This window comes from Arachis ipaensis, chromosome B7 (genome assembly GCF_059453495.1).
Source record: "Arachis ipaensis isolate K30076 ecotype BB chromosome B7, ASM5945349v1, whole genome shotgun sequence".
Taxonomy (NCBI): Eukaryota; Viridiplantae; Streptophyta; class Magnoliopsida; order Fabales; family Fabaceae; genus Arachis; species Arachis ipaensis.
The window spans coordinates 25,936,701-26,008,789 of record NC_142442.1 but is presented as its reverse complement, the minus strand read 5'-3'; the positions used below and the strand labels follow the sequence as shown (position 1 = coordinate 26,008,789).

Here is a 72,089-nt window from a genome sequence, read left to right as displayed (position 1 = left end):
TGTGAATCTGAATTCCTCTAGCTCATTTAGCTGGAGCAATCGTTTTTCTCCTGCTAATTTGGCATCAAAGTTTAGGAATCTGGTTGCCCAGTAGACCTTATGTTCCAGTTCCACGGGCAGGTGACATGCCTTACCATACACGAGTTGGTATGGAGAGGTCCCTATAGGGGTCTTGAATGCTATCCTATAAGCCCACAGAGCATCATCCAGGCTCCGTGCCCAATCCTTTCTACGGGTATTTACTGTCCGTTCCAGGATTCTCTTTAATTCTCTGTTAGAGACTTCAGCTTGCCCATTGGTTTGTGGGTGATATGGAGTGGCCACCTTGTGGCGAATTCCATACCGAACCATGGCAGAGTAAAGCTGTTTATTGCAGAAGTGAGTGCCCCCATCACTGATTAGTACACTAGGGACACCAAACCTGCTAAAGATATGTTTCTGGAGGAACTTCAGCACTGTTTTAGTATCATTGGTGGGTGTGGCAATAGCCTCAACCCATTTTGATACATAGTCAACTGCCACCAGAATATAAGTGTTTGAGTATGATGGTGGGAAAAGTCCCATGAAGTCAATTCCCCATACATCAAACAACTCAATTTCCAAGATTCCTTGTTGAGGCATGGCGTAACCATGAGGCAGGTTACCAGCTCTTTGGCAACTGTCACAATTACGTACAAACTCTCGGGAATCTTTATAGAGTGTGGGCCAATAGAAGCCACATTGGAGGACCTTGGTGGCTGTTCGCTCACCTCCGAAATGGCCTCCATATTGAGATCTGTGGCAATGCCACAGGATCCTCTGTGCTTCTTCTCTAGGCACACACCTACGGATAATTCCGTCTGCACATCTCTTAAAGAGATAAGGTTCATCCCACAAGTAGTACTTTGCATCAGTAATTAATTTCTTCTTTTGTATCCTGTTGTACTCCTTGGGTATGAACCTTGCAGCTTTATAGTTTGCAATATCGGCAAACCATGGTGCTTCCTGAATGGCGAATAAATGCTCATCAGGAAACGTCTCAGAGATCTCAAGAGAAGGGAGGGACGTCCCTTCCACTGGCTCTATCCGGGACAGATGATCAGCCACTTGGTTCTCTGTCCCTTTTCTGTCTCTTATTTCTATATCAAACTCTTGCAGAAGCAATACCCATCTGATGAGCCTGGGTTTTGAATCCTGCTTTGTGAGTAGATATTTAAGAGCAGCATGATCAGTATACACAATCACTTTTGATCCTACTAAGTATGATCTGAACTTGTCAATGGCGTAAACCACTGCAAGTAGTTCTTTTTCTGTGGTTGTGTAATTTTTTTGGGCATCATTTAGAACGCGACTGGCATAATAAATGACATGCAGAAGCTTGTCATGCCTCTGTCCCAATACTGCACCAATGGCATGATCACTGGCATCACACATTAGCTCAAATGGTAATGTCCAGTCTGGTGCAGAAATGACTGGTGCTGTGACCAGCTTAGCTTTCAGCGTTTCAAACGCCTGCAGGCACTTTGTGTCAAACACAAATGGCGTGTCAGCAGCTAGCAGATTGCTTAGAGGTTTTGCGATTTTTGAAAAATCCTTTATAAACCTCCTATAGAATCCTGCATGCCCCAGAAAGCTTCTGATTGCCTTAACATTGGCAGGTGGTGGTAATTTTTCAATTACCTCTATTTTTGCTTGATCCACCTCTATTCTCTTGTTTGAGATTTTATGCCCAAGAACAATTCCTTCAGTCACCATGAAGTGACACTTTTCCCAGTTTAAAACTAGGTTGGTTTCTTGGCATCTTTTCAGAACAAGTTTCAGGTGATCAAGACAGGAGCTGAATGAGTCTCCATATACTGAGAAGTCATCCATGAAGACTTCCAGAAATTTTTCCACCATGTCAGAGAAAATAGAGAGCATGCATCTCTGGAAGGTTGCAGGCGCATTACATAGCCCAAATGGCATCCTTCTATAAGCAAACACCCCGGATGGACATGTGAATGCTGTTTTCTCTTGATCCTAGGGATCTACTGCAATCTGGTTATAACCTGAGTAGCCATCCAAAAAGCAGTAATAATCATGACCTGCTAGTCTTTCTAGCATCTGGTCTATGAATGGTAAAGGAAAATGATCCTTTCTGGTGGCTGTATTGAGCCTTCTGTAGTCAATACACATGCGCCACCCTGTAACTGTTCTTGTAGGAACCAGTTCATTTTGTTCATTATGAATCACTGTCATGCCTCCCTTTTTTGGGACGACTTGAACAGGGCTCACCCAGGGGCTATCAGAAATAGGATAAATAATCCCAGCCTCTAGTAACTTGGTGACCTCTTTCTGCACCACTTCCTTCATGGCTGGATTTAGCCGCCTCTGTGGTTGAACCACTGGTTTGGCATTATCCTCCAATAGGATTTTGTGCATGCATCTAGCTGGGCTTATGCCCTTAAGGTCACCTATGGACCACCCAAGAGCTGTCTTGTGTGTCCTAAGCACTTGAATAAGTGCTTCCTCTTCCTGTGAATTTAAAGCAGAGCTTATGATCACTGGAAAAGTGTCACCTTCTCCCAGAAATGCATATTTCAAGGATGGTGGTAGTGGCTTGAGCTCGGGTTTAGGAGGTTTTTCCTCTTTCAGAAGAAAGTTCAGAGGCTCTTTCATGTCCCCTGAATCCTCCAAATCAGGCTGAACATCTTTAAAGATGTCTTCCAACTCTGATTCGAGACTCTCAGCCATGTTGATCTCTTCTACCAAAGAGTCAATAAGATCAACTTTCATGCAGTCTGTTGATGTGTCTGGATGCTGCATGGCTTTGACAGCGTTCAACTTGAACTCATCATTGTTGACTCTCAGGGTTATTTCCCCCTGTTGGACGTCAATGAGGGATCGTCCAGTTGCTAGGAAGGGTCTTCCTAGAATGAGAGTAGCACTCTTGTGCTCTTCCATTTCCAGCACAACAAAGTCAGTGGGAAAGGCGAATGGCCCAACTCTGACAATCATGTCCTCAATCACGCCTGATGGGTATTTAGTGGAACCATAAGCAAGTTGGAGACATATCCGGGTTGGTTTAACTTCTTCAGTTAAGCCAAGCTTCCTGATAGTGGATGCAGGTATTAGGTTGATGCTTGCCCCAAGATCGCATAAAGCTGTCTTGGTGCAATTATCTTCTAATATGCATGGTATCAGAAAGCTCCCAGGGTCTTTAAGCTTTTCAGGAAAGCTCTTCAGAATGACTGCACTGCATTCTTCAGTGAGGAGAACTCTTTCTGTTTCTCTCCAATCCTTCTTATGACTCAAGATCTCTTTCATGAACTTGGCATAAGAAGGTATTTGCTCAAGTGCTTCTGCAAATGGAATCTTTATTTCAAGAGTCCTGAGGTAATCTGCAAAGCGAGCAAATTGCTTATCCTGCTCCTCTTTCCGGAGTTTTTGAGGATAAGGTATCTTGGCTTTATATTCTTCAACCTTAGTTGCTGCAGGTTTATTGCCTATAGAAGTGGTTGAAGAAGCCTTTTTAGAGGGGTTGTTATCAGCATTTGTGTGTGTCTGATCCCTCACTGGCACTTGAGTGCCAGAGTTAGAAGCTGGAGTGAAACTGGACGCCAGCTCCTTGTCTGCTCCTGGTGTCTGAACGCCAGAACTGTGCCCTTTTTGGGCGTTCAGCGCCAGATCCTGCCCATTTTGGGCGTTCAACGCCAGATCTTTGCCCATTTCTGGCATTGAACGCCAGTCCTGCTGTATCTCTGGCGTTGAACGCCAGTTTTGGCCATGGTCTGGGCGTTCAGCGCCAGCCTTCCACCAGTTTTCTGGCGTTTTAGCGCCAGAATTATTTTTCCCTGGGCTCTTACTGTCCTCAGGTGAATTTTGGGTGGTTTGCTCATTTCTTAGCTTTTTGCTGCCTTGAGGTGGGGTATTTAATGTTTTCCCACTTCTTAGTTGAACTGCTTGGCATTCCTCTGCTATTTGCTTTGACAGCTGCTGCTTTGTTTGCTTAAACTGTTCGTCCATATGTATATTAGCCATCCTTGTCTCTTGTAACCTGTCTTTAAATTCGGCTAGCTGCTTTGTTAGAAAGTCCAATTGCTGATTGAATTCAGCAGCTTGTTTTACAGGACTGAGTTCAGCAGTTACTGTTTTAACCTCTTCATTCATGGAAGGGTTGCTGCTTAGGTACAGATGCTGATTCCTGGCAACTGTATCAATGAGCTCTTGAGCCTCTTCAATTGTCTTTCTCATGTGGATAGATCCACCAGCTAAGTAATCTAGAGACATCTGAGCTCCTTCTGCAAGCCCATAGTAGAAGATGTCTAACTGAACCCACTCTGAAAACATTTCAGAGGGGCATTTTCGTAGCATCTCTCTGTATCTCTCCCAGGCATCATAAAGAGATTCATTATCTCCTTGTTTAAAGCCTTGGATGTCCAGCCTTAGCTGTGTCATCCTTTTTGGAGGAAAATATTGATTCAGGAATTTTTCTGTCAGCTGTTTCCATGTCCTTATGCTAGCCTTAGGTTGGTTATTTAACCACCTCTTAGCTTGATCTTTTACAGCAAATGGAAACAGTAATAGTCTGTAGACATCCTGATCTATTTCCTTATCATGTACTGTGTCAGCAATTTGTAAAAACTGTGCCAGAAACTCTGTAGGTTCTTCCTGTGGAAGACCGGAATACTGGCAACTTTGCTGCACCATGATGATGAGCTGAGGATTCAACTCAAAGCTACTGACTCCAATGGAGGGTATGCAGATACTACTCGCATATGAAGCAGTAGAGGGGTTAGAATATGACCCCAGAGTCCTCCTGGACTGTTCATTTCTACTTAGATCCATGATGGAGAAAGGGAGATGATGTAAAATAGGAAAAATATTTTTATTTATTTATTTATATATTTATTTCGAAAATGAAATAAATTAAAATAGAATAAATAAAAATTGAGTGAAGATTTTCGAAAAACTGAGGAGAGAGAAAGTGGTTAGGAAGTTTTGAAAAGGATATGATGATTTTGAAAAAAAAAAGTTTTAAATTTTGAAATAAAAAATCTGAATTTTGGAAATATATTTCGAAAATTTGTTTTTTTAAAAAAGAGAGAAAAGATATTTTTGATTTTTAAGAGGAAAGAGAAAAACAATAAGATAGCACAAGATTTTAAAATTTTTAGATCTAATGCTCCCTATTTTTGAAAATTTTGGAGGGAAAACACAAAGGAACACCAAACTTAAAAATTTTAAGATCAAGTCACAAGAAAAACTCAAGAACACGAAGAAAGAACACCAAACTTAAAATTTTTAGAAAACCAAACCAAAATTTTCAAAAATTTTAAGGAAAATCAACAAGAAAACACCAAACTTAAAGTTTGGCACAGGATCTAATAGAGAAATTATTTTTGAAAACTATATAAATTTTTTTTTTAAAAGAAAATAAGGATTCTAAAATTTTAACACGACAATAATAAGAGACTCTAAACAAAAAAAGAAATTTTTCCTAATCTAAGCAACAAAATAATCCGTCAGTTGTTCAAACACGAACAATCCCCGGCAACGGTGCCAAAAACTTGGTGCACGAATTGTGAATCACACTTTTCACAACGCGTACCACTAACCAGCAAGTGCACTGGGTCGTCCAAGTAATACCTTACGTGAGTAAGGGTCGAATCCCACGGAGATTGTTGGTTTGAAGCAATATATGGTTATCTTGTAAATCTTAGTCAGGAAGTCAATTATGTTTATCAGTTGAATTGCGAATAACCAAGAGAGCATAAATTAAAGGTTACTTGTTGTGCAGTAATGGAGAATATGTTGGAGTTTTGGAGATGCTTTGTCTTCTGAATCTCTGCTTTCCTCTGTCTTCTGATTCATGCACGCACGTCCTCCTATGGCAAGTTGTGTGTTGGTGGATCACCGTTGTCAATGGCTACCTTCCATCCTTCCAGTGAAAACTATGCTCACGCGCTCTGTCACAGCACGGCTAATCACCGGTTGGTTCTCGATCCGGTTGGAATAGGATTTACTACCCTTTTGCGTCTGTCACTAACGCCCAGCCTTCAGGAGTTTGAAGCTCATCACAGTCGTTCAATCCTTGAATCCTACTCGGAATACCACAGATAAGGTTTAGACTTTCCGGATTCTCATGAATGCCGCCATCAGTTCTAGCTTATACCACGGAGATTCTGATTAAGAGATCTCAGAGATACTCATTCAATCGGATATAGAACGGAGGTGGTTGTCAGGCACACGTTCATGGTTTGAGGAAGGTGATGAATGTCACAGATCATCACCTTCATCACAGTTAAGCGCGAATGAACATCTTAGATAGGAACAAGCGTGTTTGAATGGAAAACAGAAATACTTGCATTAATTCATCGAGACACAGCGGAGCTCCTCACCCCCAACAATGGGGTTTAGAGACTCATGCCGTCAGAGAATACAAGGGTTTGATCTAAAATGTCATGAGATACAAAATAAGTCTCTAAAAGTTGTTTAAATACTAAACTAGTAGCCTAGGTTTACAAAAAATAAGTGGACTATGATGGATGATGCAGAGATCCACTTATGGGGCCCACTTGGTGTGTGCTGGGGCTGAGATTTAAGTAAGTCACGTGCAGAGGCCATTTGTGGAGTTGAACGCCAGTTTTTGTGCCAGTTTGGGCGTTCAACTCCAGCTTTTGATCCTTTTCTGGCGCTGGACGCCAGAATTGGGCAGAGAACTGGCGTTGAACGCCAGTTTACGTCATCTATCCTTGTTCAAAGTATGGACTATTATATATTGCTGGAAAGCCTTGGATGTCTACTTTCCAACGCAGTTAGAAGCATACTATTTCGAGTTCTGTAGCTCCAGAAAATCTACTTTGAGTGCAGGGAGGTCAGAATCCAACAGCATCAGCAGTCCTTTTTCAGCCTGAATCAGATTTTTGCTCAGCTCCTTCAATTTCAGCCAGAAAAATACCTGAAATTACAGAAAAACACACAACTCATAGTAAAGTCCAGAAATATAAATTTTTCCTAAAAACTAATGAAAATAGACTAAAAACTAACTAGAACATACCCAAAACTATATGAAATTAACCCCAAAAAGCGTATAAAATATCCGCTCATCACACCCCTCCTGACTGGGATTGCACCAAGTGCCTCAAGGCCACTCCTCATTGTGGCTTATGTGTTTCACAAGTTAACAAGGTATATATATGAATGATAACTCATTTTGTTGTTGATACATATTGTTCTAGTAAAAGGAAAGCTTTGTTATCTGTTTTTGCAGCTTGTGCCCATGTTTGGTATCCAATGACACCACAAAGGACGCGTGCCAGAATGAAGGAAAGCTATGGTATACGGAGGGTTGTCCTAGCAAAACAGGGTGGGTTGCACTCATTGGATTGTCACTCTACATAATATTCTTCTCTCCTGGAATGGGAACTGTGCCATGGGTTGTCAACTCTGAGATATACCCTCTCAGGTACAGAAGAATCTATGGAGGGATGGCATCTACCTTAAACTGGATCTTCAATCTTATGTGGCGCAGTCATTCCTGTCTTTGACACAAGCCATTGGAACTGAATATACATTCATAATATTCATATTCATCACAATTGCAGCCATCATCTTTGTGCCTGAGACCAAGGGGCTTCCAATTGAGCAAGTGGAGAACATGCTCGACAATAGAACTCTCCATTTCAAATTTTGGCAGACCAAGAGAAGAACATCTTACTCTGGAGTAGAACTCCCTCACAAGAATCACCCAATTAATTAACATCATTGTGTTGTAATTATCTTGTTGCTGTAAGATTAGCTAAAAGGACAGTTTTATGGTATTAATAAAAAGGATAGTTTTATGGTATTATATTGATTTGTTTGTTTATAGTACTTTTCTTTTAGTTTGATAATACGATGAACTTCTTTAAATTTATATTTATTTTGTATGAAAACAGATTTATTTTGCAATAAAAATATCTTAAAAAATACTGTTTTACCTTACTAATGGATTTACAGATGGATTTTTCGTTTGTATTCAGAGTTGGAAATGCTTTCCCAGGCTGCAATTACCAACGAAAAATCTGGCGGAAAGTCTAACGCTAGTTATCGACGGAAAATCCTTTGAAAAATTGGACGGTTCAAGTGAAATTGAAATGATGATTACCGAGGGAAAATCCATCGATAACGGAAAAAAATCTGTCGGTAAATTACCGACAGCAAATTTGACGGTTTTTTAGCGAAAGGGGATCATTATTGAGGAAAATTCTGTCAGTAATGGAAAAAATTCTGTCGGTAAATTACTAACAGAATAAAATCCGTCGGTAAGTAATTTTCGACAAGACTTTTACAAAGTGACAAAATCCATCAGTAATTTTGTCGGTAACCAAAAATCCGTCTATAATAAAGACCAAATATGTTATAAATCTATCTGTAATAAGTAATTTTCTAATTATGAATAACAAAATGCTTTATATTTAATAAATGATTTTGAACATTTTATCCAATTTTTTTTTGGGGAATATGTGAATAGTTATTTAGAAAGGTCATAAAAACGAGCAAATTTTGTGGCTATTTATGGAAAAAAAATTGCAAAAATGAATTCATGTCGCTTAAACTCACTAATAAGTATGCTTGGCCTTTTTCTAATTATACTTATAACAAATCATATCAAATCAGATTTTTAAAATGCGGTTTAAAAAATACTTTTGTCATATTTTAAGGTTTTTTATAATATTTTTGACGTTTTAATTTTTTAATAGTTTTTCTTGTCAATGTTTAAATCCTTTTGGGATATTTTTATGATTAAAAATATTATTTGCATACTAAAATTAGTTACAAATAAATAAATATATTTTTTAATTTATTTTTATTATATATTTATATTTTAATATATATTTTATATTAATAACTAATTTTAGTATATATTTAATATGATTATTTTATGATTTACTCCATCCACAATACTGCAAACTGAAAATATCGGAAAACCAATACGACACTTTATTTATGGGAGTAAGCACTAAAAATTAAAAAGTAAATCACTAAAAATATTCTCAAAAGATTTAGATATCAAAAAAATATTTCTAAAAAATAAAAATTAAAATATGATAAAAATAACTAAAATAATATATATTATTCCCAAAAGGCTTTAGATATTAAAATTTTGGATAAAGTATATTATTATTTGTTATTCAAGTTTGTTAAAAATTTTTAAAATATACTTAAATTTTATTTTGTTTTAATTTTATCCTAAAATTTTTTTATTTAATTTGCATCAAATTTATTCTTAACAATTAATTTTTCAAAAAAAATTATGTCCAATTCAAGAATAACTCCATGAAAACAATCTTTAACATAAACAAATCAAACATATTTATCATGCATTATTATTAGATTAGTCCTAATTTTTTTAAAAATTTAGTTGTAAGGAATATATTTGATATAAATTAAAAATTTTTAGGATAAAATTGAAACCAAATAAAACTTAAAAATATTTTAAAAACTTTTAACAAATTTTAGGATAAAAAAATATATTTTACTCTAAAATTTTATACGTTTTTAAAGTTATGATTAGAAAAATGATATATATTACATTACAACGAAATATTATTATCTAGTTGATTCACCTCCTGGAAGCACCTTCGTTGACCAATGTCTTTATATCAACATGTTAAAGGTTACTCTCCACCTCTCTTCCGCTCTCAAAGCATGCTAAATAATCAATTGATAGTAGGGAGGAAAGTATGAGTATATTCAAATGTTCATTTTGGATGAGAAAATGCTCTAAAAGTAGTCTTATTCTATTATTGCTCTCTATTTGGTTGTTGACGGTTTCTTCTCAAATTGCTGTAGCAGTTAGTTCATGTTATATAAGTACTGTCGCTAAAATTTAGCGAGATAAACCATGAAATCCCTATTAACATTATTTGAATTCTATTTTGGATGAGTTAGTTCAAGAGAAAATTGATTTCTTTCCTAAACATACTTCAAAGTTTGTCAATGCTCGACATTGCAATTTGTTACTGATAGTAAAAAATTTGTGAGAAATAAACTAATTGATGATTATTGTCTAGAATAAAGTTCTACATCCAAGCAAAATACTTAACAAAGTCTAACCAAGTTGTTATAACAACTTTTCAAATTACGCGCTCTTTCTCTTTCTCCTTCTCCTCCTCTTCGTCTTTCTTCTTCTTCTTCTTCTTCTTCTGCTTCCAAATTCGCGCAGGTTCTTCTTCTTTCCTTCTTCGTCTCCTCCTTCTTCTTCTTTTTTGTTATCCTCATCACCAATGATACCAACATCTTACGAACATCTTTATTATTTATGATTTTTTCTGCTGCCATCTTTAAATAATTTCGGTTCATTTCTTAATTTATTTCGGTTCATTTGTATGTTAATCGAGATTCACTTGACGTTGCTGATAAGTATTGACCAAATTTTTTATTCCTAGTAATTTCGGTTTATTTCTTAGTTTAATTGAGATTCATTTGGATCCAGAAATGAATTCGATGTGTTTTTGTTAATGATTGAGTCTTTTTTTAGCAAAAAAGAATGAAATTATTTATTATCACTTTATTCAATTGTATTAGATTTCATTCCATTCCATTTAATTTGTCTTGAAAGCCATTCCAACTATTGGGACAAATTATTCATTGACAACACACCTGAACTGCAAATGAACCAAAAATATTATTAAAGCGAAACCATTGTATAATACCAAATGAACCAAATATTTGTCCATTATATAAATTTAAATTCAGAAACACCTGCGTCTAGAATGAACCGAAAATATTATCAAAGCGAAACTATTGTATAATACCAAATGGACCGAATACTTGTCCATTATATAAAATTCGAATTCAGAAACACTTGCGTCTAGAATAAACCGAAAATATTATCAAAGCGATAAACCACTGTATAATACTAAATGAACCGAACATTGTCCATTATATAAATTCAAATTTAATTCAAAATGTTAATTTTTGTTAGCAAAATATTGGTGTTGTTGGTGATTACGATAACGAAAGAAGAGGAAGAGAAGGAGGAGGAGGAGGAAGAGAAAACAGAGAAATAGAAGGAGAAGACGAAGACGAAGAAGTTGCGTTATTAAAACGCGCATGTGATAAATGCTGGTGTGATGAAAGTAATTTTTATTGAGCTTGGGCTAACTTGATTGGACTTGGTTGCCAAAAATACTTGGATGTGTAGCTAGACTGTATTGTTTTTGGGAATGTCTTTGGTGGGGAAGTATAATGTGATCTTTAAAGCACCATACAAAAAGATTCTTAATGTAGGGTCTAGATTGATGTAGGACATAATATTTTAGTATTGTTAGATTTGACCTAAATTAAATGTAATTGCGAACCGGTATATCAAATGGTCTGGTTGAATCCACGATTTCATGATCTTTTTTTTTTTGTTGGGAAAGGGTATTGATGGGTGATTATTTTTTTCTTTTTTTGGATTTGGCCACATGGCCCGCACCCACAGCGCACCCAAAAACTACTGTAATACAAACCCATACCCCCCTAAAAGCAGCTTGAATTACTACCGACAACCCATCGAAAAACTATTCCATATTTCAATGACCAAACACTACTCCATATTTTAATGACGTTACCCAAACTCTCCTGTACAACTTCATCTTCTACATTGACATATTATTTTTGGAAAAGCTTGAAGGAGATGAAAAATATTGTATAATAAATCCTAAGTGATTTCAAGAATTATATTAATTTGGGGCTTAGTGTATGTAAAATATTTGTTGGTCTTTTTTAAGTTATTGTAATTTGAAGTTACACCAAAGTTAAAAGACGTGGCTTTGCAAAAAATTAATAATGGAAAATACTATTGAAGTAAAGAAATATTAATTAGTGTAATCGAAGAAGAAGGTCGAAGATAGAATTAAGTTTGAGTAGGAAAGTTGAAATACAATTTAGGCTATAGTAGCAGCCATGAATATTATTAGTAAAAGCAGAGGTGATTTAATAGTAATAGTGTATCAAAAAACATAGTGTATTATTTTAGCAGGAATGAGTACCTTAGGTAATAGAATTCTTAAAAAGTTAAATACCAACATAATCCACACAATACATGTTTGATTAATAAGAGAAGGATAGCAAGATTCATGAGCTTCCCGCTTCGTCGCAGCATCAGACCTGCAGTATTGTGACTAGTTCAACTGAGATGACCTCAAATACCGTAACACCTCAGGGATTGAATTTGCACAGGCTAGAAAAGTCTGCCCAGCCTTTGAAAATTACCCCGAAGCTACCGTCTCGTGTGCCACTAAATCTAGTGTAGGTGGCTTCGACCTTAATGTGGCCGTGTGCAAGGATGAGTGTGTGCCTTTAACTAGTGAAATGGCTCAAATGAGAGAAATTTGGCTAATTATTGTATCATAGCAACAGATCATTAAAAGATGGATACTATTGATGAAGCCACGTACAAGAAAGTTAATTTGTGCAGGTAAATAATGTTGGGAGAATAGTATTAAAAGAATAAGTTGCAGTTAAATTGGCTTACCAATAAGTGGGAGGACAAGACGGGCTAGTGAGGTCCATCACAGAGAAGGGACATTTGGTGGAGAATTTTTCAACTATGGCTTTGGCCTTGTTGGAAGAAGGATTGTTCATACAGTGGGCACGCTGGTAAGTGCTTTGCTTTTCATACGGCAGTTCCTCAGACGGTCGGGGCTGGTAGTTATTTTCGCGGCCACTAAAATTGAAGATATGTACCTGGAAATCAGAGTTGCCCTTGTGTTTGAAAAAAAAAGCTTGGAGTCAAGATTTATTTGGTACCTCCGGTAGAACTGTGGCAAACCACGGGTCAATGCGATGCTGCCATTTTGTTGTTCTTTCCAAAAGCACCGGAAGCGAACATCTCTTCCATCAGGGACCACCAGGTTTAGGTAGGGGGTCCGGTTCGGGAGGTCATTTGGAGTGATCGGAAGGGACTGCGAAAGACCAAGCAAGTGTGGTCAACACATTGATCATTCAAGTAGTAATATTGGGTGGGGGAGATATGGGTTTGAGGAGGTGGCTTTCCAGTTTGAAGGAGGTAGGCCTTATTACTGGCTTCAGAAAATGTAGTCGGTGATGTTGCTGGTTTCTTTGAGCAGCTGTTGCAGGTCCCTTACCCTTGTTCCTGGAGGAAACATGTGCAACTAATACAGAATACAAAATAAGGGTGAAGGTGGTAATGTTGGTCAACTGAAATAGTAAGACAAACATAATAGTGAAACTTCGGTAAGTAATTTCAAACAGTGCAATTTTCAGAGTTAGTGTAAGAAAATCAACGAACCGAAAACAACGTTAGAGTTTAAGGTTTCATCTGAGAAGAGAAAAAATAGAAGCAAACAGTAAAACATGCATAAAAAGTTTGAAACGGATAATAGGGGACCCTAACTGAGTCAATTTACAGCTAGTGCAACTTTTGGGTTTAGAACAAGAAGAGCGAAGGAAAGCAAACAGTCAGACTCGTCATGTTTTTATGGAATGATAAAAACTGTAAACCAAGTAGTTATATAAAACATGCGAATAAGATATTAAACGTAAGATAGTGGAGGTCCAGTAAGTATTCCAGAAACAGTGCACTATTCAGCTTTAGGACAACATAAAAGAAGGAATACCAACAATCAGAGAAATTAAGATTTTTCCTATCCTTGGAAAAAAAATTCCGTGTAACAAGAACCAAAATGCAACGAAAGTTTTGTTTTTGTGATGTAAAAAATAAATAACATGTACTGAGTGAGTTGGTGGTTAAGTATATTAGTTTAAATATCTAATGAGACGGACACGATGACGGAATCAAGACAACGATTAAAAAGTATTCAAAGAATGGAAGCAATGAGAATTACCTTGTTAGTCTTCGTGGCTGTGGCTGGAGTGAGAAAATTGAGTTGGGGATTCTTCCAGGAGACGTGTTGGTGGTTGGATGCAAAATAACAAAGTGATCTTGGTATTATGGTGAGGAAATTGAAGGTCGCAAGTAATTTCAATCGATGTATATAAAGGATAATTCTTATTATCTTTTTTTCTCTTATGGGCCAACGAGGTATGAGGATGACCTGACCCATCCACAACTATGGGCTTCTTTTTTTTGGATATTTTTTGTTGTGGTGGTTACATAAGCAAGAGGCATAACTAAAGGGTTTGGGTATAATAATATTAATAATAATAAGTTAAAAATAATAATGATAGTAACATGGTATTAATAATATTAATAATGATAACATAACAATAATAATACTAACACGGTAATAATAATTTTAATAATAATAAGTTAAAATTAATTATAAATATAAATGTTGTTAAACATATATACACAAAAATATTAGATCTTTTTATTTATTACAATATTGTTATTCATTTTATGATTTAATGATATTTACTGAATATTATTTACTGATATTTTATGATTCATTTTATGATTCAATGATATTTTACTGAATATTATTTTTGATAGATATAAACTAATTATTTAGTTGTTGAAATAAAAAATATCTTATATGTATTTAATAAATATAAACTAATTATAAAATAGTTATTTTAACATGCAAATAAGATTATCAAATTTTTATTCGGAAAAATAGTAGAATTTTATATACTTATTTAATGATAACTAGATTATAACTTGGTGTTAAATATAATCTATTGAAAGTTGGTTGTTTTTAAAATATTAGTGGAGATATCTATTTTAAATTTTAATTTTAGTTATTTTGACTATTTTATAATTTTTATTTACATATACCGTAAACCCTATACCTTAATCCCTGAACCCCAAACTCTAAACCATGAATCGTAAACACTGAATCCTAAATCCTTACCCTAAACAGTAACCTATAAATTGTATTCCCTAATCACTAAACCCAACATCATAAAAAAAACAACGTTAACCCTAATGGCTAACCATGAACACTAAATGCTAAATCCTAGATCCTAAACCCTAAATCCTAAACCCTGAACCCTGAATCTTAAACCCTAAACACTAACCCTGAACCTGTGATATCTGAACCCTGAACCTTGAATCCCAACCCTGAACCTTGAACCCTGAATCCTAAACCTTGAACACTGAACCCTGCTTGACGAGAGGACAGAAGTCGGCTAATTAAGAAATCAAAACAGGGAATACGTTGTGAGTATAGTTCTTAACCAGTTAAGATCTTCCTCATCAATTTAGAAAAGTTGTCACAAAATTTAGAAATAAAAATACTGGGAGTATGAGTCCCAGGTCGTCTCCTAACGAATTGCATAAAAGGGTGCTAATTTATTAATCAGGAGTTTTCAAGAAAGTTCGAGTTGGATAATGAGCAATTAAACAATTGTAAATTAAAGCAATAAAAATTAAGAATTATTATTAATATAAAAAGCCTTGAATGGGGGAATGATTAATTGGAAGTTCTATCATTGTTGGAATCTTCTCAAGTGTAGTATAAAGAGGTTGTTGTTTTCACTTAGTTAACCTTTACTAAATAAAGGAAAGTCAAGTGATTGAGCTAACTCTTATTCGCAAATCCTAGTCCTCTCCCTTAGGAAGGTCTAGCGTTAGTAAATACAGAATTAGCCAACAACTTCCAAATTAACTAAGCACTTGAGTATTCCAACTCAAGTGTCTCCTCTTAATCAACCCCCATGTCAAGTTTGGGAATCTACTCCATTGACATGAATATAATACTCGGAAAAATATAAGAAGAATACATAATAAATTAAATTAAATAAAATAGAGATTAAAAATTAATTAAAAGTAAAAGTAATTCTCTTCATCAACAATCCATGAAAATAATCCAATTGTAACTCTAAATAAAGTAAATAAGGATATGGAAGAGTAAGTGACAAACTAGATAACATAAACCGTACTTAAAAGAGTAAAGAACCAGGAAACAAACTAGAATAATATCTTCAACGGAGGTGATGACTGTTCAATATCCAAAAGCATAAAACTAATAAATTATAAATGTAAAGAGAACCTAGAGAAAGAGTAGTTTCTCTCTAGATTCAGATCTAAAACTAAAAGTAATCCTAATATCAATGTATGTGAATGTATCTGAATGTGTGTTGAGTCTTTGCATGTTCCCTGGCTTTAATCTGTGTTTTTGGGCCGAGAACTGGGTCAAAACGCGGCCCAAAATCGCTCCCAGCGTATTCTGTTATTTCTGCAGATCGCGCATGTCACGCGTACGCGTCGTCCACACTTGCGCGTCATTCAGCGATTTTCTTTGTCACGCGTACGCGTCATCCACGCGTGGGCATCATTTGTGCAGACTCCAATCTACGCATACGCGTCAGGCACGTGCACGCGTCACTGCGATTTTCTCCATTTCGCGCGCACGCGTGAACCAGGCATGCGCGTCGATGCTCGCTAGTCATCTCCTTAGTTCCTTGTATTCCTTCCATTTTTGCAAGCTTTCTCTCCATTATCTAAGCCATTCCTGCCCTATAAAGCTTGAAACACTTAACACACGGATCACGACATCGAATGGTATAAAGGAGAATTAAAATACACAAATAAAAGATCTCTAGGAAGCAAGTTTTCAACCATAGAACCAAACTTGGGAAGGAATTGTAATATCATGATAATCATATGAATAAGTGGGTAAAGACTTGATAAAACCATTCAATTGAACACAATATAAACCATAAAATAGTGGTTTATCACTGATCCCTAAACCCTAAACTATAAATCCTAAAATACTAAACCATGAATCCTGGTTCCTGAACCCCAAACCCCAAACTTCAAACCGTAAATACTAAACCCTAAATCCTAAACCATAAAAGACACAACGTTAAACCTTAAACCCTAAGCCTTAAATCCTAAACCACAAACGACAAACCCCAAATCCCAAACCCTAAATTCTGAAGTTCAATCTCCAAACCATAAACCCTAAGCTATGAGACAGACACCATAAGCACAACGAATAACTTCTTCTCCCTCCTAGTCCATATGCCACTCTGTTGCTCTCCCTCTTCATCTGCCACTTTGTCGCAGATGGCCTGCCTCTGCCCCGCCGACCTTGTGTATGTAGTAGTAATAATAATAATAATAATAATAATAATAATAATAATAATAATAATAATAATAATAATAATAATAATAATAATAATAATAATAACTGCAATAGCAATGGATGGTGGTTAACATCAGGAGGAGAAAAGCTCAATCTTGCTTCGTTTCTCACATTGTTGGGGTAAGAGTTATGAGTGGGGTGACTTTGTGATGCAAAGGATTTGACACGTAACCCTAATTCCGCTATAACTCATGTTTTATTTATGGTTTAGGGTATATGTCCCCCATAATGCCCTTCGTTTTGAACACCTTGGGCTTTTTATGCCCCCATAGACTATGCTTTTTTAAATACTATGTACTAACATTGAACCTAAATATTTTGTGTTGCATGCAAGGACATACTATGTACTAACGTTGAACCTAATGTTAATACACATGCACAATTTAGCAGTGCTTTCTTTTTATTCTATGTGTGTGGCGACGGATTCTGATGTCGAACACGTAAACTGCAAATTCATCTCCTTCTATTATGAACAAGTAATTCACGCATGCAAGGTAACCTTATAGCCCTAGCCGCTATGTTCATACTAACATAGGAGAACATAATTATTTCGTTCTAGCAAGAATAATGGTAACATGAAGTTACTCCACCCCCTAACACAAAGAAATGAGTGACGCACTTCTAGGCTAAACTCCTATGATACACACACCAACTGCTGCATCATTGTTTCCCCTCGTCTAGGAAGACACTTGGTGTGTTTTATCTAAGCTATACCTTCCCTAAACCCCAAGAATGTCATACTCTTCAAACCAAACTACAAAGCACGAAACAGAACAAATACAAGGAACACGTAAACCCTAAATTTTAACTGAAGCTTCAACCACACATGAGAAAGACACAAACCAAAGACTTCCGCACAAACAATCCTAACTCTATTTATCAATGGCTTGTCCTAGCCTAGTATGCATGTCATTCGGGGTATATTTTGGACAATAAAGGTGTTACACAACATATCGCTAAATAATTTATATTGTCCGACAAAGTATTGGATTTATAAACATCGTTACGTCGTTACAGAACATCACTATTGTAATTTAACGGCATCGCACAGGCCACAACATCCAACATTGCATCACCATTTAACTCATTTTTTATCTACATCAAGTTTCTCAATATTCTACAACAATTGATACTATTCTACAGCAACTCGTCTTACACCCTAAACCCACACAGATCAGACACACACAACACAAGTTGACCCCCCAGCACAAGTTAACGTGGTACTTGCATTACCCACACAGTTACCATTATCATTCAACGAAATTAAAAGGATCTTCATAGATCATAACTTATGCATATCTCCAGCCGAATGTCATTACCATATGTGGATTACCTAAAAACCTAAACAATTATCCCTAACGATGAATTACCTCTGCGAAGATTAGTTCAAGCAACTCCCTCTACATCAAAGTAGTCGTCACCTTCCTCTCCTGCTACCATGGTTTTGTAAGTCGTGCTGCCTCACAACTATTGATATTATCCCCAAATTGTAATTCATAACACTTTCGAGCATTGTATCCAGCCTTTTCACACAGTTGACACCTCTAAACACATAGAAATTACCCTTAGCCATGACAACTCTTCATCTACATCCTTTGACCTTTCTTACAACGGGTCTCGAACAGAAATCCTGTTGACTTCTTCAGTAACGCCTAACATTTGGCGATGTTTCTCCCACGGGGATAGTCGCTCCTTGGCTAATCTTGTTTTCACATCAAAGTAGTTGTCAAAGAACTGGCAGGACAAGTTCATCAATTCCCTACAATCCTCCAACATTGCCGTGTGCATGCTCATGTATGTTGCGTCTGGAATTTTCCCAACACATATTTTATCGTTGGTCGCACTTAGCTGCTTTGCCCTCTTTTTCCACCGATTAAGGATGAAATTTCTGGGGATAGTAGTCATATTCAAATACACCAGCACCCTAACCATGTGTACACAAGGCAGCCCGAACAAGTCCATGCGCTGACAAGAATAGCTGAATTCTTTATTTTCCTCAACCCATGCCATGGCCCATAATCTATGGTTGCAGTACATCGCAACCTCGAACAAAACACAAGTGCTCATCCTCTTGGTAGATACAACTCTGACATTGCTGGCTAGCATTAGCACCTCCCGAAACGGTTCAAAAACCTCTTTTGTATAAACCGTCACTGTGAGTTGCTCAATGGCTTTGAGTTTTATTTTTACTACAGGATCGTCGTATACAAACTTATAATCTGCTACCAATTCTCTTCTACTCATGAACTCAAGATAGTGTTGGAAGTTCTCCACAAACTCTCTCAGATTGTATCCATTATGTATAAATTTTCCTATATGCATATTCAACGCCTTGCACCTCGATGTTGTGTTCAGTTCTGTGAAGAATTTTCCCTAAATGTGTACATTAGACCATGAATGCTTCCTTGCATACATGTCAGCTATCCACAAATGGCTCTCTAACCCAAACTCTGCCATGCTATCCGTCTATATTCTCTCAAATTCGTCAACTTCTAGATTGCCCATCAAGCATGAACGGAATTTCCGAAGAAACCCAGGCCGTCCAACCTTAGCAGTGGCATTCCTTAACAAATGCCAGCTACACAACCTGTGATGTGCACCGGGAAAAACTGCACTAACCACACTCTTTATTGCAAGATCCCCGTCCGTCATGACGGATTTCGGCTATTTTTCTTTCATTGCCTCAAGAAATGACCGCAACAACCACACATAACTTTCTTCACTCTCGTTGCTCAAAATCACGCAACCAAACTCCAACCTCCTCATATAATGGTCCACACCTGAGAATATTACCAACGGCCATTTGTATTTGTTTTGACCGTACGTTGCATGAAATCTTAAGATATCCCTGAACACACTGTAGCCATAACGACTTGTACCATCGCACCAGAAGAGATTTTGAATCCTCTTGTCATCATCCAACAAATACTTCCAGAACATTCCACAATCAGTACTCCTTATACCTGACAAGAACTTTAACGCGGCCTCAGCATCTATTGCGCCCGCCCACTTTTTCTTCTCTATTGTGTTATAGATATCCTTTATCTCAAACTCAATAGTCTCGAATCCCCCAGATTGATGGGCAAAATCACAAAATATCGTCGGCACTCGCAAGCCAACTTTCCTCATCGAATTGATTTGGTGCAAATCATCTTCCTTGACTGATTTGTGTGACCACATCAGACCCCCTAAACCTCGCATCCAGCATGGCACGATTATGGTTATCACATAATTGTTCAACATACCATCACCCACTAGTATCATCAACATGCACTTTTATCCATGCTTCACACCCGCACCGTGTGATAGGTCGATGATCCATCTTCTTGTCTCCCCGCTGCATGTGTTTTCCCTCCCGCTCTCCTTCCCTCGAGCACACGAATATCTGTCAAATGATTTCACCTTTCGACCCCTGCTTTGTTCTGTGACCCACCTTCGACCTCCTCACTGAGAATTCCTTAATGCGACCCTATTCATTGTAGTAGTCATAAGCTGCCTGCAAATTTATGAACTCTGTCATCAGGATGTACTTCGCTGTCAGGGCTGAAAATTCAATTGCGTGAAACGACCCAATCCCATCAACAATCATCCCTGATTATTCTACTTCTATGTCTGCATCTGCTTCTAACAAATCCACTGCTTCTGTTTCCTCCATTGGAACGGTTTTGCCGCTCATCCCATCCTCCCCAACCTAAAACACACAACATAAACCATGGGTGACACCAATCAATGGGCTACATCAACATAAACCGGTCAATAAAAAATTATAAACTTCAAAATTGATCAACACACACACCTGCGGTGCATGGACTCGGTTGAAATTAGATGAAACCTCGTAGTTTCGTTCCGCAAACCCATTCGTCTGTCATAGTTCACATATCCCACTAAGTGAAACTTGGCATTATCAATCAGTAATACAAACACACAACTATATCATATACCTCCTAAAATAATCTTGTACATATGACGGATCCAACTACAATTCATTCATATGTAACAACCAACAACAATTTCAACACACATTTTAATAACTTCTAATTCCAATTCGTATGCATCCCTCTCTAAATGGCAACATCCAACATCAAAAACTTATAACTGTTGCAGCAGCATAAGAAAAATTACACACATCATACCGTCTGGACAAGGATTACAAATGAGTCCAAACCTACTCTTCCATTATTTTATCACTACACTCATCATATAAAGGTTTCACAGCTGAACACATTTCATTAATGGGGACAAAATTTTTTGTAAAATTTTTCTTCTTCCATTTTAATTTTAATCTTCACAACTTAAAAACAGCAATTTACCACATTAAATGCATAACAAAATCAAACATTTAAATTATGTATATTCGCACCCACATCGGACACCACAAACATTGCAACATTATATTTGCCGCCAATTCAGAGACATGGAAAAGACACGGTCCCCCAATTGAAACAAATTTCGGAAGCATACCTCCACTAACCTCCGGCAATATTATCGAACCGTAAATAACTCAACATAATTGACACAACGTACCTACGTCACAGGTTGCCCCATGTGGTCCATTGCCTCTCTTATAGTGAATCTCAACTCGACCAAATCCCGATCTATGCTTCCTGCGCCATTCAATCACTCGATCTCCTCCACCGTAAAGCGTCGTCTCCTTCTAGGTGGTTCAAACGAAGCTTCCCAGTGACCCTAATCCAACTTAACCCTACCGATTAATGGATTTTAGTGAGATTTCTTGTAATAAGAAATTCTCACCTCGTAAATACCTTTCTCTACTTTTCCAAAATTCTCCCCTAACCGTTACTCTTCTTTATTTGTGAACCAGTTCATGTGTTTTTTATTATTTTCGTTTACAACTTGGTCCTTCAAGATCTTGAAAATACTTTTTTCGTCAAAAAAAGCTCTATTGTCTATTTAGTATGATGAAAACTAAGGCATTCTTATTATAGTATAAAAATCATGTCTCTAAATTCATATATTGATCAGTAAATGAAAATGTCATTTAAACTTTTAAAGATTGGTTTGAAGCACATTGAGCACGCAAAAGACAGCCCTTTGAGCTCATTCTTCTAATTTCTAATACTAACCTAAACACGTCTCTTCTCTTCTTTCTTTGTCCCCGAATCAGGCTCTTACTTTCTCCTTCTCTCTCACTTCTCTCCACTATCTTCACATCCCTCTAATTCTTCATTTTTAAGGTAAGTGGCTTCTATATTTTTCTTTATTTTCAATTTTAGTAAGGTTGCAAAATTATCGGTGAAGACAATGCCATCTTCTAATAACCATAAATCTTAATTCTAACTGAAGTGATTGTTAATTTTAGATTATTAACATAGTTAAATATTAGATGCACTCTTTTGTAATTTAATTTTAGGATTGTTTTATTTAAATTAACGTATTATGTAAATATGTTACTTAAAGAGTTATTGTGTTGCTTATATATATAGCTTTAATTTTTTGGATTTATGATTATATAAAACTTACTAAATATATATTATGTTTTCAAACGCAATATTCGTATTATTTTGGTCAATTTTTCTACCTTTGAAAATATATATATATATATATATATATATATATATATATATATATATATTGATATTTTTTTTCTGGGATTAAATTGTCCGAAGTGTAAATATTTAGGGATTTATTTGTCACTTTACTTTTATCCAAATTTTCCTATCATTCAGTGGCAACGGTTACAAACCGCCGTAAGACAATTCTGTACTATCATTTCACATTGATTTTTGTCATGGTGCAGCTAATGTATGCTTATTTTATTAAAATGAAATATTATACCGCCATGTCGAGTTTCTGAACTAATCACACTTATAACAGTATCATCCTCAATACCTTTTTCCCATTTGCATAAAACAAACATCAAACTAAATAAAACCTAAAAATTGCAAACTAAACACAATACTAGAATAAGGAAGAACTAACAAAATAGAACATCTCCCTTTTCACATTTGGATAAGAACGAAATACTAAACCAAATAAAATCCAAAAACTGAAAACTCTGAACAATTAAATCAAACCATCAATACCAATCAACAAAAATTAAACAAACTCAAAACCCTAAACGTAAATGCTTAAAGTATGAAAAAATTAACCTGTTGATAATTGATGTAGAAAAACTAGCAGAATAGAACAGGCAAAGTACTAGCAGCACCACCTAGCAGCAGTTGACCACTACCACTGCTGCAGCAGAACATAACCAAATATCCAGAAGTTTAGAGAAAAAAAAAAACCTAAACCAAATATTAGAATAGAACAAAAAATAGTTTAGAAAAATCAGAAAAAATGAAGAATCAAGAAAATAAAAACAAAAAATCAAATTCAAAAACAAATAATTAGATCAAGAAAAAATTTGACCAAATAAGTTACTACAGCACTGCGAACACTGAATTTTGCTAACAATTGGCACTTACGGGGGTGGCGAGGAAGAGGGTTGAGAGAGGGAAATAGAAGTGCGATGAGTAAGGGAGAGGGAGATGGCGGCGCGACGACTTCAGAGAGGGAGACGGCAACGCGATGGATGTTGAGCCAATGGAGGGACACGGAAAGAGTGCTGACGCAGGGAGCACCGGCGGAGGGAGCACCGACAGAGGGATTGTGAGAGAGGTTGACCAACGAGTGTTATTGGGAGCGAGAGTGAGAGCACCAGCGAAGAACGACCACTGCTCCTGCATGAGAAGGATGGAGGAGAAGGAAGAGGAGGAGGAGAGCGCTGTAGCTGGGACTCGCGAAGGCGCCATGAGAGCAACGACGAACCCACTATTGCTGCTGTTATCCTGTGTCTCTGTGTGAGAAGGATGGAGGAGGAGTACTCCAATGAAGAAAATGAGGGAAAGAGGGAGGCGCTGCTGCTGCGTGAATTAGGGTTAGGAGAATAAGGGTTTTGTTACTGCATTCTCACTCTTAGACACAAAAAATTAAAAAAAATTTGGAATCTTTTGGCCACGCTTTTGAAGCGTGCCAAAAAAGTTACTAAAACAGCTACGCTTTTAAAACGTCACTATAACAAAATCATGTCGCCATGCTTTAAAAACGTGCATGTTTCTCTTTACGGCTACACTTTTTAATCATGGCGAAAAAAAGCATGGCCAAATCTCTAATCAATTGCCCCCTCATAAAAGCGTGGCCATTGACCCCTTTCGCCATGTTTTTGAAGCGTAGCAAGAAAAAACATGGCTAACAGGCTAAGTATCTAATCAATCGCCACCCTCATAAAAGTATGGCCATTGACCCCTTTTGGCCTCGCTTTTAAAGCGTAGCAAGAAGAAAGCGTGGCCACAGGCCTCTTTTCGTGTCGTGCGCCTCTTACGACGATTGTTCTAGTGGTTGCTCAAAATTGTCACTACTTCGTGCCGACAATTGACCTGGCTGTACTAAGAGAATTGCCGCGACTTGCATCTGGCGTTGATTTACTGCTACTATATCGTATCAGAAAACTACCATCACTATCAGATTTTATTGTAATGTTATTTTTAGTGTTTTTTAATGAATGGATGATGGAGAAAAATTGTCGGTAAATATTTTCACAAAAATAGCGCATTGCAAGTATAGTTCTAAACCAACAAATTATCCTCGGTCAACGTTTAGATTGTTGTCACTTAAGCAAACCCAATAAAATTAACCGAAGTATTTAAACCTCAGGTCGTCTCTCAAGAAATTGCAGGGAAGTGTAGTTTATTATTGGCTATGGAACAGTATATTTTTGGGTTTTGTAATAAGAAACAAGAAAGTAAAATGGCAAGAAAATAAACTAATAACTAAGAAAACTCTTAGCAAGGAAAGAGAATTAGAAGTCATATCCTCATTATCATCGTCAATTGTGATGGTAAATGTAAATTACTTTTACTTAGTTTTCCTCTAACAAATGAAGGAAAGTCAAGCGAGCAAAATCGACTTAAGTTCACAAGTCCTAATAAAAGACTGGATTTAGTGAGGTTGAAGCCAACTAACAACTTTCAATCACCAATCAACAAAAGAATTTTGATAACTCAAGATTCTCTAATTAATCAATCCAAGTCAAGAACATAAAAATCTAAATTAAAGTCCACCCAAATATTTTATCAAACACTTAGAAGGCAGAGAATAAAAACATAGAAAATTGACAAGACATAGGAAATTCTTAGACTAACCAAAGCAAAGAAATAACAATAGCAAAGCAATTGAACAATAAGAAACATGAAACATAAATTGCATTAATGAAAATTGAGAGTAACACATGAACTCATAAACTAAATTAGCAAAATAAAGGAATCAATAAGAGAAGTATATAACTAAAGTGCTAGAACAAATAAAAGTAAGAGAAAACTAAATTAAAATAAGACTGAAACTTAAACCTAAGGAGAAATTGGAAGAAGAAACCCTAAACCTAGAGAGAGGAGAGAGCCTCTCTCTAGAATTCTACATCTAAAACCTAAAAATGTGTATGAATGAAAAGTGAATGATTGATCCCCCGATTCCTCTTACTCTGCATCCTCTAATCTTTATTTTTGGGCTTGAAACTGGGCCAAAACATCCCAGAAATCGCCCCCAGCATTTTTTCATAACTGAGGCACGTGACACTTGTCACGCGTACGCGTCGTTCGCCTGCTGCACCGGTCACGCGTACGCGTCGTCCATGCATGCGCGTCAAGGCCAGCTGCTCAAAACTTCAATTTCTTGTGTTCCTTCCACTTTTGCATGCTTCCTTTCCATCCACTAAGCCATTCCTACCCTAGAAAATCTGAAATCACTTAATGCACATATCACGGTATCGATGGTAATAAAAGAGGATTAAGAATTAGCAATTTTAAGGCCTAAGAAGCATGTTTTCAATCATAGCACAAATTTGGAAGGATTTATAAAACCATGCAATTCATATGAATAAGTGTAAGAATAGTTGATAAAATTCACTCAATTCAATATAAAATAAACCGTAAAATAGTGGTTTATCAATCTCCCCACACTTAAACATTAGCATGTCCTCATGCTAAGCTCAAGAGAAGCAATAAAGGAGGTGAAGAGGAATGGTAGAATTTATGAAATGCAACCAATTTATATGAATGCAACTAAATACAAAATGTTGTTACCTACTTGGTTAAAAGTAAATGAATCCTCAAGAACAAATATGAAATGAATTCCACTAATTCAAATCTCGAAATGAAGTACAAATAGACTTGCAGAAGAAAGCTCGTGATAGCCGGGAACAAAGAATCGAGCATCGAACCCTCATTGGAAGTGTATACACTCTAATCACTCAAGTGTTTGAGGTTCGATGCTCTTAATTCTCTACTAATCTTGCTTTCTAAGACTTGCTCTTCTTCTACCAATCAACAAAAATTTAATGCACGGATACACATATCAAGAGGTCTTTTCATAGGTTGTAATAGAGTTAGGGTCAAGGTAGGAATGTATTTGGTTAAGTGGACTAAAATCCGAATCCTTGATTAACCTAAACTTCCCACCTAACCTAAGACAATCCATGTAATCAAAATACAAAATCTAACTACCCATTAACTATGTTTTGTCACATATTCATGCATTCCAAATTTGAATACAACTCATATGCATTGCTGTCGCCACTTACTTCGGGGCATTTTATCCCCCTTTTATTGTTTCTTTTTCTCTTTTTTTTTTCTTTTTCTTTTTATTTATTCATTATTTTTTCTTTTTCTTTTTATTATTTTTCTCAATGCATATGATTAAGGTATTGAATGTAAGAATATGTGCTCAACAATTTTTTTCACATTTTCACAAGAATATACAACACCCAATTCCCAAACTAAATGTTTCCAAACCCAATTTTTCACACTTAAATCATGAGCACTCTCACTAGTTTAAACTAACCAAGGATTCAAATTAAGGCCATTCATTGTTTTTCGCTTAGAGTTCATGATGTGCTAAAGTAAAGAACAAATGGGGTAAAATAGGCTCAACATTGGTTTGCAAAGGATAATGAAAGGGTAAGGCCATATGGGTATGTGAGCTATAGTGAAACAAAGGCCTCAATCACGTAGGTACATGCATACATCAAACAATGGAAATATAGAATCAAGTAAGACGAAGATCACAATTTTAGAGAGAACAACACACACCATAATAAAACATTGGTTGATAAGATGCAACTAATCAAATAGGTTCAAAATCTCACTGGTTTTGTGTGTTCGAGCTCTAAACCATTTCCAAATTAAATTTCTTCAAGCAAGTTTAAAAATTTCAATTCAAATTAGTGAAATGCCTTAAAATAGTTTCTTGGAAGAGAAATTATTACTTCAACCAAGTAGTACTTAAATGCAAGCAAGTAACTACACATGCAATCTATTATGCAATGCAACAATTAACTAACAAGGAAAATTCAAAATTGGTGTTGGAACAGGAAGTAGTTACCCACAGAAGTCGGTCTTGACCTCCCCACACTTAAAGATTGCACCATCCTCGGTGCATGCAAAGAAGAGCAAGGTGGATTAGGGTTGCTACAACTGATGAACTCTTTCAAAGGATTGTGCGGAGGGACTTATTTGTCACCCCATTTAGAAGTTTTCCATTTTTCTTCTTGGTGGCCATCCTGAAAGGGGAGAAAAAGGAAAAAAAATAACCCACAAAAAAAGATATGAAAACAAATAAAATATGGGTGGGCTAATGCCAAATAATAATGAGATTTTCAATTACATGGTAGCTACAACATATGAGTGAGAAAATAATATAAGCAAAGATCATGTCAACTAAATAGTAAACAAGTCAAGAAGCACCAAAACAATGGAAGAAGTAGTCAGCAGTTGAATAAGAATATTCAACACCAACAGAAAAAAAATAGCAAACTTAGAAAAGAAAAAAAATAAGAAGAAACACAAAGTTAAAATGCAATAAATGAAGGTTTGTAAATGCAATAAATAAAAGAGAATGAAAGAGAATAAAGATGAGAAGTTGAAGGAACGAAGAAGAAGAAAGGTAGAAAGAGAGAAGAATGAGAGAAGAAAGAAGGAAGAAATGGGAGAAGAGAAGCGATGCGTAAGCATCATCTACACGCATGCGTGGATAGCAGAAGAAGAGGCGACGCGTAAACGTCAGTCACGCTTACGTGTGAAAAGCAGAAAATAGGAGATGACGCGTGAACGTCGGTCACATGTACGCGTGACTACTTTTCGTGCCAGGCGCACGAAACCAGCACAATTCCAGCGCAACTCTCTGGTTTGTGTACTAGAGGTTGCAACGTGGCATATGACGTGTGCGCATCGGTCATGCGCACGCGTGAGACACAAATTTTTTTTTTAATAAACTAACAAGCTATCAAATTAATGCCATATATTATTAAACAAGTGAAACCGCAACTTAAACTAAATAAACCTTACTAAAATTAAAAATTCAACTTATTACTAATATAAATAAAAGAGAAAATAAAAAGAATTTACCATGGTGGGGTGTCTCACACCTAGCACTTTTAGTTAAAGTCCTTAAGTTGGACATTTAGTGAGCTCTTTGTCATGGTGGCTTGTGCTTGAACTCATCTTGAAACTTCCACCAACGCTTGGACTTCCAATAAGCTCTAATATTTCCAAGTGAATTCACCAAGCCGTGATGAAATTCTTCACAAGCTTTGAGCTCCCAAAGTTGTTCCTCTTGTATGCTGGGATCCTAAATCTTGTTTCTACACCCGTCTTTAAGTGGAACATCATTGTTCCAACCGGGTGGCAAGCAATCCGAATTCTCAATAAAGTACCAAACTCTTCTCTTAGATCCAACCAATTGATCACTAGTCTAACTCTTGCATCTAGCTCTTGAAATCTCAACCTTGATTAGTCTTGATTTGCAACTCCAACCACTAAACATCCTTCTCTTACGCTTTATTCCACAAAGCCTCCTAAGTTGGCCATCTGTTTCAAGAATACCACACTCAAATGGGATAATAAAGTTAAGACAGATAAGTTTTACCCACTCATATGAAGGAGTAGACGGCAACCTAAGTAGAGAAGTCTCCAACGATCTTGACAAAGTATATTCAACTCCCGTCCAACCTTGCCGAAGGACTTCCACCTTTTGAAAAGATTCTTCACTTTCAAGCTCTTCCTCACCAAATTCATCCAACTCTTTTCCGTCACTCAAATAATAAATATGAGGTTGAGAGAAATGTACCTCAATGTTGCTTTCAATTTTATCGGAAGAAGGTTCTTCAAACTCAAGGGGTTCACTTGTGGATGCAAATTCATTACTAGGATGGCTTGATTCATGATCATCATCACCGAGGGAACTTGTCTTTTGATCTATTCCGTCCAATTCTTCATAGGAAAGATGCCTTGGAGGTTGTGCACTACCCTCCTTAACATTAACTTCAAGCTTCTTGGAGGAATACTCTACAACTCTAGATTTTCATGGAGGTTCAGCATCTCCAAAGTCTTCGACCACTTCTTCCTCTTCAATAATTACAGCTTCCTCCAATTGTTCCAATACAAAGTCACATTCCTCATTTTCCACCGAAGTTTCTAATCTCTCCTTCATGCTACGCTCCTCATTAGATTCTCCACATGCGGCCATGGGGGTACTTTGAGTGTCGAAGCGCAGGGAGGCTAAATTATCTACTACAAACTCTAGTGTCGTCCACTGCATTTCTCTTTGCCCTTCAATCTTTAAGTGTGGGGAGCTCGAGACCGACTTCCGTGGGTATCTACTTCCTGTCTCAACACCAATGTTTATTTTCTTTGTTAGATTAGCTGTTGCATTGCATGATAGATTGCATGTGTAGTTAGTTGCTTGCATAATAGTACTACTTGGTTGAAGTGATGAATTCTTTTCCAAGAAACTATTTTATAGAATTTCACTAATTTAAATTAAAATTTGTGTTGAACTTGCTTGAAGAAATTTATTTTGGAACATGGTTTAGAGCTCGAATACACAAAACCTAGTAACATTTTGAACCTAGTTGATTGGTTGCACTTTAACAACCAATACTTTGCTTTGTTGTGTGTTGTTCTCTCTAAAATTGTGATCTTTGTCTTGCTTGATTCTATATTTCCATTGTTTGATGTATGCATACACTTACGTGGTTAAGGCCTTTGTTTCACTAAACTTACATACCCATATGGCCTTACCCTTTCATTATCTTTTGCAAACTAATGTTGAGCCTTTTTAACGTCATTTATTCTTTACTTTAACTCATCACTAACTCTAAGCAGAAAACAATAATGTCCTTCATTTGAATCCTCGGTTAGCTTAGAATAGTGAGATTGCTCATGATTTAAGTGTGGAAAAGTTGGGTTTGGAAATATTTGGTTTAGGAATTGAGTATGTTAGACTTTTTTGTGAAAATGTGAAAAGAATGTTGAGGACATGTTCATGCATTCAATACCTTAGTCGTATGCACTGAGAAAAACAAAAGAAAAAAGAAAAATAAAAAGAAAAAAATAGGAGGAAGAAAAAAATAAAATAAAAAGGGGACAAAATGCCCCAAAGTAAATGGTGATAGCAATGCTTATGTACTGTACTCAAAATTAGGATGCATGAATATGTGGAAAACATAGTTAATGGGTAGTTAGATTTTATATTCTGATTACATGGATTGTCTTAAGTTAGGTGGGAAGTTTAGGTTAATCAAGGATTCATATTTTAGTCCACTTGACCAAATACAATCGTACCTTGACCCTAACCCCATTACGACCCTTAAAAGACCTCTTGATATGTGCATTCGTACATTAAATTTTTGTCGATTGGTAGAAGAAGAGCAAGCCTTAGAAAGCAAGGTTAGCAGAGAATTGAGAGAATCAAACCTTAAACACTTGAGTGATTAGAGTGTATACACTTCCGGTGAGGGTTCGATGCTTGATTTTTTGTTCCCGGCTTTCACGAGCTTTCTTCTTGCAAGTCTATTTGTACTTAATTTTATGATTTGAATTAGTGAGATCCAATTCATATTTGTTCTTGAAAGATTTATTTACTTTTAACCAAGTAGGTAAAAGTACTTTGCTTTTAGTTGCATTCCTATAGATAGGTTGCATTTCATAAATTCTACCATTCCTCTTCACCTCCTTTATAGCTTCTCTTGAGCTTAGCATGAGGACATACTAATGTTTAAGTGTGGGAAGATTGATAAACCACTATTTTATGGTTTATTTTGTATTGAATTGAGTGGATTTTATCCATCACTCTCACACTTATTCATATAATTCGCATGTTTTACATTTTCCTTCCTAATTTTGTGCTATGATTGAAAACATGCCTCTTTGCCCTTAAATTTGCTAATTTTAATCCTCTCTTACTACCATTCGATGTCGTGATATGTGTGTTAAGTGTTTTCAGGGTTTATAGGGCAGGAATGACTTAGAGGATGGAAAAGAAGCATGCAAAAGTGGAAGGAACACAAGAAATTAAAGTTTTGAGAATTTGGTAGCGACACGCATGCATGGACGATGCGTACGCGTGACTGGTGCATTCGACAGATGATGCGCACGCGTGGCCGATGCGTATGCGTGACGAGCGTCACGTGCTGCATTAAACAGAATTCGCTGGGGGCAATTTTTGGGCTGCTTTTGACCTAATTTCAGGCCCAAAAATACATATTAGAGACTGTAGAGTGGAGCAGGAAAGGGGAGAATCATTCAATTCTTATTCATTCACAATTTTTAGGTTTAGAAGTTTCTAGAGAGAGAGGCTCTCTCCTCTCTCTAGGTTTTAGGGTTTTTAGTTTTATTTCTTCTCCAATTCAGATTTCCATCTTGTTTTAATTTAGTTTCTTTTCTACATTCTATTATTCTAGCATCTTAGTTTATTTTCTCTTGTTGACGTCTTTATTTTTTCAATTTAATTTATGAACTCTTCATGTTAGATTCAATTTTCTTTTTAATGCAATTTGAGGTATTTCATGTTTATTGCTTCTTTCTTCATTTGTTATTATTGATTCCTTACAATTGTTGGTCTTTGATTTTACATTCTCTTATTACTTTTCTATACTTTTATTTTGCGCCTTCCAAGTGTTTGATAAAATACTTGGGTGGATTTTAATTTAGATTTTTATGTTCTTGACTTGGATTGATTAATTAGAGACTCTTGAGTTATCAAAAAGTCTTTTGTTGATTGGTGATTGAGATTGCCGGTTAGCTTGAACTTCACCAAAGCTAGTCTCTCACTATGATTTGATTAGGACTTGTGAACTCAAGTTAATTGTATGCACTTGACCTTCCTCCATTGGTTAGAGGTTAACGAAGTGAAGGTAATTCACATTTACCATCACAATTGATGATGATAATAAGGATAGGACTTCTAATTCTCTTTTCTTGCTAAGAGCTTTCTTAGTTATTAATTTATTTTCTCGCCATTTTACTTTCTTATTTCTTATTACAAAACCCAAAAATATGCTTTTTCATAACCAATAATAATTACACTTCCCTGCAATTCCTTGAGAGACGACCCGAGGTTGAAATACTTCGGTTAATTTTATTGGGTTTGCTTAAGTGACAAACAATTTAAATATTGATTGAGGTTTAATTGTCGGTTTAGAACTATACTTGTAACGCGATATTTTTGTGAAAATCTTTACCGACATTTGTCTTCCGTCAGTCATCCATTGGAGAGTGGAGTGGATATGAGGGTTCATTGCTTGGGAGGAAGGGTTCGTGATAGGAAGGTGGTTCATCTTGATAAGGATATGGAGATGGTGTATAGTAAGGTGGTTCTTGGGAATAATTGTGTTGGAATTGGGGTGGTTCTATATATAGTTTATATGGCTCATAAGGTGGTTGGTATGGTGGTGGATATGGGTTAGGGTCATATGGAAGTATTTGATTGTAGGGGGCTTGTAAGTATGGTAGTTCAAAGCTATGTTAAAGAGGGGGTTCATAGACATATGATGGTGGTTGTTGGTAGTCACAAGGAGGTCCACCATATTCATTGTCTTGGTATGCATCATGGAATGACTCTTGCTCGTAGTACATTGGAGGGGGTTGTTGCCACAGAGGTTGTCCATAAGCTTGAGGCTCCTCCCACCTTTGATTCTCCCAACCTTGATGCATGTTCTCATTGTAGCTTCCATTCCCTACAACATAATTTGAACCAAACTCACAGCCAAAGGGGTGAGAATTTATAGTAACAAGAGAAAATAAAAACAAAAACTAACAAGAAATAATGAAAATAAACTCCTAATGCTAGCAATAACTAACAAAGAAACGAAAAGGAAAACATATTCACAATATTCACAATAACCAATAATAAGGCACACATTTGCAATTCTCCAGCAACGACGCCAAAAACTTGATGGAGAAAAATTGTTGGTAAAGATTTTCACAAAAATAGTGCGTTGCAAGTATAATTCTAAACCAACAAATTATCCTCTGTCAACGTTTAGATTGTTGTCACTTAAGCAAACCCAATAAAATTAACCAAAGTATTTAAACTTCGGGTCGTCTCTCAAGCAATTGCAGGGAAGTGTAGTTTATTATTGGCTATGAAACAGTATATTTTTGGATTTTGTAATAAGAAACAAGAAAGTAAAATGGCAAGAAAATAAACTAATAACTAAGAAAACTCTTAGCAAGGAAAGAGAATTAGAAGTCTTATCCTCATTATCATCATCAATTGTGATGGTAAATATAAATTGCTTTTACTTGGTTATCCTTTAACAAATGAAGGAAAGTCAAGCGAGCAAAATTGACTTAAGTTCACAAGTTCTAATAAAAAACTAGATTTAGTGAGGCTCAAGCCAACTAACAACTTTCAATCACCAATCAACAAAAGAATTTTAATAACTCAAGAGTCTCTAATTAATCAATCCAAGTCAAGAACATAAAAATCTAAATTAAAATCCACCCAAACATTTTATCAAACACTTGGAAGGCATAGAATAAAAACATAGAAAATTGACAAGACATGGAAAATTTTTAGACTAACCAAAGCAAAGAAATAACAATAGTAAAGCAATCGAACAATAAGAAACATGAAACATAAATTGCATTAATGAAAATTGAGAGTAACACATGAACTCATAAACTAAATTAGCAAAATAAAGGAATCAATAAGAGAAGTATATAACTAAAGTACTAGAACAAATAAAAGTAAGAGAAAACTAAATTAAAATAAGACTGAAACTTAAACTTAAGGAGAAATTGGAAAAGAAACCATAAACCTAGAGAGAGGAGAGAGCTCTCTCTAGAATTCTACATCTAAAATCTAAAAATGTGTATGAATGAAAAGTGAATAATTGATCCCCCGATTCCTCCCACTCTGCAGCCTCTAATCTTCATTTTCGGGCTTGAAATTTGGCCAAAAACAGCCCAGAAATCGCCTCCAGCGTTTTCTCGTAACTGAGGCACGTGACACTTGTCACGCGTCGCTGAACGAATTCCTGGTCACGCGTACGCGTCATCCACGCATATGCGTCGTTTGCCTGTTGCACCGGTCATGCATCCGTGTCGTCCATGCGTGCGCGTCAAGGCCATCTACTCAAAACTTCAATTTCTTGTGTTCCTTCCACTTTTGCATGCTTCCTTTCTATCCTCTAAGTCATTCATGCCCTAGAAAATTTGAAACCACTTAACGCACATATCACGGCATCGATGGTAATAAAAGAGAATTAAGAATTAGCAATTTTAAGACCTAAGAAGCATGTTTTCAATCATAGCACAAATTCAAAAGGATTTATAAAACCATGCAATTTATATGAATAAGTGTAAGAGTAGTTGATAAAATCCACTCAATTTAATACAAAATAAACAGTAAAATAGTGGTTTATCAATGACCAACAATTTTTTAAAAAATTAAAAATAAAGATTTAGACATCGAATTTTGCTCATTTTTTATGGACATTCTAAATAGTTATCCAATGCTCATCTGAATACTGCTTCTTCGTCATAACCACATCTAGATCGTACATGTTCCTAAAATATACATATGTTGCCTTCGACTCCCGACTTGCAAATCACGTAATTTTGATGTACAATGCTATTGAATTTTTGGGTATGTAAGAGAGGTACAATATCCTGTTAGGTGATAATGACAAAGTTTGACCACAACTGAAAAATTTTCTATTGTTAATTAATATTCATTAATATTGGCACGCAGCTCCTGCCCTGCCCACTCCAGAATTTGTCTAAAACAGTAAGCATTTGTTACCTTCAGCAACATTTATATCATGCTATCTACTTATGTAGCCTTTTTCAATAATTTCATTTCGATTTCAAAATAGAGCTCTCTACACACATTTACGTACATTATCACCTTATATCCATGAAATTTTCTTCATATACGTACTTAATAGGATAAAATAGAATGCATCTCTATTTTGATTCTGTTGCTTCATGATGTAAATATAAGGATATACCCCCACCAAAATTATACTGATATATAACCCAAGCATTTCTCGGAGTTATTCTATACTATATACTATATAGTATTCACTTTTAATATTATCAAAATAATATTAATTTTTAATTCATTTGATAACTAAATTAATAATCAATTACAGATGTATTTATTATTTAGGATTAATTTAGTTTAATTTACTTATACAATTTTATAAAGATATTTTTAATGACCATAAAAAATATATAATTGTTATTATAACATATAGTAATAATAAAAAATATATAATTACTATAAAAATATAAGTTAAATAAGACATATAGTGATCGTTTTGTTATTGTTATTAAAAATTAATCACTAAAAGTGATTTTTATTATAGTATGTATAGTGTGTCAGTTAATTTATTCTTTTATTTATTAAATATATATAAATTATTAAAATGTACAAAAATAATAAAAATAAAATTATTTAAAATAATAAGTATTAGAAATAACAAAAAAAATATTTTTTATAAATTATATATAATAAAATAATATTTAAAACAAAATTCTACACTAACTCTTTTTATATCCCTATTGAGAGAGTCAATAAGGTTTTTGTTTTACTAGAAATCAATTAAAAAAAGGTTATTTACTAAAACAAACAAAAAAAAACTATTTTATTTATCCATTTTTTTTGTTACAAAATGTATTTAAATTGGATGGGTAAGGAGCGATTTATAATTCTCCTACTCCAATTTGCTACTCTATTCTTTTTTTCATATTAGACTTAAAAAGTAACAAATTGGATTAGAGAGCTGCCGATTGAGCCCGACCCCACTCAATCTAAGTACACTTTGCAACAAAAACAAAATAGATAAGTAGTGGTTTTTTTTTTTCTAAAAGACAATGTTTTTTAATTGATTTAAAAAAAAACCCGGGACAACAACCATCCCAAGAACTTCAAACCGTGTAAAATGCAGTTTTACATATATTACTTGGCCTCCATTCCCAAAATTCTTTTGTTCCCCTCTAAAATATTTAGACCTATATAATATAGGAAGGGTTTCAAGTATACTTGAGAATACCGGTGTTTCAATTGTTTTAACCGTTAATTTGAATTATAAAAAATATATATAATATATATTAATTAAAATCAATAGTTAAAACAACTGAAATACCGGTGTTTCTTGATACACTTAAAATTTTTTCTATAGTATATATTATAAAATATATTGGCTATGTTTTGAATAATTTCTACAATTAAGTTAACTATTCAATTAAGTTTAGTTAAATTAGTATAATTTAATTGACATTCACATACCATTAAGGGTCCGTTTGAAAAATTTTAAAAGTAATTTTTTTGAATTTTTGACTTATGAAAAGTAGTAATATTAATATCTGGTGTAATTTTTAAAAATAAATTGTAATTTTTTTAAGAAACTATTTAGAAGCTTATAGAGAAGTTAAAAAAAAAATTATTTCTCTCATAAATCATAATACTACTATTTTTTATCACATTCTATAAAATAAGTACTTTTAGAACTAAAAACTCAAACACAAAATAACTTATTTATAAGCTACTTTTAATATAGTCATTTATTGTTTAAACTATTTTTTAAAAGTAGTTTAATTAAGCTGTTTACCCAAACTGAACCTAAATACGCTACTATATGTAACTACCTTTTGACAGCTTCTTCTCACTCTTGATTATTGTTGTTTTTTTTTCCCTCTCTTCCTCTTTCTTTTTCTTCATGTTTTTCTTTTATTATTGTCGTTGTTACCGCCACCACCTCCATCTCCTCTTTCTTTTCTTATTTGATTTTTTTTTTATCTTTTCTTTTCTTTTCCTCCTCCTCCATCATCATTATTATTATCGTCGTTATCGTTATTATCATCATCATCGTTTTCTTCGTATATGTATAACTGTTTAAATCTAAAATATAAAAAAAACACCAAAATTACTAAATGATAACTCAAAACTCATCCTCCTCTATATGAACTTGATTTTTATTAGACTTAGATCAATTTTATTATATTTAGTTACTAAAAAGAAGTTGAATGTATAGTACGACTCAGGTTTTAAGCCTTAATGCTTCAATTCATTTCTCTCTCATTTATTAATTTGCTTATTTTATGTCACTTTAGTTTGATAAAAATGAAACAAAATAATGCATGTAATTAATATAGATACAATAGATGTTAAACCGAAATAAAATCTTCATTGCCTCCTAGCACACGAATTATCTAGCACTCTGTGGTGTTGCCTCTATTTTGAACTCTCTCAAAAATTTAAAACAGACAAACATATAACTGCTAGCAGTAGCACCTAATTGTTTATTAAATGTAAACTTTCAAAAAATAAAAATAAAGGGTCATTTTATCTTCTCAGCCTGAACACATTTAAGCCTAAAAAGAATGTGCTATCACTATATGGAGAATTGACCCAAGCATACTCCCCTGTCTCCGCATACATAAAAGATTTATGCTATAGCTACCTAGTTTGATATGTGCCACAAGTTTTAATTTCTGCCTTGTATCAAATCTACATACGAATAAATTGATTGATATCAAATTATCAATATTCAGGAAAGGAATTGACTCTAGCATAGATTTGGGGGACATTGTTTTTATTAGTAATTAAAGGCTAGTTTGAAATTATTATCCATTTCACGCAAGCTGGATCATATAAATAAATGTGGGACAACACAATAACAAAGAACATACTTGTTCAGTGCTGTCACAGGTCATTGTAGGGACATAATCCTATTTCACCAGTTGTTTTAGTAAAATTTCTTTCTTCTTATTCTTATTCTTTTTATTTTATTGACTATATTTGTTTCACGTAGTATTTTTTAAATTTGACAAGTTCAAAACTGATTTATTTTAAATTTAAATTTTATTTAAATGTTTATCATTAAATAATAAATTACTGCATGCAAATGACAGAATTTAAATTTCTAACATTTGTTTAAACGAATTAATAAATTAAATACTAAACAAATCCAAATTAATTTTTATATTTCAAAAATTTTTTAATTAAAAAATTGAAGTATCTATCAATTTTACAAACTAAATGTTAGTTATTTATGAAGAATATATCCGAATTAAATTCTAAAATAATAACACAAAGTTGTTGTTAGATGCCTATTTCAATTTCTTGCTGGCTCTTCAATAATAATTAGGTGATGACCACTATTCATTGGCTCATGCATCTATTGACATTTGGCCATATGGTTAGGTTTTTTGCACTTTTATTTAGATGAAGTCAAGAATATCCACTCAAATTCACGTGTAATGGAAACGTCGTGGACCGTTTTTAATCATTTTTTCGTATATTATTCTATGATATTCAAGCTTAATTGGACCATTTACAAGAACATATATAATATGATCGCACATTGAATCTATCGAAAGAAATGACGTTCCCATATATTATGCTATTATATCTTTCTCGAAAAAATAGAAAAAATGAAAGGGAGCCATTTATGATTTCGACATTCAACCAATTTTTCCAAATGAAAAAATATAGGTACCAACATATTATCTGCTAATTTATTGTTTATAATAATTAATTATTATATTTTAAACACATATATAAAGAGACACATCCAAAAAATATATTTATAAGGATATTTTTATTAAACACAGCTATAAAAAATATATTTTTATTAGACATATCCACAAAGACACTTCTATTAAACACAATTATAAATAAAAGTTGGCATAAGTTGGCAGAAATGTTGTTGGTAATATAGGGAGATTGTTTCCAAATTTATTTATGGTAGTGAATAGTGATCACCGTTAGAAGAAAAGTTGTGAATTGAAGCTCTTTCTACACAGAAAATAAAAAAGAGCGAAAAAGACGATTGGAGAAAAAAAATAATAAAAAGGAAACGATATTATTAGAGTCTCTCTTTCTTTACACTGCTTCTTTAACACTAGTTAATTAGGTATGAATTTATGGTTTATTATCACGGATTGTTACATTATTAATATTAAAATGAGAGTTTATTTGATACATATTAGTTTAAAACACTTGCATAATGATATTTTATCTTATACAATGCGATGTAGAGAGAACTAATTTTCTTCTTAAATATAATAGGCGTGGAAATAATTATGTTCGTTAATGTGATAATATATAATAATTATATGACATTATAAAAAAACTCACATTAATTGTGTGTAAAACAAATAAAAACTTATAATAATAATATTAAAGCATCGTAATATTGTGACTAGACATATTAATTAGTCGAGTATAAATATATCATTATCAACTAAACCTAATAAATTGTTCCCTTTTTCATCAATATAATTAAATATTCTAAATTCCTAATAATAGATGAGGGTCTGTGAAATATGAATTGACTTTAAAAAAAATACTTATTTGTTTTATTTTAAAAAAATATATATTTTTTAATAGACAAAAATTATTTTATATATAGATACATTTTTTAAAAAGAATTTTTAAACATTAAAAACATTCTTTGCTTTGCTTTTTTAATAAATGTACTTTTTTTTAAAGACGTATCCAAATAAATTTTAAATTAAATAAAAATAATTTATTTTAAAAAAAGTACTTTTTTATTTAAAAAAATAATCCAAATTAGCACTAAATCTTGATATTAGAAATATCATCTATATATACATGGATTGATTTTAGAAATACTTATATATATATATATATATATATATATATATATATTTTTTTTTTTTTTTTTTGAGAAGGGGTAAGACTGTAAGAGAGGATGAGAGAGGTAGTGAGAGAGTGTGGGGGGGGGGGAGGACACAGAGAGGGGTAAAATTAGGAATCAGATCAAGGATTTTAGAGTTTCTTTTGATTTTCTTGGATAATCTTCCAGAAGAAGTTTCGAAGAGTGAACTGTTCCAGCTGTTCAATTGGACTGGACGCATAAATGATATATATCTATCATGCAAACAAAAAGGTGATAATATGTACATTTTTGTATTCATACAACATACTACAAAGGGAGGGGCGTTGAAGGCTATAACAAAATGAACCGTATGAGATTGAGAGGTAAGATTGTGTTTGTCGGAAAAGCGAAATACAGGAGAACGTCGAATGTGAAGGACACGAAGATCAGAAGCTACAGTCAGGAGGTGGCAACTGAATTTATATGATACATCAGCCACGAAGAGAACGAGAGGATGTTCAGAATCCTCCAATTAACTGCTTTCAAGATGTGAGAAAGGATGAAAAGGTCCAAGATCCACATGAGAATGGGTGGACGAAGAAGTTAGAGGTAGTTGTGGCGAAAAAAAACTTGGACTGGCTACAGAAAAGTCTAATAAGTGGAACGACGACGGTTATTGACTTTAAGTCCTTAAAGGATATGGTTGCGAAGAGCTTTTCTCATGTTATTCAAGTATGCGAAATGGGAGCGTGTAAAGCTCTCTTGACTTTCGATAGCCTATTGAACGCTGAGGAGACATACACGTTCAAAATGAATAGTCTTCTACAGATATTTCATAGTGTTTGGAGGTGGGACGAGTCAGAGAAAAGTGAATCCCGACGAGTGTGGTTAGAGTGCTTCGGAGTTCCGTTACATGCTTGGTCAGTGGATACCTTTAAGATGATAGGAGGTCAATGGGGTGAGGTGGTTGGGTGTGACAAAGAGACAGAATCGTGCTGCTCTTTCTGTGTCGGTCGTATACTTATTGATACCTGTGTCTTGGATGTGATCAAGAAATGGGTCCATATCACAATAGGTACTAGTGGCTTTGACATATTGGTTAAAGAAATGGGCCGGGAAGTATATAGTATGCACTGTGATTTGGAAAACGTAGCGGAAGATGTTGTCAGCTGCGATCATCGTAAAGACGTAATGATAAGGGAATGTGATGATGTAGCTACAAGGTCGGAAGGATTAACAAACTTGATAGACAATGGAGATCAGGCAGCAACAGTAGTTACGAAAGTACTACGGGAGGAGGTAGAAGATAAGGATAGATTGGTAAATTTTGAATCAATTTTGAACAAGTGGAGTTATGAGCATTCAAGAAATAATCAAAGAAAATTGATAACGGATCAATCAAATTATGGTGATATTGAAGGCTTGGCAGATTTTGTGGGATTTGAGGGGAGTTATGAAGCTGATTCCAAGATTACAATTTCGTGGAGCAATAATTGTAAACATAACGGTAGGGTAAGAGTGGTAAAAAATTATGGTAGCAATAAAGTTACTCTTGGGGCCTCTAATGAAAATAATCATAACAAGGGTCATTTGGGCAAATACGGCCCAAGCAAATTCAGATTCATGAAGGGTGCTGATAAAGGCTGTCTTGGGCTGGATCATTTCAAATTGGGTCGGGTTGATAGGGGATTTGGAAATAGAACTGGGTCAGCCATTGTGCAACGCTGAACCTTCGTGACTTCGGGGGTGGTGGTGACAGGTTTCATGAGGGAAGGACCTGCGATGGAGGCTTCCGATTGGTGCTCTCCGGAGGGGAGGTTTCACGACGTCAGTTGGGCTGCACGATAGCGGCTGGGGAGGTGCTGGGCACACGTGCAACCAGCATTGCTGACGGCAGAGTTGTGAATGATGATGAAGCTAACTCGCAGCGGAGGTTGATATAGGGAGAAACCGTGCAATAATCTATCGATGATGCGCCGGGGATGGACTCTCCAAGCGGTAACCGAGAAGCCGGAAGAGAGTGCTATGATGCGATGGCGGGGGTTCGTTGTAATGGCACACATTATGAACGGGATGTTGGGACAGTGATGTTGGTTGAGGGGCTGCTAGGGGATAAGGTTGCAAATGTAGGGACTAATGATGAATATGTTGATGGAGCTATCTCTGAAAATAGTGGTGAGGCTAACGAAGACCTAGTCAATAAAAGCCTAGGAACCAGCTTCATTGGTGATAGAAATCTAACAGTTCAAGACGATGGAGAAGGCTATCATGACAGGGAAGACCGTATACAGGAAGAAGGGAATGTTATTGATGATGAGATTAATGGTAACGAACGTTCAAGGTTGGATGAGCATCTGATGGAAAACAAAAGGGCTTGGGAGTTAGCAAAAGAATCAGGAGCAATGCTATATAATGAAGAAGACGACATTATGGCTATTCTCTAAGAACAAAATGAAGAAATTGCAAAAAAAAAAAAAAAAAAGAAGAATGGCAAAACAGAAGGCTAAAGCAAGATGAAGTAGGCCCAAAACTCAAAAAAAAGGTGTGTAATAATGTTTCAAAATGATTTTCTGTTCCTGGAATGTTAGGGGGTTAAGGGGTGATGGGAAGTGTAGGATGGTAAAGGACCTTAGGAGAAAACATAGGTTGAATATGCTAGGCTTAGTTGAGACTAAAAGGCAGATAGTAACGAGGTTTGATGTGATGAAAATTTGGGAAAATGATGCAGAGTGGGAGTATGTAGAGTCTATTGGTGCATCTGGAGGACTGCTGTTAATATAGGATTATGTATGGTTTAAAAGGAGAAATTGCTATAAAGGGGAGAGATGGTTGTGTGTTGAAGGGGTCTTGTCAGAGAATAATGTTAACTGTGCTTCTTTTCTTGGTTTATGGTGCACATAATCGAGATGAGAAACTTGTTGTGTGGGAGGAGTTGAGTTACGTAGTTGGATTGTCGCAGGGTCCTTGTTGTTTTCTGGGGGACTTTAATGAGATTCTACATGTGGAGGAGAGGCGAGGTACTGATAGCCCTACCTTTATCAGCGGAAGATTTCAAGAATTGGATAAACGACATAGGGTTAGTGGACTTGTCGATTACTAACCGAAAGTTTACATGGTTTAGAGGATGCTCCTGTAGTCGTATTGATAGAGCTCTGGTTAATGTGGAATGGCTTGAGGAGTTTTCAGAGACTCGTTTAAGAGGCGGTCCACGGGGTCTGTCAGATCACTGCTCTATCATAGTGGAAGATAAGAGACTTAGGGACGGGCCAAGACCAATCCAAAGTTTGGATTTGTGGTTTACATACGAAGGTTTTCTAAGGTTGGTCAAGGAGGAATGGAGAGGGTTAGGAGAGGTACAATTCACCGATAAACTAAAGGCATTGTCTATTCTGCTGAGAAGATGGCATAGAGACAAGTTTGGTGACAAGTTTGAGGGAGAGATTAAGAAGATAGATGATATGGTGGGTGATGGGGATTATAATGGAACGGTGGAAGCAAGAAGGCGGGCGCTAGTGGCATGTTGTGAGAAATGGTATGTGAGGAAAGAATTACATTGGAAGTAGATGTCGAGGTCTAAGCACGCGAGGGATATGGATAAAAATACGAGATACTTCCACAACTTAGCTTCTACGAGAAGGAGGAATAATAGGATCGATGCCCTGGTTATTAATGGAAGATTGATAAGGAATCAAGTTAGGATTAAGCTTGCCATTAGGGGATTTTATAAGGAGTTGTATCACCAAGAGAAGTCTCCTATGTTGGGTTTCAGAGATGGTCTGGTAAAAATGATCAATGAGAAGGATGCATTGGCTTTAGAGAGGCTACCGACACCTGTGGAGGTTAGGGTGGCAGTTTGGGATTGTCATCCAAGACTACAGGTAGTGATGGCTATAACATGAACTTTATTAAAAAGTGTTGGGATGAAATTGGTATTGAATTCACCACAGCAGTACTGGACTTTTTCCAATCCTCTAAGTTACCGGCAGATGCTAATGTCACTTCAGTGGCGTTGTCCCCCAAGTTTAGTGGTGCTAAGGAAATTAAAGACATTCGCCCGATTAGCATGGTGGGGTGTGTGTATAAGGTAATCTCAAAGATGCTGGTTAGGAGGATGCGAGCAATTATGCCAGGATTAGTAAGTGAGACACAGAGTGCCTTTGTCAAGGGTCGAAAGATACATGATGGGGCCCTTATTGCGTGTGAAACGATTCAATGGATCAAACTAAAGAATAAGAAAGCGGCAATAATAAAGTTAGACTTCCAGAAGGCATATGATAGAATCAAGTGGAGTTTTGTCGACATTGTCCTGCAAAAGCTGGGGTTTGGACAAAGATGGAAGGGATGGGTTATGGAATGTGTCGGTACGTGCTCTATGTCAGTGTTGATAAATGGCTCACCTTCTAAGCCGTTCAAAATGGAAAGAAAAGGCTTGCGACAAGGTGACCCCCTGTCTCCATTTTTATTTGTTCTCGTTGTAGATGTCCTACATAGGATGATTGGAAAGGCTGTTAAAAATGGTCGCATATCTCTGTTGTTGGTTGGACGAGATCATATTGAGTTGTCGCATTTTCAATTTGCAGATGTTACTATATTGTTCTGCCCATCTGAGGAAGAGACCATCAAGAACTACAGGAGACTACTTCGTTGCTTTGAGCTGATGTCGGGTTTAAGCATTAATATCAACAAATCTAGCTTGATCTCTATTAACTGTGATGAGCAGTGGGTACAACAGATGTGTAGTGTGCTGGGCTGTAAGGCAGTCACTCTTCCAGTCAAATATCTGGGTATCTCGCTAGGAGAAAACCCGAGGTTGGTTCAGACTTGGAAGCCAATAATAGACAAAGTGGAGGAGAAGCTTAGTCTCTGGAAAGTTAAAGCTCTCAATAAGGCCGGTAAGTTGGTTCTCATCAAATCTGTGTTGAATAGCCTTCCGGTTTACTATTTGAGCTTATATAAGATGCCAAAGGGTGTTACAAAGAAACTGATCTCTTTGCAGAGAAGATTCCTGTGGAGTAAGGAGGATGGGAGGAATGGTATGACTTTGGTTAAGTGCGAAGTAGTGCAGGTTCCAAAAAAAAAATAGGCGGGTTAGGAGTTGGAGATGCTATGATACGCAGCACAGCTCTTTTGTTTAAGTGGTGGTGGCGCTTTTCTAAGGAAGAATGTTCGTTGTGGAAAAAGGTGGTATGCTCATGTAATGACCTGAATCCAAATGAGTTTCTGTCCAGCCAAGAACTACCTACTAAGGGGCCCGTGGAAGGATATTTGTCAACTACAGTTCATGGATCAACAAGTTAGACAGAAGCTGATCACTGGATTGTCTATGGAGGTCGGTGATGGGAGAGGAACTAGATTCTGGGAGGATGTTTGGCTTATTGGAGGCTCTTTGAAAGATCGTTTTCCTAGACTTTTCTTGGTTTCAAACCAAAGGAGATCGGTGATAGGAAACTGTGGGTTTTGAGATGGGTTTGAGTGGATTTGGAACTTCTAATAGAGGCGAGATCTGTTCCAATGGGAGTTGGATATACTAAACCAGCTACACGATACATTAAGGCTGGTCAAACTTGCATATGGTAAAGAGGATAGAGTGGTGTAGAAATATGATAAACAATGTATTTTTTCAACTAACTCATTTGTGCAGGTGTTGCAAGCGGAATTGGCCCCAAAGGACGTAACAAGTTACACCTTTACTAGGACTATTCAGAAAGGGCTAGTGCCTCCAAGAGTAGAGTTGTTTGTCTGGTTTGTTTTGACTGACAGGATCAATACGAAGGAGAGACTGGGACGGCTTGGAATTGTCAACCAACAAAATAAATTGTGTTTTATGTAATGAAGGTATTGAAAATGGTTACCACTTGTTTCTTGGCTGTAGTTTTTCTTGGCAGGTTTGGTGTGCATGGACATCATATATTGGTAGACAATGGTCTTGGCCGAGTACGTTGAATGAGCACTTCCTAAGTTGGACTGAGTCATCAAATAGAAAGGAGAAATGTAAGAGGTGGATGGTGTGCTTTTGTGCAATTATTTGGAACATATGGTTGGAGAGGAACAGACGAATTTTTCAGAATAAAGACAGAAGGGCTGAGGAGATCATTAACATGTGCTTTCTGAACTACACGGAGTGGCTTGGTGCTAACCCCTTTTGTTGTTGATGGCTATGCTAGAGATAACAAGGGGTTATACTTCTTTTTTGTCTGTTTGTTTGTTTTAAGCAGTTTTCCTTTATTTGGTTTGTTGGTTTATCTGAATAGTTACCTGTATGCTCCACTTTTAGTGTTAAGTTTTTCTTTAAAAAAAAAATTGAGAATGGATAAATCACAAAAAATGTCTTCAAAAATTTAAATGCAACAAAAATAGGTAAATAACATATATATTACAAAAGTTTTAGAAATTAAATTCTGATGTGATATTTTTTAGATATTTTTATTTTTAAAATTTAATAATTTTAAGTCAAATAAATTTTTTGTATTTCTTTTAGAACTGAAAGTTAAAAAAAATTAAATATCAAACTTTATTCTGATTTTAATTGTTATAAAATTTGTATTAACTGCACAAAATATTTATTAATAAAAAAATCATTTGACACTTATAAAAAATAGTTTTTTTTTTTTATGTTTTTAAATCTTTTTAAACTATTTTTATCATTTTAATTTCTTAAAAATAATTTTGTCATAAAAAAAATTAAAAGACGTTTTAATAGTTTATCTAAGTGAGGGAGAATAGGACAAATGATATTTAAAAATGTGATTGAGTTGTTTGGTGTTGATGAGACATCTTAACCAAGAAATAATTGGATTGGTTACACAACTCACTCCACCTTATGCCACCTTTGCTTCACACTTCAATAATTCCCCCATCTTCTCAATCCAAACTTTGCGCTTTAATGGAAAAAAATTAAGGTAAATGACAAAGTTTTAATTAGTTTAAACACACCTCGATTATGGAACCAGTTGACCAAACCAAACAGAACCAGAATCTATGGCTTCCATTGGAGTGGTTCCACTTCCTTTGTAGTATGAATGAATCAGTGTCTCTAATATTTGCCACTGGGACCCCCCATTAAACACCCTTTTCTCTCTGTGAAAAGAACACAAATGGAGTTGTTTGTGGCACTAACTCTAAACTAAGCACCAAAAACCAGATTCCTTTTGTGTATTTGGTTTTTGCCACCACTAACTCCAACCTTTCATTGTGTATTTATTTTGTGTTTACTCCCAATCTTCAATCTTCAATCTTCAATCTTCAAAAACACACATGATTATAAAACCAGAATTTGACACCACCTTTTATAGAACCAAACCAAAAAAGAAGATTCCAGTTACCACCAAGTTCATCAGATTAGACCAAATGGTTCTCCTTCCAAACCAACCATGTAAGTAGCAGAACATTCGTACCCAAAACAAAAAGGTTTCATTTTTCATTAGTTTCACTATATTGGGATGTCATAAAACCTGAAAATTCACATTCTTTATGTCTCTATCTTTTATGGGTTTTGTATGCAAGTAAAACCAGAGGGTTTTTTGTTTCGTATTTTTTTGTTCCTTTATGGGGTCTCAATTTCAAAGTTCATTTCTTTTTGATAAAGGGTTGAAGGAAAAGTGAGAAAAAAGAGAAGAAAATGCGTGGATTAAAGATAAGTGAACGCTTCAAGAGCACACAAGTTCATGCCCTGAATTCCTCAGAAACCAGTGGTGGCAGCAGCAGCAGCAGAAGAAGAAGAAGAAGAAGAAGCAATGGTTCTTCTTCTGGTGTTGTATCCCTTGTGTTGTCAAAGGCCAAACCAAGGAACAAAACAACCTCAGAAGTTGGAAACCTTGTTGTTCCTCTTCAGTTACCTTCCACTGACACAATTGAACCATCCATTGAGCCTTACCTCAAACCAATCAACCTTGTGGAAGCCTTGGCAGAACTCTACTACAGGCTAGAGTGTTGCCCCCAATCACAGAAGGCTTCAATTTGTATCGAGCAGTATTCGCTGTTGCGCGGAATTGGAGACCAGAAGCTTCTCAGGAGGTGTCTCCGGACAGCGCGGCAGAATGCCGAGGACGTGTTGTCCAAGGTTGTTTTGTCATCATGGTTGAGATTTGAGAGGAGGGAGGATGAACTTGAAGGTGTGTCTTCAATGGAGTGTGGTGGTTGCATCCTTGAATGTCCAAAATTGAATTTGGTAAATGGGTTTAGTCCCTTTTCGGTTAATGATAAGTGTCAGTGTCCAAAAGAGTCAAAGCAAGAAAACATCACAGAGAGTAGTCTGTTTTTGCCATATGAGGAAAAGGATATTTCTTTCTGCATTGGAGATGAGGAAATCCATTGTGTTAGGTGGCGAATGGCAGAACTTTCAGACCCTTTTAAGGCCATGTTATATGGTGGATTTGCAGAGTCCCAAATGAGGAAAATTGATTTCACAAAAGGTGGAATTTGCTCAAAAGGTATGAAGGCAGTGGAATTGTACAGCAGAACAAAAAGATTGGATTCCTTTTGTCCTTTAACTCTATTGGAGCTTCTTTCCTTTGCCAATAGGTTCTGTTGTGAGGAGATGAAGTCTTCCTGTGATTCTCATTTGGCTTCAAATGTTGACAATATTGATGATGCTTTGATACTTATCGAGTATGGATTCGAGGAGCGAGCGCCTCTCCTTGTGGCATCCTGCTTGCAAGTGTTGCTCAGGGAGCTTCCCAGTTCTTTGTACAATTTGAATGTGATGAAACTTTTCTGTAGTTCTGGGGCGAAGGAACGGTTGGCCATGGTGGGGTATGATTCTTTCTTGCTCTACTGTTTCCTAAGCCAGGTTGCTATGGAGGAAAGCATGGTATCGAAAACCACAACAATGTTGCTGCAAAGATTGGAGGAATGTGCACTGGAAAGATGGCAGAAGGCCCTTGCATACCATCAACTGGGGTGTGTTCTGCTCGAAAGGAAGGAATATAAGCATGCACAACATTGTTTCGAGGCGGCAGCAGATTCAGGTCATGTGTATTCTGTTGCAGGCTTAGCCAGAACAAAGCACAAGCAGGGTCAACCATATTCAGCCTATAAGTTAATTAGCTCTCTCATATTCGAGCATAAACCAGCCGGGTGGATGTATCAAGAGCGCGCAATTTACAATATGGGAAGGGAAAAGATTATTGATTTGGATGCTGCAACTGAATTAGACCCCTCCCTTTCATTTCCTTACAAGTATAGAGCTCTGGCAAAGGTTGAGGAGAAGCAGATAAAAGATGGGATTTCGGAGCTTGATAAGATTATTGGATTCAAGCTCTCTGCAGATTGCTTAGAATTACGAGCATGGCTATTTATTGCGCTTCAGGATTATGAAAGCGCAGTCAGAGATATTCGCGCAATGTTAACTTTAGAGCCAAGTTACATAACCTTACAAGGGAAGGTCACAGGGAAATATCTGCTTCACCTCCTTATCCAGGAGGTGCAGCGAAAGAGTCAGGCCGAATGCTGGATGCAACTGTATGAACAATGGTCTTCGGTGGACGATGTTGGTTCATTGGCCATTATACATCAGATGCTGGAGAATGAGCCTGGAAAGAGCCTTCTAGAGTTTCGTCAGTCGCTACTACTCTTGAGGTAAGCATCTGTAAATCCAACCTTTAGTATTCATTGTGCATTGTGGTGCTGATTCATTATGAATTGATCATGTGCTTGATAAGCTTATAATATATAAATATGTTTCAAGTTAATGCTTTTTTTATCTTTCTTCATAGTGTAGCTATTTTCTACACTCAATTCAGTTTCTTAGTACAATGTCAAGAGTATTTATTCCTCACATATACGAATTTCATAGGTTAAATTGTCAAAAGGCGGCGTTGTGTAGTTTGAGGATGGCTAGGAACCATTGTAGTTCAATCCAAGAAAGGCTAATCTATGAAGGATGGATTCTGTATGATACTGGCTACCGGGATGAGGCTCTTGCAAGGGCTGAAAGGTCCATTGCAATTCAGAAATCATTTGAAGCCTTCTTTTTGAAAGCATATGTGTTGGCAGATACAAGTCTTAACCCTGAATCCTCTTCTTATGTTATCGAACTTCTGGAATCGGCGCTTAAACGTCCTTCGGACGGTCTTCGAAAAGGACAAGTTAGTAATCTCTACTATCATATCCTCCTATATCTGATCTTGCTGTGTGTTTTCTTGTTATCTTATTTGGTTGCTACAATTATTTTCAGGCTCTAAATAACTTAGGGAGTATTTACGTGGATTGTGGTAAGCTTGATCTTGCAAAATCGTGCTACAAGAATGCCTTGGCGATTCGCCACACGAGAGCTCATCAAGGTCTAGCACGTGTTTATCATCAAAAGAATCAGCGAAAAGCTGCGTATGACGAGATGACCAAGCTAATTTCGAAGGCAGATAGCAATGCCTCAGCATATGAGAAGCGCTCAGAATACTGTGACCGCGAGATGGCAAAGGTTGATCTTGATGTAGCAACACAACTTGATCCTTTAAGAACTTATCCATACAGATACAGGGCAGCAGGTACTTTCCTTATCTTTCATTCTTTTGATTTTGAGTCTTTCCCATCTGCTATTGTATTCTAATATGAGACACAGGTTTCGGATAATAATTAATATTGTTGTTTCTTGGTTGAACTGTGTTTTAATATTTGATAAGTTAATGATGCCAATTTGTTTCTTTGTTATGTGTGAACTGTGTTTTATTCACTGAATGCATTCAAATTTGTTTTGCCCCCTTCCATGAAGAATCTAGCTCCACCTGCTACTTACTTTTGATGCAAGCTTCACTGAAATCAAGATTTTCTTTCTTTCCTTTTCTGACTTGCATACAATGATGTTTGTAACCAGTGATGATGGATGAGCAAAAGGAGACGGAGGCCGTGGCGGAGCTTAGCAAGGCCATCAATTTCAAGCCTGACATGCAAATGCTTCATCTGAGAGCAGCATTCTATGAGTCAATGGGGGACTTATCCTCTGCTCTTCAAGATTGTCAAGCAGCTCTTTGCTTAGATCCTAACCACACCGACACCCTCGACCTCTATCAAAGGGCGCAGAAGCTTCACTTTCAATCTTAAATTGTCGTTACGATTTTGTTATGCTGTCCAAAATCTGTTACATTTTCCCTCAGAATTAATCTTGGTTGAAGAAAAGATGAACAAAACAAGATTTGAGTCACGTGTTTTACATGATCAAACAGGAGGATGGATTATTCAGGCTACTCCATCATTGGTATGATATGATATGATATGGATTCTTCTGAGGCATATTGAGATGTAGAATTTGTCTCAGACAGTTTACACATCTTGTACAGTGACATGAATATAATTTATAGAGGTTCACATTTCACACATATTTTCTAGCAATGTATATTTTACTTTTCTTTGCTTTGGTTTGCTTTGACAAAAGGTTTTAATTTTCAAATGTGTTCTCACACACCAAAAAAATCATCTTTGCACACACTTATGTATCTTGAAAATTTATATAATATGATAATAAAATAAATTTTATAATAATTTAATATGATGGGTCAAACTTAATAATATAATGAAAACAAATAAATACATTATCATGTACTATTAAAAAAATTTAAATTCTCAAAAGAGATACTGACATTAACAAGTTTACCAATAGATGCAGCATGACCCTCATGGCCTCATCTTATATGAGTTCTATACTCAGTATATATAAAAAAAAAAATACACATAAATAAGTTTGTCCACATTAAAAAAATATTGAAAAATAATCTCACCAAATTTTCTTAGGAGAAAGTAGCCTTGTAGTTATTCCATATAAAGAGCAAGTAGAGGTGGCAAATAAACAGCTTTATGTCTATTAAGCACCAAAGAGAAGAATCATTTTTTTGTCTAAAGGTAAGAATCATTTGAATGGTCCTGTTCTCATTTTGCTCTTTATATACGTACACAAACACAAATATAGAATATAGAAAGGTATAAAAATGTTTTGACATGGAAGTCAAGTGAGACAAGTAGAGAGCATGAACAAAGTCCAGCATTTGGATTTTGGGAAGAGTGAATAAATTAGACTTGCTTCAAAGGATAGTTTCTCTTTCTTTTACCTTTTTTTTTTTTTTGCAATGATAGATTTTGAAAATTGTTGGTTTATAAGTTTATCATGTCATTTATATTTTGGGCTTTAAATGAAAGCCTATACTTGTATTCTAGACTTAACTTCCATATTTGTCCACCAAAAAGTTGACGATTCCGTATTGCTTGATCAGGATCCAATGTAGTGATTTCCTTGTAAAGCTTATTAATTGTACAATACCAAAAAAAAAAAAAAGACTTATTAATTGTAAGTAACCTCTCTCACAAGGAATTTTTTTTAAATAAATATTTTATTTACCAAAATACATCGTATGATTTATCTCATTTACAGTATAAACGAAATAAGGTTGCACGTATCTCGTTTACACTGTAAACGAGATAAGGCACGAAATGGAAGACGTGCATATTTCGCTTACAATGTAAATGAGATACATGCAATCTTATTTTGTTTGCACTGTAAATGAGATACGTGAATATTTATGACGTTTACAATGTAAACGAAAAACGTAGCAATACAATTTCAGCAGCTATAAAAGGATGTGCAACCATTTGTATTCTCCACAAATATTTCACTTCTTTTTCTCTACCCTTTTTCTTTCAAAAAGTAACCCAAATATCTAGTAGTAGTGGATATTTGGTTGTAAGTGTGTATCCCAATTGCCATATAAAAAATAGTAATACTGGGGTGATATTTGAGTGTGAGAATCCCATTTTGTTGCGTACCCGACGTGTAAATTCTTTGTCGGAGCTAAAGAGTCTGATATTGAGTAGCGTTGGTAGTAGCGCAAGAAAAGAGATCGGAAGAGTGGTGTATAGTTTGCTAGCACCTATGGAAAACAGATTTTTTCAGTTTCATCTGTTTTGGCTCCATGGCGACGAGCATTCATCTGTTTTGGCTCCATGGCGACGAGCATGTGCGCCTGATGTTTAATATTCATGGGAGAATCATGGCAGAACAAGTGATAGAGCTTTCTGCGGAGTTGGTGATGTTGGTGGCGGTGGATCTGGCTAGTCAGACTTTGTACAGGATGACCCACTTCACGCACCACCACCGCTACACGTTGTTAGTCCAATGGAAGACATGGACGTTAACGGTAAGGACTCCGACGAGGAGTACGTTGTGGATAGTAATGAGAGCGGTTCTTCTGAAGATGATGGTGAGTAGGAGTTTGTACCAGAGACCCCGGTCGAGTCATCACGTCGGTATCTTCTGCCTATCTCGCACCCAATTCCGGCCTTGTCATCTGTACCCAGTCACTATCATACATTGGATCTGGATGCGATGCAAGAGAAAAATTCATTTTCCAACACGGGTGAAGACGATTACAATTTAGACGGTGGCGTGGAGTTTCGGGTTGCCACAAATTCAAAAGCAGAGATGCAATAATGCAATGTTTGAAGAATTACAGCATTCACAGAAGTGCTGAGTATCGAGTCGTGGAGTCGGATCGATTAAAGTACCATGTGCATTGCCGACAATATGAAGCAGGCTACCCTTGGAGTCTCCGTGTTGCTCTCCGATAGAATCTCGAATATTGGTAAGTTCAAGTTTAATTGTGTTCTATTTTCTCATTTATCATTTTATGCTTAATGTACATGTCAACCACGGTTGTCCTATTTCGTTAGGGAGGTGCGTAGGGTGGGAGGAGTACACACCTGTTTAGCACCCACCATGTCTCAAGAACACCGACAGTTGGATAGCAGTCTCATCTGCCGTGTCATCCTGTTGTTAATACAATCCACCCTATCGGTCAACATCTTTGTCCTACAAGGTGCAGTTAGGCACAGCTATCATTTCAAACCTCTCGTACAAAAAGGTTTGGATGGCAAAACAAAAGGTAATTGCCTAGATATTCGGTGATTGAGAAGAGTCATATAATAAAGTGCTGAGGTTGCTGCAAACACTACAGAGTTGTTATCTTGGAACGAGGGTTGAGATCAGTGTTGTACCGTACTATGATGGGCACCTTATGGTGCGTAATTGCAGCATATTTGATAAGGTATTTTGGGCCTTCCCTGCCTGTGGGTTTTTCGCGGGAGATGGCAGACTGGGCTAGTAGATTCAACAAAGAGATTTGGCTACAACATTGCGACGACGGTCGCCGGTTTGGACACATGACGACAAACCTCTCCGAGTGCATGAATCCTGTGCTTAAAGGTACACGCTACCTACCGATTTCAACTATCTTGCGATGCACCTACTAGAGGTTACAGTAATTGTTCGTTAGGAAGGGATGGGAGGCACATGCATAGCTAGTGGTGGGCAATCAATTTTTTCAATGGCTGATAGCTGCTATTAAGAAGAATAGAGAGAAAATCTCGAAGATGTGCATTACTCACTGCGACAGACGGGCTTCAGTGTTCCCGGTTGAGGATTTAGAGCCTTTCGAGGGTTGGTCGCAAGGGTCGTACCGTGTTCGCTTGACGGTGGGCACGTGTGATTGTGACCTTTTTCAGTCATTACATTTTTCATGTCGACATCCACTAGTTGCCTGTGCCACCACGAATGTCAAATGGGGTTCATACGTCCATCCGGTGTACATGCAGCACGTTGTGTTCAAGGTGTATGAGGCAGACTCTCTTCTGATACCAGACAAGAAGCTTTGGCCAGAGTGGTATGGGACACAACTTTGTCCTAATCCTGCCATGCATAGGAAGTCTACTGGCAGACTTGTTTTCACCAGGTTTCGTAATGAGATGGATGAAGGCGAGCACCAAGAGAAGATGTGTGGTCTCTATAGGAAAACTAGTCATATCCGAAAAAGCTGTCCAAACCAGCCTATGGATGAGGATTAGTTTAGAGTCGCTACTTTGCCTGTCTTAGTTGAGGTTGCTGTTTGTGTAGTTCATATCATTGTTCACTTTCTTACTTAGCATATTTTGTACTCGAAAAACCAACTTGGGTTGGTCAAGTAGTCAGCTCACTCGTCCGCTTAAGCAAGTGTCGGGGTTTCGAATCCCGCCTTGTGCATGCAGCAACTCATTGGCCAGCGGCAGACCCTTAAATGGAATTCAGATTCGCGACGAATTAGTCACACATAACCACATTTACATAAAACATCCAAAGAAAGAACTCAAGAATTTAAACCCAAACTAAATACCATAGATATAAAAAAAATCATATATAGTGCACCAAAATACAACATAAATAGTATTTCAAAATACATCAGTTGTAATATGTGGAATAACAAAAATACAACACTAATAACGATATCATCGGTGGTGATCACTCTGGTAATGCAGCTGATGTCCGATGTCACATGACGAAGGTTGTGTCTGTTGCTGAAGTCTGTTAGAACATTTGTTTGGAGGAGGCTGTGGGTGATGAGAGAAATCCTGTGACTGATGAGGCGGCTGTGATGGCAGCGAATGATGTGGGAAAATGTAACTCTCCGAAGAGAAAAAAAATTTACTTAATTAATTAATAACTACATTATTAAACATGTAGTTAACAAATAATTTAAATAATTAAACACATTGACTTAAATAATTAAGTACTAAATTAATAAACACCTAGTTAATTAATAATTACATTAATAAACATATACCTAATAAATTAACTTAAATAACAATGTTTACTTAAATAATTGATAACTTAATCACCCAATATCTATCTAACAACTTACTTTAAATAAAAACAAAATGAATAACATTTACTTAAAAACTTAATTTAACTAACACTTATAAATAAACCCTATCAACCCTTCTTAATAATACATCATCCAACTAACATGTGTTATATATTAGTTTTATAAAAGTACCTTAACTATGGTTTCACATACATTTTTTAACATAAACACAAAGACAACAACACTAACCTTGAAGTCGGCTGCCCCTGCGATGTGCTATGTCGCGTTCAGGCGGTTGATGTTCGGATCTTGTGCATCTACGTGCGCCATGCTCGCCTAGTAAGTCGATAATATGGTTAGACCCAGTTTGGGTAACTAACTTAATTAAACTCCTTTTGATAAAATAACTTAAATAATAAATGACTCTGTTAAAAGTAACTTATAAATAAGTTATTTTGTGTTTGGATTTTTAACTCTAAAAGTGCTTATTTTAAAGAAATGTAATGAAAAGTAGAAGTATTATGAGAGAAGTCATTTTTTTTAACTTCTCTATAAGTTCCAAAATAACTTCTTAGAAAGTTGCAATTTGGTTTTGAAAATTGCACCCGACATTAATACTACTACTTTTTATAAGTCAAAAATTAAAAAAAAAACTACTTCTAGAGTTTCCCAAACAGGCCCTTAGAAGAGGGTAGAAGTTGGAGAAAATTTGAAGACATGAGTGAAAAACAACTCCAAACGATGGTGTAAACAAATTGTATATATAGGCCGCGTTTAGTCTTATTTCGTTTACAGTGTAAACGAAATAAGATTGCACGTATCTCGTTTACACTATAAACAAAATAAGACTCTTATACAACACATGTATAAACGTGATACGACCACGTCATTTCGTACTTTATCACATTTACAGTATAAATGAGATATGTGCAACCTTATTTCGTTTACATTGTAAATCAGATAAGTCATACGAAATATTTTGATAAAAATACTACAAAATATATATTTTAGTAAATAAATACTTATTTTATTTATTTAAAAAAAAAAACCTCTCACAAGCCTTTTGTTAGGATTTGTATGGGCATGCGCCAAGGTCTTATCACTTTAGACAATTATTTTCAATCTTAGACAATTAGGTACGTTTGTTTCTAGGACGTATGAAACTGGGAGATTTGAGCCGAGTATTGTATTTGGTAATATGGAAATTTTAGTAATTTTAGATAGTGTTTATTTGTTAGGGACTGAAATTGAGAAACTGAGACACAGAATTATGTCTAGTGGTAAGAGATTTTAACTGAAATTTTAGTTTTAACTTTTAAGATATAAAATTTTAATTATTTTAATACCTTCAAAAAATAAAAATACAGAAAATAAAAACTTTTAAAAATAAAAACTAAAATTTTAATAATATTTTTTTAAAAAAAATTTCCATTTACCTTTTTAAATTTACATTCTATTATTTTCACTATCTTCACTTCTACAACCTCTCTAACTTTTGGAATGGTACTGGTAACCATGATATTTAATTGTGCTTGGGTTCTTTTCTCCTTCAAACCAAGGTGGCCTAATGACAAGTGACAACCATGCTCTTGCTATGAGTTGTCATGGAAATTTTTGCGAATTATGCTTCAACTCGCCTATACAAAATGTTTAAGGGAACAAAGGGGAAGAAAATGGCCCTGAGAACTGCAGTAGTGTTCCTTGGAATTGTATCTGTCGTTTTTTTTTTTTTTTGTTTTTGCTAAACACTCATATGGGGCATAAAATTATCTAGAGCTATGTCATTTGGATCTATGTTTGCTCTTATCTTCTTATGGTTTGGAATTTCAATTCCACTTGTTTTCGTGGGTGAGGCCAGCAATTAAAAATCTTGTGAAGGCAAATAAAAGTTCAAGGCTATTTATTTTTTTAATTAATAAAAATATTTAAATAATTTTATTTTTTTAATCATTATATTTATTTTAAAATAAATAAGATATTAAAACATAACTTAGTTTTATATATTTTACACCAAACACAATACATAAACTTAATTTAATCTCTATTTTTTAATTTTTCTGTCTTTCAATTTTAGTCTCCTTTTTTAATGTAATCTTAATACTTTCAGAAAGTAAAAACACAAGGACTAAAATTTATAGAGATCAAAATTAAAAGTGTAATAATATATTTTTTTAAAATTACTCTCATCTAACTTTTTAAATTTTCATTCTAGCTGTTTCACCATCTTCACTCTTCAGCACAGTAGTTTCCGACAACCAAAGAAAAGCAAAAGGCTTGGCTATTGTAGAGCTTGGTGGCACTATCCATCTGTAGCACGAGCTCTGGTGACGTTTTCTTGCTTTAAAAGAGAGTTATTCAATTAGTGAAATACAGAGTAGCTAAGTACTATCTAACATGAATCTTCGCATCATGCATCATTCATGATCACTATTACCCAACCATGAACCATCCCTCAATAAGCTCCTGTTTATATGAAAATATAAAAGCATCCAATTTCATTTATTCATCACAGATTATCTGATTGTCCCTTTTATCTTTGTAGTTTCTTTAGCCTGGTGCCTACTGTTTGAAATTTTGTCAAACTTCTCATCCAATCATATGTAGTACTCCCCTTTACTTTTCTTTAATATCCATACTTTTCCTTCAAACAATATTTTCAAAGTTTATATTATCTCTTTCTATTAATTTAAACTTTTAGGAGAGAGTGATATAATGACAAAGAACACTGTTGTAAGCGACGGGAACACGGTAGCTTTCGTTTATAACAAGATTTGTGAATCCCAATTTCAAAAGTGATCATCACTCTATTATGTGACAAGTCTATCATTCACACCCTTGCTAACTCCATATTCTACAGAGAACCAAACGTATGAAAATCGAACGTCGTCTATTGCAAGAAACAAGTATTTGTCTTATTTGACACTTGATGCATGTTTTATCCTGCAATCAATTTGATGATTTGTTATAGTCTTACAGATGAATGAGTTATGCTACATTATACTAAAATCAGTCACTAAAGTTATTAGTATAAAATATATGTTAGAATATAAATATATATTAAAAATAAATTAAAATATTTATACATAAATATATAAATGACTGATTTTAATAACTGATTTTGATGTATAAATAGTATTTTTGTAGAAAAATAGTAAATTAACCAGTCATTTTTATAATTAAATTTTATTAAATATTTTAATATCTTTTTTTATTTTAATTAAAATTTTTTATTATTAATTTTTAAATTATTAAACTAATTTAATTAAATTTAATTATTAAAATAATTTAGTCGTATAATATTGTTGATTTTGGTAAATGCCCTAGTTCGTGGACCATTCTCTAGCAACTTGTCCGAACTGAGATTCTTGGACATACGTAAACCTAGTTCAAGGAAGGCTATAACTAACGTGACTTGTGTAGCAACTCGCGGTAGTAAATTAAAGATCCTTTCAATAGGTTTATAAGTGATTTTTTAAATTTTTAATTTATAAAAAAATATAATATTAATATTTGGTATAATTTTTAAAATAAAATTATAATTTTTTAAAAAGTTATTTTGGTATTTAAGAAGAAAATAAAAAAATTACTTCTCTCATAATAAAAAGTTTTTTTTTTATCATTTTTCACTTAAAATAAGTACTTTTAGAACTAAAAAATTAAACATAAAATAACTTATTTATAAGTTACTTTTAATATAAGTATTTATTGTTTAAGCTATTTTTTCAAAAGTAAATTAATTAAGTTGTTTATTCAAACTAGACCTAAATATTTAAAGACAAAAAAATATTATAAAACTAATAAAATTTATTATTTTTAGTCAATAGTTAATGAATAATATTTAAAAATATAAATTAAAAATATATTATCAAATTATTAGACTAAAAAATAAAAATATTAAATTGATAATTAAAAATAATAATAATAAATAATAAATTTGCTGACACACTTTTTTTAACATATTTTGAGATTTTTTTCACAAAGCTAACATAATTTATCATTAGCTATTATAAAGTAAACTATTAAAACGATACCTCAAAGTTTACATTATTAATAAAAAAATTCTAAAAAATGTTAACGATAAATAAACTCTCGAAAGATTTAAAAACGCAACAAAAAAATTAGATATTAAATATATATTCTAAAAAAAGACTTTAGATATTAGATTTTGATGTAAATTTTTGTAATTATTATTAAAAAATAAGATATTTTTATCTTTAAAATTTGGTAATTTTATGTCAAGTAAATTTTTTTAAAAGAATTTTATTCTGAATTATCATTTTTTAAAAAAAAAACAAAAAAAATTAAAGATCAAATTTTGTTCCAAATTTTTTGTGTACTTTCTAAATATTTATTCAAATATTACCACTTAAATTTATATTAAATAGAAAAATCGTTTGCTAAATACAAAAAAAAAATTGTCTCTTACAAAAAATATAATAATTATTAGTTATTTTTATTATATTTTTAAATTATTTAAAGAGCAATTTTATTAATATCATCTTTCAGAAATTTTATTGTCAATAACTGAATTTTTTAAATACTAAATTAATAGTTAACTCACTAATATAATTTAAAAAAAAATTTAAGTGTATTTAAAATATTAATATTTCAATAATTTTAATCGTTAATTTTAATTAATATATATTATAAAATTTTTTAAATATATTCAAAATATCGATGTTGTAATAATTATATATATTTTTTATAATTAAAATTAACTATTAAAATTATTAAAATATCAATATACTTACTACACTAGAAAATATACTTTTTCTTTTTCATATCCATTTAAACTATTGTAATACCTGTACACTTAAAATTCTTCCATTAATTTAACATAATGGCAATATTGTTAAGAAAAGTTTAGGAGTCAGTAACTTTATTAAATTATGGCCAGCATGTAATTAACAAAAAAAAGTGAGACATTAGATGAAATCTCACACCAACTTTACACTATTAAAATCATCATTAATGATTATTTAATCGTTACAAATCACAAAAGTTACTGCTCCTAGCATTCCTCGTATTATTATATTGGGAGTTGCATGAGTGCCACGTGGACCAATGTTTTCTCTTTCCCATAAAGTTACGATGAAGTGACACAAAAATACAAAATGCATGCGGAATATTAATTATTTAAATTTTTATAGGAGAAGAAGAGAAAAGAGAAAACATGGCGTGAAAGACAAGAACAAATCAGGAGTAGGATTTAGTTAGGTCACTTAGGTGCACGAATAATATATATCATTACATACACTACGGTATTATTCTATTTAAAAACAATATTGATGACGTTAATACCCGGAAAATTTTGTGTGTTAGCTCATTGTCCAATTATCGTCTGAAAAATTTGTGTTTTTCACCGTTAGATAATAAAAAATCAATCATACTTGAATATAGATGTGGCATCTCATTATTTTTCTTTTCGAACAATAAAAAGATAAAGTCTTCAAAAGTCATTAATTGATTTTGACTTGAGCATATATACTTAGTTGTTACGCATTTGGCCAATTGGAATTTGTTCTCTTTTTCATTCTCATGATTTAACTTAGGTACTTTTAATTTACAACCCCGCCCAATAAAAGTATCATGGTTATTTCATATCAGTAATAAACTAATATATCCCCTCCACTACCCCTTAATAACTATGATCACAAGTTGAGATTCTTTAAATTTATACATACTTTTGGCAGGGATGAATTGGAGGACTTTACTTTGTATATTATTCTCTTCTACAAATTTCTGTACCACAAAGAATCAAATAAATATAAAGCAACAATTTTACAAAAAAAAATTATCTTATATTATATTGTACAAATTCTTTCTTTACAAGTAATTAAATTTTAAGATCGAAAGAAAACCACCATAATAAAATGCAAAAATTATCTTATTTAAATGAGTTGTATTCAATTTATTCCAGTATTAATTTGTCCCTTACTATATATATCATCTTTTTAAAACTAAAAGATGAAAATATATGTCAAGATGATCATTTTACTTTAAAATTAAGAGTAATTCTAGTTAGAAAAACAATATTTTAAAATTATTTTATTTAACTTAATACTTATAATTTTATATATGTAATATTTATAATTATACACTTATTATATTTAATATTATATATTTATTTTAATAGTCAGTAATTAATAAATACAAACAAAAACCAAAAAAACAAATTATGACCATCTTTGGCTTCCTAGAATTTAACCTCAAACATTATATACATAAAATAATAAAATTATACATATTAAATTAAATAAAAATAATTTTAAATTATTACCTTTCTAATATTACTCAATTAATTATTATTTATCACACTACAATAAATTCGAATTGAGGCAACCCTTTAAAAACATTGCCTATAATAAGAAAAAGCGATGCCTTTGATTAAAGGCAACACTTTTTGATAAAATGCAACACTTTTTGGAATTGGCTATACGGCCGTTACCTTTGGTCTAAAGCAACAGTTTTTTGCATCAAAGAAAACCCTTTTCGTGGCAACCTTTAAAAAACATTGCATTTTCTACTAAAAAATAATTTTATGTAAGGGTTGCTTTAGAGGACCCAAACACAACGCATTAATAAAGACTTTATTGTGACATTTTTTACGAGTTGTATTTTTTAATACATAAAGTAACACTTGTCTAAGTTTTTTTAAGTTTCCTTTTAATATACCTAAAGCAATACTTGTATAAACTTTTTTTGTTCTTTTTTTAACTTTTTTCATATACCTAAAATAACACTTGTCTAAGTTTATTTGCGGTTATCTTTTACCTAAAACAACATCTTATTGAGTTTTTCTTAGGTTCTCTTTTTTATATTTAAAGAATTTTTTTTTTTACATTTCTTATATTTATATGACATTTGAAGGATATATAGCACATATTAATAATATCTAAATATTTAAATTCAATTTAATCGATATAAGAAGAATAAGCTAATATATATTGCATATATATAGAAAGGTATTTTAAGTGCCAATTAACATACTTGCTAAGTTACCAATTCAAATAAATAATAAATATTAATAAAAAAATACATATTTTTCTCATGATGAACTTAAACTATATATATATATATATATATATATATATATAACCAACGACTTTGTGCTTTACTATTGTGCCAGAATCGCCTTTATCTCATAAAGCTTTATCCAACCATAAGCAAGTTGCAGTCAAATCTAAATGGACAAAAAAAAAATATATTATCAAAAATAATTTCAACAATAACATGTATCGATAAACATATTCAAGTGTTACAACAATTTAACACACATATATCTAATCATCATTTGGTATATGAGTTGATGGAGGAGAATGCCGACAATTCAAATTTGGATCTTGTGTACTATTTACAGACGATTGCTTAGATTGCAAGAGAGAAAGCGCTTCATCCATATTCATACCAGGAGCAGTTTATTGCAACATAAGTTTCACAATATCTTCCAATGCTTGCATCTTTTGCTTTGTGTCATCTAGTTCAACTTTTAAGGCTGTTACCTTCTTTTCACTTTGTTTATTGATTTCATATATTTCTTTTTTTTCCTTCACTACAAGAAATGCAATGAGTACCGCGTTGGATTTACTGTCGTGCTTGAGTTGACGGTATTAACGTCGTCGGAAACTGCTTACCGGTGGATTTTTTTACGCTAATTACCGGTGGATTTTTTGTCGATCTGACGGTAACTTTGGCGCCATTTCACGTGTTTAGACACCAAGTTACCGTCAAATTTTTTAGACAGTAAATTCTACAGTAATATTTATTATTTTATTTATTTTTTTAGCACATTTAAGCTACAATTAGTATACTCTTGTTAACAAAATTGTTAGTAGAAATTTGAAATTAGAAGAAATCAACAAATTATTTTATGAAAAATAAATGGTCTGAATGTAATAAAATGTCACAGATGTAGAATACAATGAAGTAGACAAACAAAATTTCATAAAACCCTAACCCCTATAGATCCGCATAATCTTCATCGTTGTTGTCGTCGGCGTCGTGGTCCCCCTGTTGAGGCGGTGGAGTAGGTGCTGCCGCCGGTGCCCAACAGCAGCGCCATTGCCTCCAGCGCCCATTTGCTGGCTGTACTCGTCCATCTGCTATTGCAACCGATCGAGCTATTCCAGCTTCTCCTTCAGGTCCGAGATGACGGCAATGCGTGCAAGAAGGTCTCGATACCTCTTCTCAGACTGCTCCGCTTGCTAGTGAAGCTCCTGTGTTAGCTTCTACACCTCCTCCCTCAAGTCAACAACTTCTTGCAGATCATCAAGGTTGGTGACAGAGGTAGAGGCAAAGGAAGCCGCCAATGGTAGAGGAGCGGAGGCCACTAGTGAAGAATGACCCCAACCCGAAGCGGCGATTCTTGTGGTGTTCAGAAGCAGTCTCGTGCCAAACCCTATCAGGATCTACCACTGAGGTCTCGGAGCTGGTTTCGTCATCTCCACTAGGCGGCTGAGATTGCTGGGTCGCGACCACCAACCTCTGCATGTACTCCTCCTGTGTCACACACGTTAGTTGTAATTAGGATAATAGTTAAATAATTGACTTTAAACCAAACAAAGTTGAAACTTAGGATTAATTTAAACTCACATAACACTATAATAGGCCGCAGACTGTTTGTCAGCAAATTTCTCCTTGTTTGCCTTCAAAGTATAGGTATATGATGAGCGGATAATTTATACGCTTTTTGACATTGTTTTTAGTATGTTTTTAGTAGGATCTAGTTACTTTTAGGGATGTTTTCATTAGTTTTTATGTTAAATTCACATTTCTGGACTTTACTATGAGTTTGTGTGTTTTTCTGTGATTTCAGGTATTTTCTGGCTGAAATTGAGGGACTTGAGCAGAAATCAGATTCAGAGGTTGAAAAAGGACTGCTGATGCTGTTGGATTCTGACCTCCCTGCACTCAAAGTGGATTTTCTGGAGCTACAGAACTCGAAATGGCGCTCTTCCAATTGAGTTGGAAAGTAGACATCCAGGGCTTTCCAGCAATATATAATAGTCCATACTTTGGCCAAGAATTGACGACGTAAACTGGCGTTCAACGCCAGCCTTCTGCCCAAATCTGGCGTCCAGCGCCAGAAAAGGATCCAAAACCAGAGTTGAACGCCTAAACTGGCACAGAAACTGGCGTTCAACTCCACAAATGGCCTCTGCATGTGTAACACTCAAGCCCAAGCCCAAGCACGCACCAAGTGGGCCCCGGAAGTGGATTTGTACATCAATTACTTACTCATGTAAACCCTAGTAGCTAGTTTATTATAAATAGGACCTCTTACTATTGTATTAGGCATCTTTTGATCATCTTAGGATCTTAGGATCATCTTTGAACGCATTGTTCTTAGACCATAGGGGCTGGCCACACGGCCATGCCTGGACCTTCACTTATGTATTTTCAACGGTAGAGTTTCTACACTCCATAGATTAAGGTGTGGAGCTCTGCTGTTCCTCAAAGATTAATGCAAGTACTACTGTTTTCTATTCAATTCATCTTATTTCTCTTCTAAGATATCCATTCGCACCCAAGAACGTGATGAAGGTGATGATTATGTGTGACGCTCATCATCCTTCCCCCTTATGAACGCGTGCCTGACAAACACTTCTGTTCTACATGAATTAAGCTAGAATGAGTATCTCTTAGATCTCCTAATCAGAATCTTCGTGGCGTAAGCTAGAATGATGGCGGCATTCAAGAGAATCCGGAAGGTCTAAACCTTGTCTGTGGTATTCTGAGTAGGATTCAATGATTGAATGACTGTGACGAGCTTCAAACTCGCGAGTGCTGGGCGTTAGTGACAGACGCAAAAGGAGGGTGAATCCTATTCCAGCATGATCGAGAACCGACAGATGAATAGCCGTGCCGTGACAGGGTGCGTGAGCATATTATTCACTGAGAGGAGGGGATGTAGCCACTGACAACGGTGATGCCCTTGCATAAAGCCAGCCATGGAAAGGAGTAAGACTGATTGGATGAAGATAGCAGGAAAGCAGAGGTTCAGAGGAACGAAAGCATCTCCATTCACTTATCTGAAATTCCTACCAATGAATTACATAAGTATTTCTATCCCTATTTTATTATATTAAATTCGAAAACACCATTATCACTTTATATCTGCCTGACTGAGATTTACAAGGTGACCATAGCTTGCTTCATACCAACAATCTCCGTGGGATTCGACCCTTACTCACGTAAGGTATTACTTGGACGACCCAGTGCACTTGCTGGTTAGTTGTATCGAAGTTGTGACAATTATGAATTAAGATCAGAGCACCAAGCTTTGGAGCCATTACCAGGATTTGTTCGAGCCTGGAGATCACAATTTCGTGCACCAAGTTTTTGGCGCCGTTGCCGGGGATTGTTTGAGTTTGGACAACTGACGGTTCATCTTGTTGCTCAGATTGGGTAACTTTCTTTTCGTTTTCTTTTCAAAAATCTTTCAAAAATATTTTCAAAAAAAAAAAAATTCTCTCTCTTGTTTTCGAAAAAAAAAAAATGTTTTCAAAAATTTATTCAAAATTTTTTAAGAATGAATTCTAGTGTTTCATGGAGCATGCAAAGCCTGGCTGGCTGTAAAGCCATGTCTAAATTTATTTGGACTGAGGCTTGCAATTTGTTATAAAGAACAATATACTCTCGTGTTAAAGACTAAAGCTTGGCTGGCCATTGGCCATGTCTAGTGTTTTGGACTGGAGCTTTCTTTGAAAGCTTGGCTGGCTAGTGAGCCATGTCTAATTCCTGGACTGAAGCTTTAGACTAACATGGCAAGATTCCTGGAATTCATATTAAAAATTTTGGAATCCTTATTTTTCTTTTTCATATAATTTTCAAAAAATATAAAATAAAAATCCAAAAAAAAAAATTTAGAAAATCATAAAAATCAAAAATATTTTCTGTTTCTTGTTTGAGTTTTGAGTCACATTATAAGTTTGGTGTCACTTGCATATGCATCTTGCATTTTTCGAAAATATCATGCATTCATAGTGTTCTTCATGATCTTCAAGTTGTTCTTGGTAAGTCTTCTTGTTTGATCTTGATGATTTTTTGATTTGTGTCTTTCCATGTTTATCATATGCATTCTTGAATTCTTAGTGTCTAAGCATTAAAGAATTCTAAGTTTGGTGTCTTGCATGTTTTATTTGCATTAAAAATTTTTTAAAATTATGTTCTTAATGTTCATCATGACATTCAAAGTGTTCTTGGTGTTCATCTTGACATTCATAGCATTCTTGCATGCATCACATGTTTTGATCTAAAAAATTTCATGCATTGCATCATTTTAGTGTTTTTCTCTTGCATCATAAAAATTCAAAAATAAAAAAAATATCTTTCCCCTTTTCTCTCATCAAATTCAAAAATTTGAGTTGACTTTTTCAAAAATTTTTAAAATCAAGTTGTTTCTCATGAGTCAAATCAAATTTTCAATTTGAAAATCTTATCTTTTTCAAAATCTTTTTCAAAAATCAAATCTTTTTCAAATTTCTTAGTTATTTTCGAAAATTCCAAAAATATTTTTCAAAAATCTTTTTTCTTATTTTCATATCAAATTTTCGAAAATAACATAATCAATTAATGTTTGGATTCAAAAATTTGAAGTTTGTTACTTGCTTGTTAAGAAAGATTCAAATTTTAAGTTCTAGAATCATATCTTGTGATTTCTTGTGAATCAAGTCATTAATTGTGATTTTAAAAATCAAATCTTTTTCAAAACTAATTCCTATCATATCTTTTCAAAATATCTTCTTATCTTATCTTTTTCAAAAATATCTTTTCAAAATATCTTTTCTAACTTCCTAACTTCCTATCTTTTCAAAATTTGTTTCAACTAACTAACTAACTTTTTGTTTGTTTCTTAACTTTTTCAAAACTACTTAACTAACTCTCTCTCTCTAATTTTCGAAAATATCTCCCCTCTTTTTCAAAAATTTCTTTTTAATTAACTAATTATTTTTATTTTGTATTTTTTATTTCAAAAATTTTCGAAAAATACTAACAAATTTTCAAAAACCAATTTTCAAAAATCACTAACCCCTTTTTCAAAATAATTTTCGAAAATTATCCCTCCCCCATCTCATTCTATTTATTCATTCATATCCTAACATCTCATTTCACCTCCTTCCATCCTCACAGTTGTGTTTCTTCCATTATATTACATTCTTTGTCTCCCCCTCTTCTTCCACTCACACAGGGATCCCTATACTGTGGTATAAAGGATCTCTATTATTATCATTATTTTTCTGGCCTTTCTTCCTTGTCATATGAGCAGGAGCAAGGATAAGAACATTCTTGTGGAAGCAGATCCAGAACCTGAAAGGACTCTGAAAAAAAAAATTTTTAAGAGAAGCTAAAATACAACAATCCAGAGATAACCCTTCAGAAAATTTCAAACAGGCAGAGGAGATGGCAGCCGAAAATAACAATAATGCAAGGAGGATGCTTGGTGACTTTACTGCACCTAATTCCAATTTACATGGAAGAAGCATCTCCATTCCTACCATTGGAGCAAACAACTTTGAGCTTAAACCTCAATTAGTTTCTCTAATGCAGCAGAACTGCAAGTTTCATGGACTTCCATCTGAAGATCCTTTTCAGTTCTTAACTGAATTCTTGCAGATATGTGATACTGTTAAGACTAATGGAATAGATCCTGAAGTCTACAGGCTCATGCTTTTCCCTTTTGCTGTAAGAGACAGAGCTAGATTATGGTTGGATTCTCAACCTAAAGACAGCCTGAACTCTTGGGATAAGCTGGTCACGGCTTTCTTAGCCAAGTACTTTCCTCCTCAAAAGCTGAGCAAGCTTAGAGCTGATGTTCAAACCTTCAGACAGAAAGAAGGTGAATCCCTCTATGAAGCTTGGGAAAGATACAAACAGTTGACCAAAAAGTGTCCTTCTGACATGCTTTCAGAATGGACCATCCTGGATATATTCTATGATGGTTTATCTGAGCTATCAAAGATGTCACTGGACACTTCTGCAGGTGGATCCATTCACCTAAAGAAAACGCCTGCAGAAGCTCAAGAACTCATTGACATGGTTGCTAATAACCAGTTCATGTACACTTCTGAAAGAAATCCTGTAATCAATGGGACGCCTATGAAGAAGGGAGTTCTTGAGGTTGATACTCTGAATGCCATATTGGCTCAGAACAAAATATTGACTCAGCAAGTCAATATGATTTCTCAGAGTCTGCATGGAATGCAAGCTGCATCCAACAGTACTCAAGAGGCATCTTCTGAAGAGGAAGCCTATGATCCTGAGAACCCTGCAATAGCAGAGGTAAATTATTTAGGTGAACCTTATGGAAACACCTATAACTCAACATGGAGAAATCATCCAAATTTCTCATGGAAGGATCAAAAGCCCCAACAAGGCTTTAACAATGGTGGAAGAAACAGGTTTAGCAATAGCAAACCTTTTCCATCATCAACTCAGCAACAGACAGAGAACTCTGGACAGAACGCTTCTAATTTAGCAAATCTAGTCTCTGATCTATCTAAGGCCACTGTAAGTTTCATGAATGAAACAAGGTCTTCCATTAGAAATTTGGAAGCACAAGTGGGCCAGCTGAGTAAAAGGATCACTGAAATCCCTCCTAGTACTCTCCCAAGCAATACAGAAGAGAACCCAAAAGGAGAGTGCAAGGCCATTGACATAAGTGCCATGGCCGAACCTGTGAGGAAAGGAGAGGACGTGAATCCCAAGGAGGAAGACCTCCTGGGACGTCCAGTGATCAATAAGGAGCTTCCCTCTGGGGAATCAAAGGACTCTGAGGCTCATCTAGAGACTATAGAGATCCCATTGAACCTCCTTATGCCCTTCATGAGCTCTGATGAGTATTCCTCTTCTGAAGAGAATGAGGATGTTACTGAAGAGCAAACTGCCAAGTTTCTTGGTGCAATCATGAAGCTGAATGCCAAATTGTTTGGCATTGATGATCGGGAAGTTGAACCTCCCTTGTTCATCAATGAACTAAGTGATCTGGATCAACTGACATTGCCTCAAAAGAGACAGGATCCTGGAAAGTTCATAATACCCTGTACCATAGGCACCATGATCTTTAAGGCTCTGTGTGACCTTGGTTCAGGAATAAACCTCATGCCCCTCTCTGTAATAGAGAAACTGGGAATCTATGGGGTGCAAGCTGCTAAAATCTCACTAGAGATGGCAGACAGCTCAAGAAAACAGGCTTATGGTCAAGTAGAAGATGTATTAGTAAAGGTTGAGGGCCTTTACATACCTACTGATTTCATAGTCCTGGATACTGGAAAAGAAGAGGATGAATCCATCATCCTAGGAAGACCTTTCCTGGCCACAGCAAGAGCTGTGATTGATGTTGACAGAGGTGAAATAGTCCTTCAATGGAATGAGAACTCCCTTGTATTCAAAACCCAAGGATCTCCCTCTGCAACCATGGAGAGGAAGCATGAAAAGCTTCTCTCAAAGCAGAGTCAACCAGAGCCCCCACAGTCAAACTCTAAGTTTGGTGTTGGGAGGCCACAACCAAACTCTAAGTTTGGTGTTGAACTCCCATATCCAAACTCTAAGTTTGGTGTTGGAGAGTCTCAACAAAGCTCTGCACATCTGTGAGGCTCCATGAGATCCCACTGTCAAGCTATTGACATTAAAGAAGCGCTTGTTGGGAGGCAACCCAATGTTTATCTAATTCTTATTTTTATTGTTTTTCATGTTTTCTTAGGTTCATGATCATGAGGAGTCACAAAATAAATATAAAAATTGAAAATGGAATAAAAAACAGCAGAAAAAAAATCACACCCTGGAGGAGCATCTGTCTGGCGTTCAAACGCCAGAACAGAGCATAGTTCTGGTGCTGAATGCCCAGAATGGGAGCATCCTGGCGCTGAACGCCCAGAACAAGCATGGTTCTGGCGTTCAACGCCAGAAATGGCAGCAAAGGGGCGTTGAACGCCCAAAATGGGCACCAACCTGGCGCTGAACGCCCAGAGTTGTGTGCAAGGGCATTTTACATGCCTAAATTGGTGCAGGGATGTAAATGCCTTGACACCTCAGGATCTGTGGACCCCACAGGATCATCCCATGATCTGTGGACCCCACAGGATCCCCACCTACCTCATCATCTCTCTTTCCATTCATGATCATCCCTTCTGTTTTTCATTTACCACTCACATCCATACACCCACTACCTTCAAAAATTCAACATCTCTCTCCCACCCAATCCCACCCATATGGCCGAATACACACTCTCATCCATCTCCTCCATATCTTCTTCTTATTCTTCTATTCTTTCTTCTTTTGCTCGAGGGCGAGCAACATTCTAAGTTTGGTGTGGTAAAAGCATAGCTTTTTGTTTTTTCCATAACCATTGATGGTACCTAAGGCCAGAGAAGCCTCTAGAAAGAGGAAAGGGAAGACAAAAGCTTTCATCAAGGGTCTATAGCTCAGTGGTAGAACATTTGACTGCAAATCAAGAGATCCCTGAGATACCTCAGGGGATACATTTTCTTCCACACAATTATTGGAAGCAACTAAGGGTGGAACATCAAGAGCACTCCATCATCCTTCATGAAATCAGAGAAGATCTAAAAGCAATGAAGGAGGAGCAGCCAAGGCAAGGAAGAGACATAGAAGAGCTCAAGGACATCACTAAGGTGGACTCATTCCTTGTTCTTACTTTCTCTGATTTTCGTTTTCTATGTTATGTGCTTATCTATGTTTGTGTCTTCATTACATGATCATTAGTAGTTAGTAACTTTGTCTTAAAGTTATAAATGTCCTATGAATCCATCACCTCTCTTAAATGAAAAATGTTTTAATTCAAAAGAACAAGAAGTACATGAGTTTCGAATTTATCCTTGAACTTAGCTTAATTATATTGATGTGGTGACAATGCTTCTTGATTTCTGAATGTATGCTTGAACAGTACATATGTCTTTTGAAGTTGTTGTTTAAGAATGTTAAATATGTTGGCTCTTGAAAGAATGATGACTAGGAGACATGTTATTTGATAATCTGAAAAATCATAAAAATGATTCTTGAAGCAAGAAAAAGCAGCAAAGAACAAAGCTTGCAGAAAAAAAAAAAAGAAAAAAAAAAGAGAAAAAAAAATGGGCGAAAAAAAAAATTAGAAAGAAAAAGAAAAAGCAAGCAGAAAAAGCCAATAACCCTTAAAACCAAAAGGCAAGGGCAAATAAAAAGGATTCCAAGGCTTTGAGCATCAGTGGATAGGAGGGCCTAAAGGAATAAAATCCTGGTCTAAGCGGCTAAACCAAGCTGTCCCTAACCATGTGCTTGTGGCGTGTAGGTGTCAAGTGAAAACTTGAGACTGAGCGGTTAAAGTCAAGGTCCAAAGCAAAAGAAGAGTGTGCTTAAGAACCCTGGACACCTCTAATTGGGGACTTTAGCAAAGCTGAGTCACAATCTGAAAAGGTTCACCCAATTATGTGTCTGTGGCATTTATGTATCCGGTGGTAATATTGAAAAACAAAGTGCTTAGGGCCACGGCCAAGACTCATAAAGAAGCTGTGTTCAAGAATCATCATACTGAACTAGGAGAGTCAATAACACTATTCGAAATCTGAAGTTCCTATAGATGCC

The 72,089-nt window shown here is 35.2% G+C and overlaps 3 protein-coding genes and 1 non-coding gene across 4 annotated transcripts; 2 read left to right on the top strand and 2 right to left on the bottom strand.

Moving 5' to 3' along the window:
* Positions 1-19,670: 19,670 nt before the first annotated feature.
* Positions 19,671-20,135, bottom strand: LOC148550626 (protein FAR-RED IMPAIRED RESPONSE 1-like). The gene has a single exon (XM_088494562.1). The coding sequence runs from the start codon at positions 20,133-20,135 to the stop codon at positions 19,671-19,673; it is 465 nt and encodes a 154-aa protein (XP_088350688.1).
* A 22,767-nt stretch (positions 20,136-42,902) lies between these two features.
* On the top strand, positions 42,903-43,478 carry LOC148550625 (uncharacterized). The gene has a single exon (XM_088494560.1). The coding sequence runs from the start codon at positions 42,903-42,905 to the stop codon at positions 43,476-43,478; it is 576 nt and encodes a 191-aa protein (XP_088350686.1).
* Positions 43,479-46,720: 3,242 nt separating this feature from the next.
* On the top strand, positions 46,721-51,227 carry LOC107609039 (ethylene-overproduction protein 1). Its single transcript, XM_016310857.3, has 5 exons — positions 46,721-47,287; positions 47,501-49,491; positions 49,709-50,000; positions 50,090-50,399; positions 50,726-51,227. The coding sequence occupies exons 2-5, from the start codon at positions 47,534-47,536 to the stop codon at positions 50,950-50,952; spliced, it is 2,787 nt and encodes a 928-aa protein (XP_016166343.3). The 5' UTR covers positions 46,721-47,287; positions 47,501-47,533; the 3' UTR covers positions 50,953-51,227.
* Positions 51,228-68,309: 17,082 nt separating this feature from the next.
* LOC148550624 (small nucleolar RNA R71) lies at positions 68,310-68,417 on the bottom strand. The gene has a single exon (XR_015893167.1). It is a non-coding gene; the product is annotated as a small nucleolar RNA R71 (small nucleolar RNA).
* Between the last annotated feature and the right edge of the window lie 3,672 nt (positions 68,418-72,089).

Bases quoted from the DNA above. Each gene is read 5' to 3' on its own strand.
- LOC148550626 (XM_088494562.1), bottom strand. From the start codon at position 20,135: ATGAGGAAAGTTGGCTTGCGAGTGCCGACGATATTTTGTGATTTTGCC.
- LOC148550625 (XM_088494560.1), top strand. From the start codon at position 42,903: ATGAGATTCTACATGTGGAGGAGAGGCGAGGTACTGATAGCCCTACCT.
- LOC107609039 (XM_016310857.3), top strand. From the start codon at position 47,534: ATGCGTGGATTAAAGATAAGTGAACGCTTCAAGAGCACACAAGTTCAT. The intron at 49,492-49,708 runs GTAAGCATCTGT...CGAATTTCATAG, and splicing joins CAGTCGCTACTACTCTTGAG to GTTAAATTGTCAAAAGGCGG. The intron at 50,400-50,725 runs GTACTTTCCTTA...GTTTGTAACCAG, and splicing joins ATACAGATACAGGGCAGCAG to TGATGATGGATGAGCAAAAG.